The sequence below is a fragment of the Lepidochelys kempii genome, chromosome 2 (genome assembly GCF_965140285.1).
Source record: "Lepidochelys kempii isolate rLepKem1 chromosome 2, rLepKem1.hap1, whole genome shotgun sequence".
Classification (NCBI taxonomy): domain Eukaryota; kingdom Metazoa; phylum Chordata; order Testudines; family Cheloniidae; genus Lepidochelys; species Lepidochelys kempii.
Window position 1 is genome coordinate 77566846 of NC_136381.1, and position 72089 is coordinate 77638934.

A 72089-nucleotide genomic window follows, 5' to 3' on the forward strand; every position below is an offset into this window, starting at 1 on the left:
TTAACACGGCTCCTGCACCCCAGAGAGACACAGGAGACTGAATGCCAGAAGACCTTTCTGACTTTCTGGATGTCTCAAAGACATCCCTTTGAGAGGCAGAAGCAGAGACAGAAACCCAGTCGTTTTGCCATCTTTCACCTAGTAAGACAAGGGAAACTATCACCTTGTACTTTTCTGGACTGTCCTCACAGAGAGACAGTCAGTTATTGCTGGAAAAGAGAAAGATTGGTAAGAAATCAACACTGAAGAAAGACTGTAGGATGTTAAGTTGGGTTTCAGCCATTAGAAAGTGTATTTTTACTTTTATTTGCTTAATACCATTTTGGTTTTATGCCTGGTACTTGAACTCATTTAAAATCTCTGTCTTTGACTGAATAAACTTATTTTACTTTTACCCTGAACCAACCCAGTGCTGTATTGAACTGAAGTGATTGTTAACTCCATTTAAAGTAATCGGCTATACCAGGATGGCCAACCTGAGCCTGAAGGAGCCAGAATTTACCAATGTATATTGCTAAAGAGCCACTTTAATACATCAGCAGACCCCCATCAGCTCCCTCCACTCCCAGCGCCCCCTGCCCACTGGTAGCCCCGCCAATGAATGCCTCCCCATCCCTCCCCACACCTCCCGATCAGCTGTTTTGTGGCATGGAGGAAGCTTGGAGGGAGAGGTGGAGGGGGAAGAGTGAGGGCATGGTAGGGTCACGGGAGGGGGAGGGAAGTGGTGGAGTGGGGCCAGAGCCAGGGACTGAGCAGTGAGCACCCCCAGCACATTGGAAAGTTGGCTCCTGTAGCTCCAGCCCCAGAGTCTGTGCCTATACAAGGAGCTGCAAATTAACTTCTGTAAAGCTGCATGTGGCTCCGGAGCCATAGGTTGGCCACCCCTGAGCTATACTTTTGTTTCTTTAAAGGAGCTATGAAAAATAATTACTTCTGAGAGTTCCAGGAAAGGGCTGGATACTTCAGGGCAGATGGTTTTGGTGAAATTAATGACTGGGGTGTGTTGGGCTCATCCAGCAAGTAGTAACCAAGGTTGGTGGAGTTGAGAGTGGGGCTGCTGTGTTGTAGGCGGGCTGCTGGGGTCAGAGTGCTGAACCAGAGCCGCACAGCATACAGACACTCAGGGAACTGCATGCTTGTCTGCTGGCTGTTGTTGACTGGGCTGTGAGCCTCAACAGCAGAGCATTTAAGGCACCCAGGATTTTCAGGGCAGGTGTGGACACAACCCCCCTTAGTGCTGGGTGTTGATCCCCAAAACGTTACACGGGGTGAAAAAACACACAGAATGGAGAGGTTTAGATAGTGAGGTATTAATCACAAAGTGATTTGGTTTTGATATTTGAAACTTCACCCCTTTGTGGAAAGCTCGTGAGCATCATGTTGTCCTCTGAACCAGTTCAAAAATACCACCAAAATAGACTGGGTCTGTCTTTCTGTTTCTGGGTTTTTTTTTTTTTTCTGCAAAAGGTTTGTGTATATTTTTTTTAAAGACCAATTTTTTTTGAGTCATAAAATAGCTTTTGAGCTCACTTTGAGATCTGTGTGACTTCGTCTTTCAACAACCGTTTCACCAATCTCAATTACAATGCAAGCTTGGTGAACCCCGTGTATTACTGTAATTTAGTATATGCAGGTGGAGCCATTTTGGGACTCTGGGCATATTAGAGTATCTAAGGCATATTGTGCAGTTAATTAACCTCACAGAAAGATGAAAGGAAACTACCCAGCAGCACCAACTTGACTTATGCTTATTTTTGTATTTGTGCGTTCTTTATCACTCAAGTTTCCTCTCCCCTGCCCACTGCCATATGCTACTGTTCTCTGCTGGGAATTTACTGTAATTATCTAACTCACAAAAGAAATGAAGTGAAAAAGAAAAAAAACCCATAGCAGATAATGTTTTGGCCTGTTATTTTCTCCTTAACTGACCAAAAACTGTTTCCCGTTTCTTACAGAAGAAAAAATTGTTATCTATTGCAACAGTTTATGTGATGCTGTCTCAGACGGTCATTAAAGCAGCCATTTAAGGCCCAGAAACAAAATAGTTATATGGCTCAAACTCCATTCTTAAACCTAGTGAAGCTAAGGATTTTATTCTTACTTCCAAATTCCTGTTCCTCTTTTATTTTGCCCTTTAAAATAAACATACTGAAAAGCCAAGTAAACTGGAAATAATGAAACTGAATTTTGGCTTTAAAGAGAGAAAGGGACTGTATGCTAGTGTTTGACAATTTATGAGCTACAGACATATTATGGCTACAGACTCTTCAGGTCTCTATCATTCAAAGATTCTAGTAAAATTTGTAGACTTTCATCTTGGATTTATTTTACTCTTATTTGTTTGGAAGATGTGCCTTAGTGAGTACATGAACAAAACTTTCATCTTTTTACAAAAATAGAACAATAGATATAAGATCTATTGGTTCATGTTCCTCTTTATTCCCCTGAAGTAAAAAAGCCAGTACTGAGCCCTTTACTTTTCATTTATTAAAAGAAATTATCTATAATACATGCTGCTTATAAATCCCCAGAAGCCTGTCTCTGCGCTAGTAAACAGAACTTACATTGACTTCAATGGGGTTTTTCTATTAGGCTCAGAATGATGCTACTGGTACAGTTGTTCTATATTCTGAAGTAGTCTACCCAACTACAATTTGGTTTAACAACAAGAAAACTGATTCAAAGTTGTGTGAATTATCTGCATTTGACAAACAGCTACTGAAAACCACCAGACATTTTAAGGAGAGGTGTTACAATTGGAACCGCACATTGAAAGCCAGGAGAACAGCACTAAGTAGTCTCTTACCAGCTCACTGCCTCATCTGGAGGGAGCAGGGGCACAGTGAGCGGCCCCCTTGGCCCCAGACCAGAGCTAGAAATTTGGTCCAGCCACCCCTCTCATGTATGAGGGGTGACTGGGCACAATTTGAGTGGTGTTGAAACCTCATGCACCTGCTTGCCTCCTCCCCATCTTTGGGGTCCTTCTGGTGCCCATGGGCACTAAGTGCCCTCAGATCCCAGAAGGATGGGAAGATTGGATGTAGGCTTTTGGTGCTTCCTGGGGAAGTGGAGATGCAGAAGGAGGATTGGGTTTGAACTGCCTGGTCCTTGGTGGGGATGGTGCTCTTCAGCCTGAGCACTGCTCTGGGGAAGAGCTCAGGGCTGGGTGTGGCATGGGAAGACTATGGGGGTGAATGCAGGGGGGAGAGTTTGGAGCTGGGTGCAGGGAAATGTGTGAGGGGGCTGCGTATGGTTCAGCGGGAGGGGAACAGTCTGCATGGAGGGAGTGGGGGAAAATGTGTGCAGGACAAGGGAGGGAGAGCTCTGGGCCCCTTCCTTAGGAAAATTCTGGTTGTGCCCCTGTGAGGGAGCACATGCCGTGCTCCTTCTCTCCTCCATAACTCCCAATGCAGCTGATTAAACAGACACAACTTTTTGAAGAAGCCTTCCTCTGGCACACCAGTGAACATTCATTCACACAACCCTCTTCATCGAAGAATGGAGAGAAAACACATTTTTGTTACGGACTCCAACACCACTGCATCTTTATTTGGTATGTTGCTTAGATACCAGATTGATAGGTGCCTTAGAAATAAAATACATCACTCAGTAGATGAGCTTGTCTGCTCAGTCCTCAAGGAATAGCACTCACAGCCTATAGGTACACCCATTGAGGCCTTAGGCAGAGAGAAGGCAGGATTGTTCCAGCTGCAATATATAAAAATAATGAAACAAAGCCTCCTATTATACCGTTGTCATATGGCCCTGCTTTATGCTAGGACTATTATTGGGATATTCTATGATTCTATGGGATGTAATATTGACAGCTTTATAAGACTTATTAGATTGATATATATTAGGAGGCAAGTAGGAAAATACAATTAATTACATTGTTAGGCTTTATGTTAGTTAGAGACTTGTGTTACTAATGTGAGCTCTTGTGTGAGCAGTTATGCTAAAGCTGAGTTTTCGGCTAAAAGATTGCAGGCCCAAAATATTAACTGCAGATTATGATTCTGCATTCTTACTTTGAGAGGCAAAGTGACCATGAGAATATGGGTATAAAGGAGAATCACAGAAGTAATTCTCCAATAAGGGTTTCCTGGGGGACAACATGGTAACTAGGCAGTTCATATGCATTAGTGCATATGAATTGTTATGAATGATTGATACAGATAATAAATATTAATGACCAGAAGTGTAATTATGGGCACCTGGAATATGACATATGGATAATGGGCAGATATTAGTATTGTTATGATCACAGAAAATGATCAAATATTGTTGTGTATACAATGGGTTACATAAAGACAGGATATAAGATTCAGTCTAATGTCTAATTTTCAGGTTTCTTGGGCTCCTGAATTGGTGTTAACTGATTTGTCATCTTCTGCAGTGCTCTACTGATTATATATTCCTCTGTTTATTTCTTCTAATTGTTGTAAATATGCTATGATACCTTATGCTTAAAAGTATTTGCTACATACAAGGCTTTTTGCTATTTCGTCATATCGATGAGTGAAATTTTAGGAAAGAGTATAACTGAATATCTATCTCACTCGCAAATCATGCCAATCTCACAGTGAAAGAGAATCATTTGTAAGAGAAACTTCTGTTTAGCCCACTTTGGGAAAGAACCGGTGATTATTAATAAAGAATATGATTATTAACAAACGTAAGCTTGGAAAGTTTATAATTTCATTACATGGACAGGTTACAATACATATAAAGAAGAAAACAAGTTGGCCTTTTGCTCTTTAAAGGAACAGAACTCTACATCAGCACATTACTGTACATGCCAGTATCCAGTATCATATCACAGGTTGAACATGACACTGCTAGGTGGCGCTGTTACTCATAGCCTTCTTCTTCTTGATGTACGAGCAAATGTTCAGACTTGAGGAGATGTGCTGTGCGTGTTAGTTTTGGTTATGAAAAGTTTTGAGTAGAGAGAGCTGTGCAAGCAGCAGAAGAGTTTGTGTTCTGCCTTGGTCTCTGATTGAATACAGTTCTCCAGCAGAGCAATGGTGATGGGCTGAGATTCCCAAAACAAAGGATTGCCCTCAAGGCCCTGGACATCCGCTAGCACTCAGCAGAGGAACAATATTCCTAATTCATGGTTTACATTTGTTACTGTGTCATTTCAGTTCTCAAGTTGCCCCAGCCTGGAATTCTCATGTGCTCTTTACCAGCACCTACTCTTAGTTGTGCATGATTTAAAAGCTTTTAGAGCAACATTTTTTGGTTTGAATAGAATCTAACTTCTAAATGGGTGGAAATGTACCCAGGGACTCCCACTTGCAAGTGCATGTTGGTTTGTACAAATGTGTCTAAGCAGGGCTGCAGAGCCAAATCTTAACTTTTTTGAAAGCAAACCCAAATTTCTAACCACCTAACATTCCATTATCCCTGCTTAAAATACCATCTGCTATTTAATGTTGATCAAAATAAACTTGTCAAAAAGGCTATAAACAGTGTAAGATTTAACATACAAAGCATAGCTCCTGTGTTGACTTTTCAAATCCCAATCGTGATAAAAATTGCTGGATCTAAACTATATTTTTGCATTTAGTCAATGTCCCTCTCCAACCTCCACCCCCCAACTAGTGTTCCTCTAGTTTATACAGGTTTGTCTCCCACCGGACATTACACTGATCCTTCTAATCCAGGGGTTCCCAAACTTGGTTCACAGTTTGTTCAGGGTAAGCCCCTGGCAGGCCGCGAGACGCTTTGTTTACCTGAGCCACCACTTCCTGCAGCTCCCATTGGCCAGGACCAGCGAACAGCGGCCACTGGGAGCTGCAAGCAGCCGAACCTGCGGCCACTCAAGTAAACAAACCATCTCGCGGCCTGCCAAGGGCTTACCCTGAACAAGCCACGAATTAAGTTTGGGAACTCCTGTAATCTAATCCAGACTTGTGTGAGCATTTTAACACAGTAACTAAAATGAATGACTAAATGAGCTTCTGCAGTAATTTAATTGACACGTATACAACAGGTAAAAAAATCAGATAATTAACTGACCCTCTTATTTTCCTGCAATAGACCAGGCAAAAATAGACTCTACCCACATATGCCTTCATTCTGTCCAGTCTGTTCATCACCCGTTTTACATAGTGCAGCAAATGCTTTTATGTAAATTCTCATACGTTGTGAAAAAAAGACAACCATGCATGGTCATCCTGTTCGATCTGTAAGCAGCATTTGACACTGTTGATCATGAGTCACCAAAGATACCTTGTAAAAGTTGGTGGAGATAGGATCAGAGACACCTCAGTGTTTCTCCAAATCACAAAGCTCATAGACAACTGCTCTTCATTTTCAAGAACTGTCATCTGTGGAGTCCTGTACTGGCTCAGTTCTATCGCTCACCTTAGTCAATGTCTATTTCTAATCCATAGATGCAATCATGAGACTACAGGGACTCCAACACCAGCACTATGCAGCTAACACCCAGCTCTATTTTATTTATAGCAAATACTGATTACACTATAATCTAACTTTGCCCATGTGAGATGCATACCTGGATGAAGAGCAGCTTGCTGGAACTAAGTCAGTAAAGCATAGGTGATGCTGACTGAAAGAGGAAAACATTGGCCAAAACCAGAGCTTGACTCTCACTCAGTGGTATTTGCACTCCAATTTCCATACTGATTTAATTTATAGTATTGGCATATTTTTTCTCAATCTTTTATTGCTCCCGATCACCCACAGGGTGAAAGCAGCCAGAAATGCCCTTCTCCATCTTCAGCTGGTCAGGAGGCTGTCCTATCACCTCACACCTCCAGTCAGATAAGCACCTGGCCATGATGATCCAAGTGTTTGGCACCTCTCCCGTCAAATAGGACAAAACACCATGCTCAGGCCCTACAGCTCCTTTTATTTGAGCCTGCTGGGCTCTGATTGGCTATTTCCACAAGGACCCTTGAGGCAGGCCTGGAGGATCCAACTTGCTCCTTTTTGGGTGGGGTGTAGTAGGACAACAAGGCCCGCAGCATAGGACCACGAAGGGTCAAGTACACCCCATCTCAGGGGTGATTAAGGTGAATCACTTAGGTTGTAAACAGCTCATAGAATCATAGAATATCAGGGTTGGAAGGGACCTCAGGAGGTCATCGAGTCCAACCCCCTGCTCAAAGCAGGACCAAGCCCCAACTTTTGTGGAGGGATAGCTCAGTGGTTTGAGCATTGGCCTGCTAAACCCAGAGTTGTGAGTTCAATCCTTGAGGGGGCCATTTAGGGATCTGGGGCAAAAATTGGGTATTGGTCCTGCTTTGAGCAGGGGGTTGGACTAGACGACCTCCTGAGGTCCCTTCCAACCCTGCTATTCTATGATTCTATGAAAGCTTCATCTCCTGAGAGGTACTACTCCTAAGGAAGATTGTATATTTAGTTTGGCATAAAAAGGTTGGGTTTAAACTGACTCAGGGTCTTCTTTCTGATCCAACAGATCTGTCAAAGGGGGGCCCAACCCACGCAGAAGGGTTGGAAAGATTTTTACCTACTAGGGCTCCAAAAGACTGAAAGGTGACCTCTAGTAAGCTTTTAGCATGTGTGTAGGTTCTTTTATTGTTTTTATGTGCCTTCTCTGTAATGGTTCAATCTTAAATAAAGGTGCTTGCTTAGAAAGAGCTGTCTGGTAATAACAACTATGGGCAATACACTGTTTATAGCCATTGGAAAGAAAGCAAAGCACTGGCCTTTTGGCGGATTGACTTGCTCGAGACATAGTGTAAGACAGGGAGCTGTGCAGCCTTAAAACCCCTGGGCAGGACAGAGAGAGACACGGGTCTCCACATCAAGAGAGGTGACAGATGGAACCCTAAGCCTTCAGTGGCTGCCCCGAAAACCACCGAGGGAAAATACATATACAGTTACCCTGAAATTGGCCCATGTCCTAAAATTTCCTTTCATTAGATGTCTGACAATGGGTCTCACTACATTCGGAGCCAGATAGAAGATCTCTGTCTCTCTGCAATAGCTTTTTCCACATCCAGTAGCAGCCTGATTTCTCATCAAAATGTGTTTACCAAGGAGAACGACTGAAAGATAGTTGTTCTGACTGCTTTTATATGCTACCATGTAATAGGCATATTATAGATAAATAGCTTTAAAGCCAATATCTATATCTATCTATCTATATTACTCTATATGGCTGGTTGAACATGTTTGCATGGGCATTTTTTGAATGTAGTTATGCTTATAATGCCCAAAGTTTTGAAAATGTAGTCCACAGTCTTAAGTGCAGTTTAGTGCTTGAGCATTGAATAAAAGCCTCTGATTGTGGCCCATATGGGCTCTATCCTCAAGATAGCTCTGCAAAAGATCATAATAGTATAAAAATAGATTTGTAGTTTGTATGTCTATTTGTTTAACAGCAACCACAGATTAAATATTTTGATCTCTTAGATGAAGATTAACAGTTTCAGATGTGCATATTAAAAGAATATAGAAATACACTGATGACCTGAGATAGAACTAAGGGTTTTAATATTGGATGCATTTTACAGGAGACACAGAACTTACCTGCACAGTCCAGATAATTTGTAAAATAAAAAATGAATTTTCAAAATGCTACTCCACCTGACATCCCTGTTTTTTGCCACTTATTCAAAGTTTGTAACATATAATCTGATTGAACCCAAAACTAAGCAGCCAAATTGCATCGCTTGCATTAGGATAGGCTATGAGGAGTAAAGGTTGGTGGTCCACTCCAAATTTTTGCCTGCGAACTGTCTACAAATAGGTGCAGTTGGAAACTCCAGGTGGTGTAAAATAGTGGCAGGCCTCAATATTCCTTGGGCGGGAAACACCATAAAACACAATGGTGATCAGCACACTCCACTGGCCCCCATTCATTACGAGATCCAACTCAAGATCCGGGGCCTCATTCTCAAAGGCTGCAGTGTGTACAGCCATCTTTCCTTTTCTAACCCTGATCCTCTGCATTAGCTAAGGATGATGAAGGTGACAGTGCCTAATTTGAAATTCTCAAGAGCAGGAGCACAGCATTTGCCATCACAGACCTACCACTGAAGAACCTTAATGGAGAACAAATGAAGCCTGAACCCAACCATTTTCACAAAAACCAACCTTCTCAAAAGTTTTCTTGTAACAAAGGCTAAAGAATAAATCTTTAGTATATATGCACACAGCTACATAGAGATTACACAATGGTAGAAAGGTGCCTGTGGCATGCACTAGGAATGGATACATTACTCAGGAATGGCAAAACCATATGAGAGTTACACAGGTCACCCTAAATAAATACTACTAACCTTTCTGCCATGTCACGTCATCATGTATCAGTATTCTGTAAATGCAACCTATGCTACAGGGAAAAAAATAGGAAAGTTTTCAGGAGTTTAATTCAATATGCAGGGACCGTTTTTCAGATTCCTCTGCCTGTAACGTTATATAGGTTAGCTACTTATGTACGAATCTTGGAGTTGTGAAGGGTAGGCTCATTTACGGACAATTTTTACGCTTCAATACTTTTGTATTGTGCTAATGGAGAGAGAAGCTTAATGTCGTTCTCACACATTAGGTAACCTTTATTTTTTCTTCTAAAAGACCCTAAACACAGGAAAACAAAACAAAGCAGTAGTACAAGAGAAGAAATAGGTTAGTTGACAAAATGTAAAGCTCCATAGACAATGTGCAACTGATGTTTTTAGAAGCACTGTTTGTTATTTGACAAATAATTTGCTATAGACTTTTTTTTTAAAATGTCATTTATACTTTATGCCAAAACATTCTCCTTAATATAAATTTCCCTGGGATGTAATTTTAAGTTAATTACATGGCAAATTAATTTATGCCTGGCATATTTAGGAAACCTCAAGACAGGCTTTTTCAGTGATCAATAGATATTTGACATGCAATGGCTGCACTTTATAATCTAATTAGAGGATTATTTGATTTACTTATTGCTGAGGTATCTGGAGTCAAGATTGCCTGACAGCATGCCAATACTAAGTGATTTCCTACGTACTACAGTATTTCCTAACACCATCGGCTACAATTATTTCTCAATGAATGGCGTCCAACTATGATTTAAAACTTGCCTCACTAGAATCAGGGGATAATGGCTCCTGCCATGTGACAGAGTATTAAGGTTTGTAACCTTGACCCATGTCCTAGGCAGAGGTTCTCAAACTGTGAGTCAGGACCCCAAAGTGGGTTGAAAACACATTTTAATGGGGTGGCCAGGGCTGGTGTTAGACTTGCTGAAGTTCATGGCTGAGGCCAAAGTCTGAGCCTCACCACCCAGGGTTGAAGCCATCAAGCTTTGGTGCCCCCCAGGGCGGCAGGGCTTGGGCCCTCCCTGCCCGGGGCAATGGGGCTTGGGTTTCAATCCTCCTTCCTGGGGTCGTGTAGTAATTTTTGTTGTCAGAAGGGGGTAGTGGTGCAATGAAGTTTGAGAAACCCTGTCCTAGAGTCAGGAACTGAAGGTCAGTTTCTTACTAGCATGTGAGTGTGTCATAGCTTTGTTACATGGTGTTAGAAGAAAATGGAGTAAATGAATGGAGACACCTGAGAACCAACCAATCTGAGAACCAACCCAAAAAGGAAGGATGATTCAGTGGCCAGGGTGTTATCCTGCAATTTGGGAGAGCTGGCCCAGTAACTCTGTACTGTCACCAGGCTGTTGCAACCAGAGTTGTATATTCTGACCCAACCAGAGTTGTATGTGCTTCTAAACCAATTGGGTAGTCTAGTCACTGTTAAGTATCTCTGGGTCTATAGGGGACTCTCCCAGGCTCAGATATCTTATTTGTGCCTGTCATAAACATACAGCTAAGGGTAGCATAAAATAACCCCTTACAGGTGAAGGAGGGAAGAAGCTCAAATAACCTGGTTGGCACCTGACCAAAAGGACCAATAAGGGAAGAAGATACTTTCAAATCTGTGGGGGAAGGTTTTATTTGTGCTTTCTTTGTTGTGCTCTCTAGGAACAGAGAGAGTGACCCGGCAGGAAAAAAACCTCCCTTCAAACTCTACCTGAAATAAGCATCTAAGATTACAAAAATTGTAAGTAAAGTAAGGAAATACATTCGATTATCTTTTGTTTTGGCTTGTGAATTTTCCCTGTGCTAAGAGGGAGGTTTTATTCCTGTTTTTGTAACTTTGTAGTTGACCCTAGAGGGGAATCCTCTGTGTTTTAAATCTTATTACCCTGTAAAATTACCTTCCATCCTGATTTTACAGAGGTGTTTCTTTTACTTTTTTCTTTATAATAAAGTTCTTCTTTTAAGAACCTGATTGATTTTTAGTGTCCTAAAAACCCAAGGGTCTGGTCTGTGCTCACTTGATTAACCTATTGGTTGGTAGATTATTCTCAAGCCTCCCCAGAAAAGGGGGTGGAGAAACTTGGGGGGATATTTTGGGGAAATAGGAACTCCAAGTGGTCCTTTTCCTGAATCTTTGTTTAACTCACTTGGTGGTGGCAGCAATACAGTCCAAGGACAAGGAAAGGATTTGTGCCTTAGGGAAGTTTTTAACCTAAGCTGGTAGAAATAAGCCTAGGGGGTCTTAGTTCAGAGTGGGGAGGGAACCCTGACAGTACCCTTCTTTGGGACATCAGACTGGAAACTGAGCAATTAATTGATAATTTGGCCAAATGGTTAGACCAGAATATCTGGAAAAATGTTTTGTTCTACCCATAACAATTATTTTTTATTTTTGTTTTGTTTCATGAGTTTTCAGGTACAAGCATTTTGTGTGTTTTCAAATATGCCTAGCTAAATTTCAAAACAAAAACATTGTGAAAAGAAACTATTTTGAAAATATTGAAATTAAATGGCTGAAACCATTTGCCAGATTTGACCAAATTTGTAAATAGTTTTGGTTGACTCAAAACTGCATTTTATGCAAATAAATTATTTGTCTGGAAATTTTTGCTCATCTCTTCGTGGGATTCTGCAGTCCAGCAGCCCCAGACCCAGAAAGTAAACCCTCAGACCTCTAAGAGACCTCTGTGCCTCTGTTCTTCATCTGTAAAATGGGAACAGTAGCACTTCCCTAACTGATAGGGATGTGAGGATAAATACATTAAAGATTGTGAGACACTCAGATACTATGGTGATATTGGCCACCTAGAGTACGTCTACACAGCCCATAGAAACAAGCCTCCCAGCCCAGGTTGAAGAACACAGGCTTTCAGGGCTTGCACTACCATGCTAAAAGTAGCTGTGTAGACAACATAACTTGGGCTGCAGCTTGCACTCTGAACTCGGGGTGCGCTTCAGATCCCAAGCTCCAGCCTAAGCCACAACTTCAAAGCACTGTCTACACAGCTATTTTTAGCAAGGTAGCATAAACCCAAGTCTGTCAACCAAGGCTGGGAGGCTCACACTGTGGGTTGTGTAGACATACCCATAAGTACCTTAGAGAACTGCATAAGTTAGTTGCAGTTGCCTGGAAGGAGAGGGTTGCGCAACAAAACACAAAACAAAATGCATTCATGACTATACAGGAGGATGACAAAATTCTGATCACAATGATGTCAAAAAAGAGATCTCAGTTGGACCACTTTCAAAAATTACAAAGCCAGGCTCTATAGCACTGAATATTATTGTCTGAATAATGGGATATTGTCCTTTAACTCTTCTGCTCCAAATCCTAACATTTTCATTGTCTGATCAAGATGAGCAACTCAGAAGCTTTCAGAAACCCCTTACCTTTACCACCTAAAATGTTGATTTACACTGAAGAAATAAGCCAGGTTTGAAAGTGAAATGACTGTAGCTGTCTCAGAGCAGATAAAACATTTGTCCGCCAAAACAAACATACCCTAATGTGTGGCCTGGCTGTTGATCTTAGTTGACTGGAGACATAAAAAGACTTCCATATGAGGAAAGGTTTAAAAGTTGATTATATGCGTTTTAGAGAGAGGACACAAACAACAAGTTATATGCAATAATGAACGATTTAGAGAACGTAAAGCAGGAGGACCTGTTCACCCTTTTATTCATAAAAGTAGAACAAGGGAAGACCAAATGAAATGAAAAAAACTGAACATTTAATACAAATTAAAAACTATTTTAGAGAATGCATTATTAATGCTGCTAGAAGATACTATTCAGGTCAAGAGCTTAGTAGGATTCAGAAAAGGATTAGCCATGTATATCAACATCATTAGTTTCATTAGGAAGGATAAAAGTGGAATATAAACCTGCAATGAATCAAGGTATATACCAAGATGTTTGGGATTACTAAAACACTTCCCATGTTAGCAGGGAATTTATAAATATCTATGATAAGGCTTCATGCATCTTCCTCCAAGGCATCTGATACTATACTGGCTACTTCCTAAAATAGGATATGGGCTAGATAAATCATCATTCTTATCCAGCATAGCAATCCTATGTTGCTATCTGCTTCAGGTTGAAATAGAAGGGATGTTGTTAGGAGGGATTGAGATGCAGAGTCAACTGGGGAAAGGGTTGAAGGAGATGGTGAGGTGGAAATTGTTGAAATCCACCATCAACCTCAGCCTGGACCAGTCCACACAAGAGATCCACTTCCTAGACACTTCAGTGCTAATAAGTGACGGTCACATAAACTGCACCCTATACCAGAAACCTACTGACCGCTATACTTACCTACATGCCTCCAGCTTTCATCCAAACCACATCACACAATCCATTGTCTACAGCCAAGCTCTACGATACAACCGCATTTGCTCCAATCCCTCAGACAGAGACAAACACCTACAGGATCTCTGTCAAGCATTCCTAAAACTACAATACTCACCTGGTGAAGTTAAGAAACAGATTGACAGAGCCAGAAGGGTACCTAGAAGTCACCTACTACAAGACAGGCCCAACAAAGAAAGTAAAAGAATGCCACTAGCCATCATCTACAGACCTCAATTAAAACTTCTCCAGCGCATCATCAAGGATCTACAACCTATCCTGAAGGACAATCCATCACACTCACAGACCTTGGGAGACAGGCCAGTCCTCGCTTACAGACAGCCCCCCAACCTGAAGCAAATACTCACCACACAACAAAAACACCAACCCAGGAACCAAACCCTGCTACAAACCCTGGTGTCAACTCTGTCCACGTATCTATTCAAGGGACACCATCATAGGACCTAACCACATCAGCCACACCATCAAGGGCTCATTCACCTGCACATCTGCCAATGTGATATATATGCCCATCATGTGCCAGCAATGCCCCCTGCCATGTACATTGGCCAAACCGGACAGTCTCTACGCAAAAGAATAAATGGAAACAAATCTGACATCAGGAATTACAACATTCAAAAACTAGTAGGAGAACACTTCAACTTCCCTGGTCACTCAATAACAGACTTAAAAGTGGCAATTCTTTAACAAAAGAACTTCAAAAACCGACTCCAATGTGAAACTGCAGAACCAGAATTAATTTGCAAACTGGACACGATCAAATGAGGCCTGAATAAAGACTGGGAGTGGATGAGTCATTACAAAAGCTAATTTTACCATACTAATTTCCCCCTACTGTTACTCACACCTTCTTGTCAACTGTCTGAAATGGGCCACCCTCATTACCACTACAAAAGTGATTTTTCCTCCCTTGGTATTCTACTGTTAATAGAATTGTCTTGTTAGACTGACCCCTCCTCCCCCAGCTGGTAAGGCAACTCCCATCTTTTCATGTACTATGTATAAATATACCTGCTACTGTATTTTCCACTCCATGCATCTGATGAAGTGGGTTCTAGCCCACAAAAGCTTATGCCCAAATAAATTTGTTAATCTCTAAGGTGCCACAAGGACTCCTCGTTGTTTTTGCTGATACAGACTAACACGGCTACCCCTCTGAAACCTGTCATATTTATTTTGTGATCCACTATAACTCCCACCTCCTTTTCAGCAGAATTACCACCTACCCAAAAGAAAGACTTTGGGAGACCTGGATAATGTTTCCGGATCTGAGTCCTAGTCCTATGCATTAACCTCCTTCCTCAAAAAACTATATGGAAGAGAATCAATTTTCCATTCCACCTGGAGTTTGCTTTACAACTGATACTTTAACTTATCCATCAAAATGGCTACTTTGCTCTCCGCATCATTATAGTATTTGAGTGCCTGGGCTTCAATACAGACCTTGAACAGCTTTTCATAGCTCTCTAAATGCAGTGCAGAAAAGGACCATGTTATGTTTTTAGCTTTCAGTCTAGAAACCTGTACTTTTGTAATAAGGATTTCTTAAGAAATCTTTTAATGTACTGCAAATGGGGTGCTTGTACTTTACTATTTTATTTTTTGTGGGTGCCATTTTGCATAAGTATCTCCCATTCTCTTCTGTTTGGTTTGTTTACTGTTCCATATTGAACATTTCAGTTCTAAAATATTAACCTTCATACAGCAGTGTGAAAGCAAATTGGTTTTTGTAAACATGCTGCTTGTCATTCATTGCTCTCACTTCTGTTCATGAATTAGTTCTTCGAAGCAAAGGCCAACATTTTCACAAGGCCAAAAATGACTTTTAATTTGAACTAGCTTAGTATGAAGATAGCTACATAGAGAAGCACTACTTGGGTGCCTAAAGTTAGGCTCTTTGTGTAGGATTCTCAAAAGCACCTAAATGCTATTGAAAGTTACTGGGATTTGCGCTCCGAAGTTAAAGAAGTTTTTGAAAATCCCATCCTTTATTTAGATATTTAAGCAATTTAATATCCTAATTGGGTGCCTAAGTATGGATTTATAAGCTCAATATTGGTCTCTTGTTCAAAAAAATTGCCTGCAATGTAAGGCAAAATACTTCACCTGAATTTTTAGCAGAAAGAAAGGTCATATTATTGGAGTACTATTCCCTTACTAGGATAATGTCTTCCTTCCCAGAAAAAAGCAAGCCACTATCCTGCTGTGGAAAAGTAATACCTTTAGGTGATTGTGATTGTATGTGAGAGATGAAAATGAATGCAGGATTGACAGACTCCTGAAATCCCGTATTTTATGGTAGAGTGACAGTGACACGAACATAGTAGTCGAGAATGTCAAAGTGTAAAGGGGAAGATATGTGACCTAAATGATCTGCTTCTGGGAAAGACTGACATTTAGCCAAGCCTCGGCAACAACATTTACTGCTGAATGCAGGCCATCAATTGCTACAACTTCAAGCAAATAAAAGTATATATTCAAATGAATTTTACCTTTGAAAAAATTACAGCTGCTGAAGCAGTTTGGCTGTCTTGGAAAAGAAAGCTGCTGCTTGGCAGACGTAGTGCTGCGAAAGGGAGCATCGGTGCAGCATGAGGTAAAATACAGATTTAAATTTTGCCTTTAGGACTAAATGGATGTGTGTTCATTTACCAGAAATAGAGCAAAACATAGGAAGGTTTAGTGTGGCATATAAACAATTATCCATCAAGATCAGTACCAAAATCCAGTAGGCCTTAGGGGGAAAATAAATGACTTGCATTGAATACAATATTTAAACTGAACATCAGAAGAAAACCCTGTCATAATGTTACAAATCATGTTTCTTTTTTTTTTAACTGAAATATCCATAGTGAAGCTACAGCTCTCTGTTCTAATTGGATTTGTTAATCCAGTAGTGCCAAGCTCTCTAGTCCTAACTGAACTAAACCTTGCACGGTGTTGGAGCAGAAGTAGAATTGGGGGTGAGGCGGGGGGTGGGGGTGGGGAGAGTGAAGGGAATATTCAAAATATTTAGCCAAGCTTCAGGCACAAACCTCAAAACATTTTGAGTCTCATCATCACTATTGTGCTAACTGACAAGTTATAATAGCGAGACTGGAATAGAGTGTGAGGCAAATATTAGGCTCCCCAATAAGTAGTAAGCCATGCTGGGCATCATAAGGTGCAAGTAATGTCTCTCCCTCAAAAACAATCTTCGTGCTTAGCGAGTTCATTCCTTTGGCTCCTGCTTAGGCATCTCTCTTGCATAGGGAACCTAGGTGCCTAATTCAGGCTTTGTGGATCCCATTGTTGTTCCACCAGTGATCTTCTAGGTGTTTAAAAGTTAGACAATGCAATGCTCATCATTGCACTGCCCAAGAACTTCCTTACATGTGTGGTGGCACACAGGGTATGTCACATCACAGTGAAAGGCAGGCTTTGTCCATACTTGTCACTGCGGTGTGTAGCTACACACGGGAAGGAAGGCTGCAGTAGTAGGGAGGCAGCCAGGAAAGGCTCTGGCCCAAGGAAGGCAGCTAGGACACGACACTACTAAAAAATAGCAGTGTAGACATCTTGCTTGGGTGTGTAGACATACCCACTCGGGGTGTAGGGACCTCTACTCTACTCCACCTAAGCCATGCACGACTGTCTGTACTGCTGTTTGTACCTGTGCTAGCTGGGTGTGCGGTGTCTGCATCCAGAAGTGTAGAAGTACCTTAAGACCATTTGATCATCTGGATCTTTGTTTTCTCCATATTTTCAGTATAATTTTTTTCTATTTATTTACGGTCAAGCAATTTAGTGCAGGTTGGGACCAAGTTGTTTGTAAAGCTTCTGTTACAGAGTGGAAATTTCAGTTATTTTCTTTTGGACAGGGATCAATAGATGTTTTAAGTACTTGCCAATGGCCCTTTAAGGAAATTATCTTAAACAGCATCTGGACAATGAACCTTGCAGCGTGTAGTGGAGTTCAGATACACTCAGAGGTCACTCTTTTGTCGATCAATTCTACCTTGCTGAGAAAAATCCTAAGCGGCACAATGCAGCAAACACCAAATACTCCTCCAATAAATTCTATTTTTTATTTCATATTGCTACAGTTAAGCCACCACTGGGTGCTAAATTACAATCATGCACTTACATTATTGTAGAAATGAAAGGATTACTTCAAAATAAATGTTATTCAAACACCCTGGCAACCTGAATTGTTTGAGAGACATACTTTAAGACCATTTTAAAGGAGTATTTTGTCATACACATTCATTTCATTGAAGTAGCTATAATATAAAGTTTCGCAAAGGGTCTTTCAGACAGTAATGAAGTTGACTTTGTCAAACTTTACCAAATAAATATTTTTAAAATATATTGATATCGCAAAATGTTGCCTTTTTGGATATAGAATCTGCAAACAAACTACAAATATATTTAGATAGGAAGGAAAGTAGTTTGGAGTTAGGTAGGTCATTGCTTTAGGCATTCATCCAATGTCCATTTAATTCAATAGAAAGATTCCCATTAGTGCCAGTTGGCTTTGGATCAGATCTCCAACACTAGCCTTTTCACCTCTGAGGACCTGGGTTCAACATAAGTGAAGATGTGTTTGGGGATCTCTCCTCCTCTTTCCTCCTTCCAAAGTACTGCAGTTTAGAACTAAAGGGCTAAATTCACAAAGGGATGTTGGCATTGTGATGATGAGTGTTGCCATGCCACCTACCAAACCATTGGGAATCACAAAGCCTGAGTGAGGCCCTCCGGCTTCCTATACAATGGATAGAGGGAGAGAGATGCCTAAGAATGGGATTCACAAAAAGCAGCATGCTAGGCAGACCCTCACCTAAACTAGCCAATGGAAGAGGCCAGGGAGAAGGATGTAAGCTCTACCCCTTTCAGAAAATTCAGTGTTTATCTCTGCTTGGAATTCTCAGCTGTGAATCCTCCCTTGGAGCTAGATAGTTAACACATTTCTTGTGCGGCGGGTTAGGGCACCCACCTGGAATGCGGGAGATCCCAGGTTCAAGTCCCCCATGTCTGATGAGGATGAAGGGTGAGGAACAATGATCTTGCACCTCTCAGGAGTGTGCTCTAAACCTTGGGCTATTGGGCTTTCTGTTGTGGATCTCCCACCATTCCTGTTGTTGCACTTTGAATAAAGAAAGAGTCAGTGAGAGAGAGAGAGAGAGAGAAAGTGTGGATGCATGAGACTAACTCCAGATAGACTAACTCCATATCCTGGTGGACAGAGCACTCACCTAGAATTTGTGAGACCCAAGTTCCAGCCCCCCTGCTCCAATGACTGCTTAGTTAGTTATACAAAGTGGATCAGCTTCATCAGGAGAGACTAAGGAAGCTCCTCATTAGAATAGCTCCCAGCCTAGGGATGAAGATATGCACCTGAGAGGTGACAGAATCCTGCTCAAGTCCCTTCACTTCCTCAGCTAAGAGGAGGTGAGTAACCTAACCACTGGGCTAAAAAGTTATGAGGGAGGTCCTCCTCCCACCCCTACCTGTTTTGTGTTTATATGGATGTGCTCAGATCATGATTACCAAATTGGACCCCACAAGTGTGTTAGGCCAAGGAACTCTATCTGGCCCCGGTTCATGAATTGCACTGGGCTTTAGGTATCTGGTTGCCTAGAATGATGTTGCAGTGCAAATGCTCAGAGGCAGAAACATATGTGCCAAGTGAGATTAGGCACCTAGGGAGTTCAGTGGCAGCTGAGTGGGGTTTTTTGTGAATACCCGGGGTGCCTGAATTCTGGAATTCAGGCACCTAATGTGCTAATTGGGCACAAACTCCCTTTTTGAATCTATCCTGAAGTGTATTGGCAGAGCTGAAAGAAGCAGAATAGAGACTTATTTTGTATATATCAACCTCTAATCTAAGAAACTAGAGCAGTGGTTTTCAACCTTTTTCTTAATTTGCCAACCCCTAAAAAATGTCAAATGGAGGTGCGGACCCCTTTGGAAATCTTAGACACAGTCTGCAGACCCCTAGTGGACCACAGGTTGAAAACCACTGCCCTAGCGTATAAAGAACTGACTGCCTTTTCATTTTGGAACAGCATAGTGCCCTTGATCGGGTTAGACTTAACTGTGTGTGGCACCTTTTAATGTTGTTTTGGAGATTACTTCCCCAGCTCTCTGTCAGCCAGTCTCTCTGTTTAGGGTGACCATACATCCAGTTTTGGCTGGGACAATCCCTTTAAACCCTGTCCTGGCAAGAGCAAGCGGGACAAATGTCCACTTTTGTCAAAAAGTCGGGTGCAGAAGAACATGCGAGGGGATGGTGATGGTGGTGCTGAGTGGCGGCATGAGCCCCGTGTGGGGGAGGGGAGGGGGAAGAGGGCAAAGGCAGGGCTTGGGCAGGAGGCAGGTAAGGCTCTAGTGAGCCGTGACATCAGGCCCATCCTTGTGATTGGGGAGGGTGGGGAGTGGCAGGGCTCTGGCAACTGCAGTGATGACAGCTCCAGCCTCATGTGGGGAGGGGGGCTTGGGCAAGTGGCTCTGGCCAGCCCTGTACAGGGTGGTGGTGGGGCTGGGGAGGGCTCAGGCTAGCCCAACACAATGTCCCATTTTCCCTTTGGGAAATATGGTCACCCTATAATTAACTCTGCTGAAATGTCATTTTCACAGCAAACATGACCTCATCTGATCCTAGGAACAAGAACCTGTATGTTGTTTCCAGATTTTCACTGGACACAGGAATCTTGTGCACCCGCCCCCAATAAATGAATAAATAAATCCATCTGTAAAATTTGTACTCTTTTCTTAAATATTTAAAAAGTGACAGCATGCAACTTCTCATTCTCATCATCATTGTTCCTTAAGATACATGCTACATTCAATATTATTGCCCTTGAAATTCACTGTGATAGACATCCCCAAGTTTAACACTGAAAGCTTGCTTTGGATTGTCTGTCTGTTTATGCATAAACTAAATGACTGGAAAAGCCCATTAGAGAATTCAAGCATCACAAAGCTCATACTGCTTTAATACTATTGTGGCTTTGGGTTACCTTGTTTCAAAGTGACCCTGAGTTTTCAGAGGCACTGTTAGGAATATCTCGTCCCTCTCCATTGCATGGGTGGTCATTTATATTATTAGGGTAATAAGTGGAATGGATTTAACAGGATACAAAACACTAGATTTGAGTAAGCTTCTGGGATACCTCTGCAAATTCACAGAGTTAATGGCTTAACCTTACAATTCTCCAATGGAAAATACATTTTAATGATTTTGCATACTCACTCTGCACTTCAGAAAATGAACTCCCTGTAACTCCATACTGCTTGACTCCTCTCATCACCTAATCTTAAACAAATACCCCCTTATTTATCTTCTAATAGGATTCATGGAAGTGCCTTGACATGGTTTCCTTCTCCATGGCTGAAGAATAGAACATTACTCTCCAGATACGCAAGGAAAGCTGTCATAAAGGTTTGGTATTTATAACATTAGAAAGGGTGTTTCAAAGTGGCAGCTCATATGTTTGAGCAGATAACCAAGGAGGAGATGTAATAAATGCACTTGATACTTAGACTAAATAGGGGGCTAAGTAGAAAAGGGTGTAGGAATATTATTGGATGTGGTGTGTGTTTAAAGGCATGGGGGGAATAAGAGGGGTTGGGTTTGTCACTGAAATTATTGAAAGTCTGTTTGAACAGAAGCCTTTTTCACAGCTGCGGCAGGTTACAAAAGCCAGAATCAATGGATATGGTCTCAAATAAGCGATTATCTGCTTTGCAGCCAATAATCTTATATGCCTATGCCAGCCAAAGGAGGGCATTGTTTACAGTGAGGGCAGCCAGATCTGCATTGTGTGCAGCCCCGGTTAGTGCGATTAGACAGTTGGTAGGATGAAAACAAAATTTCATACAAGAGAGTGGATTTTTAACATGCACTTATTCTCTAGAACTTGACATGAGCAGAAACAATATTTTGTTGTTAAAATTCCAAATGGAGCTAAGAGCAGTTGACATACTAGCAAAGCTATTAATTGTGTTAACAAATGCCTACAAAGTGATGGGGGATAGTCTGATTTTCATGTTCAGAATCTGGTAAAACAAGTCTCTAGTTCATAGCTGCTTAGCTGTGACAAAAGCATTTTCCAACCAATTGGGGTACAGGACATGCTTTGATGGGTGTCTAATCTCTTTTTTTCTCTTGTTCTCTGAACTTGCTGAACAACATGCATTGTATTAGCAAAGCAATGAATATTGATGTTTCCTGGCATTACAGTGAAAAGGGAATACTGATCTTCTTGCTCCCATTATGTGTTAGTGTTATCTCCCTTCAATGGATTACTTGGATTTTATACACTTGCCCCAGAGTGAGTTGTAATCACCATCTTTAGTTTCCTGGTCCTTGTCAGAAGAGATGCTCAGTAATTTAAAATATTTGCCATGGGTTTGAATCTTACTTATGTTAATTATAAAGGGATAGATTCTGTTACCCCTGCTCATGTCAACCATCGGTGGAATCACCTGTGAGAGAGTTACTGCTCCATGTGAGTAAAAGAGGTGGTATCTGACTCCCAAATCAACAACAACAACAAAAACTGTAGAATTGTTTTGGGAGAGACCTTAGATTTTTGTGTGTGTGTAATGAGGCCACTAGCTCAACTCTTTCCCATCACTATAAATAGTCAACCCAGGCATTGGCATTATAGACCTTTAAGCCACAGCCCAGTTTGGGAATGCGGGTAAAGAGGGGCCATACATAGAATCCATGAAAACATCATAGCTAACAAGAGCCAGAATTTGTCTTTGTGAGTGCACATCTTACAAGACATTCTGCCACCCTTTTAAAGAGAGTCTGTGCTATCCCCTGCATTGGCTAATCTTTGCTTGATGGTACAGAGGGCGGGATAGGTCCATCACCCACCAAAACACTTATCCTGCCTTGTTGGGGAGCCTAGCATCACTCCCAGTGGTTGCATCATTCTTGTTCTTTGCATTGCATTTGTGGCTGGCCCTGCTAAAGCCACAAGGTGGTAAAAAAGGGTTTGTGCGCTTTTTCTCCATTGCACATCCACACTACAACTTGCCCCTAAGCATCCTATTCCACTCTCATTATTGTAAGTACTGGGTAGGTCTTCATTACGGGGCCTGATTAGAAATCTTAAAGCTAATAATTGGAAGTCTTTGCATGGCCATTCTATGCCCCAACCCACACCGGGTCCTTTGGCATGTGACTTTTGGTGAGAACAACAGGCAATGGAGAGACTCTGAGGCCCTGGTTACAAAATATTATCTCAGAGACAGCAAGAGGTACTTTAGTAAACTGCTATGGGCCTGCTACATAGCAGAGGTCACTAGGGGCTGATGAAAGATTCACTTTAATGTAAAAAGAAAAGGAGTACTTGTGGCACCTTAGAGACTAACCAATTTATTTGAGCATAAGCTTTGGTTAGTCTCTAAGGTGCCACAAGTACTCCTTTTCTTTTTGCGAATACAGACTAACACGACTGTTACTCTGAAACCTGTCACTTTAATGTGTAGACTATAGGTATCCATTTTGGATCATACTAGTTCAAATATGAACTGTGGAAAAAGATAGTCTCTTTCTCTTCCAAGTCATCTTTTATATGGGTAGCAGGCTGTATGAAAGAATTCTGGTTATTTAGAAAGCTAAATAAATTTAGAAATGTTAAAATAATACATTCCACTCCACTCCCATTAACACCATACTAGAGCGCTAGACTTCAGAAAGCAGGATTGACAATGTGAATAATTAAAGTGGGGGTTAACGTAAGTAGAGAGCCAAGAAACAATAGTATTGTGAATGTTATTCTAGAAAAATTTATTATGAGAGTTGAGTGCAGAGTGTGACAGATGAAAAAAAGGTTAGAAATCATAACATGAACTCTAATGCTCCAAATCTGAAGGCTAATATTAAACGGCTGTATAGCCACCTCTCCATTTGTTGGCAGAGCTGCCATTAAGTGGGAGGGCTTACATGGTAGACGTTTAGGCCATGTCTACACGAGCACTTCTGTCGGCAAAACTTGTTGGTCAACGGTGTGAAAAAGCACCCCTCCCTCGAGCGACATAAGTTTTGTCGGCATAAGCACTTGCGTGCACAGCGCTATGTCAGAGGAATATGCTTTCCTGCCAACATAGCTTCTGCCACTCGTTGAGCTAGTTTTATTGTGTCGGCGGGGGAGCTCTCTCCCATTGGCATAATGTGGCTACTGGTACAACTGTGCCGCTGGAAGCATAGACACACTACATACAGACACACATACAGAGAGAGAGAGAGAGACCGATCAGATTATCAGAAAATAGAACATGGTTGAACACATCTATTCGAGAACATGTTCCACAGACATTGACATTGCAACTGCTGTCATGACCCCTGTATTCTTAGGCTTATGCTACTGTTGTGGTGGATTAACAATGTGCAATGTTATTGCTGATTTGCAAAAAAGCTATTTCTTTGTTTTCTCCTTTCCCTACCCACTGCTTATTATTAAAGCATTCCTCTTTTCATAGATCCATATCGTGTATAGGTTTATGCAAGTGGGTTGCATCACTTGCATCTCATTTCCTTATTGCACAGATTCCTATGTACTGAATGGCAATTTAAAGGACACTGAATTTCTCAGTTTTCTTAAGCGCATGAAATTTCCATAATATTTCATTTGCTACATCTGAAGCTTAAGAAACATGTCAAAAATAACTCAGAAATGCTTAAAATATAAACCTAGCGTACACAGTTTTGTTCAACAGAACTGGGGTCTAGACGGTGACTTCACGAGCTGTCAAGGAAGGTGTTTTGTGAGCTCTAACCGTTATCCATTTTCCCTTAAGGTATTGATAAGTATTTTTTAAAATATCTGCTGCTGGGTTCAGACATATATAGCCCTGGATGACTTCACCAGCACATTTGTCTAATTCACACAGTGATTAGGAAATGACAAAAATAATTCAGTCTACCTAATATTTTCTTTTTTTCAGATATCACATAATTTGCGTAATCTGTTGGATCACTAATGTTTGGTTGTGGTGAATAAAGGGAAACATCCCCTAGGAACCAGATTGGTCTAACAAAAATCTATCTTTACACTTGATAGTCTAGGTTGGATTCTTCAGGAGATGTCTTTCCTGGAATGTAGTTTGTATTACTTAATGATAAAATTTCCTACACCGAGAGGGAGGTTTTGAGAAAATGGGATTTGGGATTTGCATAAAGCCTCTGGAGTGAGTCTGTAATAATACACAGCAAGACATCCTTTCACTGGCTGCTTGGTGCTCTGCAGACAGAAGGTGGTGCTGTTGCTTAGTCACAACATATGATACCATATTTTTCCAACAAAGAGATGATCAATTTGCCATCGCTGCAGTCATTCTTTATTGAATTTAAAAGAAGCAGCCATCTGCAACTTAGTTCAGTATTTGACTTCAGTTACTTTACTGCATAACAGTGACCTACAGATTTCTTTAACCATGTTCTTCTTCCTTTTTTTAAAACAAATGCAAATCAGAGAAAACAGCCTGAGAAAATAAGCAATATAATGTAGCACAAAATGTTTCATTACATGCATTAAGGCATAGCACACTCTGCTACAAAAATATCATTTTGGAAAGCCAGAAAAAGGCTTTTCAATCACTGAGAAAAATACTCAGGAATTTTTCCATCTTGATATTTGTAGACTTTCAAAAAGACTTAAGTGTACCACATTTTTACTTGGGAAATGTCCTTCTGAGTTCCATTGCCTCCTGGGAGCACCTCTTATGGTAGTGCAGTTAAAGCACCACACCTTGTTGAGGGCTGTGCCAAAAAGTCGCAAACTAGCCTTGAGGATATATGAAGGAAAATGAAGCAGAGTGAGTTTGTGTGTGTGGTTTTTGGAGGGGGGTGAGAGCATGAGAGAACCTGGATTTGTGCAGGAAATGGCCCACCTTGATTATCATCCACATTGTGAAGAGAGTGGTCACTTTGGATGGGCTATTACCAGCAGGAGAGTGAGTTTGTGTATGGGGGGGCGGAGGGTGAGAAAACCTGGATTTGTGCTGGAAATGGCCCAACTTGATGATCATTTTAGATAAGCTATTACCGGCAGGACAGTGGGGTGGGAGGAGGTATTGTTTCATGGTCTCAGTGTGTATATAATGTCTTCTGCAGTTTCCACGGTATGCATCCGGTGAAGTGAGCTGTAGCTCACGAAAGCTCATGCTCAGATAAATTGGTTAGTCTCTAAGGTGCCACAAGTACTCCTTTTCTTTTTGCGAATACAGACTAACACGGCTGTTACTCTGAAACCTAGCAGTAATTATTGATAACATTTAGAACCTGCACAGAGCTTTACGTCATCAAAACTCCATGCATACATTAACTACATAAGCTTCACAACGTCCCTCTGTGGCAGGAAGATATTTTTATTCTGAATTTACAAATGGAGAAATTGAGATGCAGATATGTTACCCAAAGGCACAGAGTATATCAGTGGTTGGACTGGAATTTACAAGTTGCCAGTCCAGTAGAGGACACTGCCTATCAATATGCCAAACAACATCTGACTGTTCTCTGTGTTAGATATTTGTATGTTCCTTCAATACAGATGTGTGTATTTGATTACAGGGTAATCAGTTGGAATATAATGGCAGATAGTCAATTTTGCCATTGTAATAACAGTCCTGGTTCTCGGACATGAGTGAATCTATAAGGGAATCTTTGTTTTTTCTTGAACTAGCAAGTTCACTTTTTCAGGTGCAAAAAGGTGTGCAGTTTAGTCTCCAGGGGATCCCCAGATGCTTAGTTGGATACTGACTAGAGGGATTAAAGATGAAAAATGGTGATGTTTCAAGACTCTGCACATATCAGAGAGCCTTCATTGCAAATTACTGAAAGTGAGACTGCTCCATCAGGAATCCTCAGAGACTGCTGTTATTTTTCCAAGTGCTTTAAAGTGCTTTCACAAAATAGGATCACCTAATATTTCTGTTACAACTGCTTCTTCTGTTTCTTCACTCGTTGCCACTTCTTCCCATAAGCTATATCTTTGCTTCTCAAATTGGTTTCTGTTTTTTTCTTAGCAAAAATAAAAATTGTATAGCTATTTTTCAAGGTACCCTATTTCTGTGAGGTACTTTTAAAGTGTACAGCAAAGCTAATCAGTTGCCTTATTTTTAAACTTCATAATGTGCTGTCTGAAGTAATATTAGGCTGATAGTTTCACATGGTTAAATAGAATCCCTAGAGTGTATATTGTGCATTAGCTTGTTCTGGCTCCTACACACCCGCACACAAAGGCCAAGGCTCCCAGAAGAAATGATGGTGTTTATGGCAGCATCTTTGATTGAAGGGGTGCACAGGTTCATGATTTTCAGTTTATATTAGATCTTGGGCACTTGCCTGATGCTTAGGTGGCAGATCTGGCCAAGAATGCTTTTCCCTCCAGCTGCACTTGCTGAGAATGATGCACATTTTTCTTCTGGCTGTGGATCGGGCTATAGTTATCCCTGCCTTTGTCAGGTCAGGGTTAAGCGACTGCACTGTGGGCTACAGCTTGAGAAGATTCAGGAATTCAAGTGAATGAAAATGGTTGCTCCTCACTTATTAGCATGAGTGGCGGGTATCATAGGCCGGGGGAGGCTGGGCCTCACCAAACGGCCTCGTGTGGCCCTGCCCACACTCCAGCCCCAAGCCAGGCCCACTCCTGCAGTTCCCAGAGCTCTGCCCTGGCTGGCCTGCCTGCCTTCTGCAGGGACTCAGGGCGGCTGGTGCTGGACTGTGCCGCCCGGTGCACCAGGGCTGGGGGCGCTGCAGCTGCACCACCCAGCTGTCTGGAGCTGGAGCCAGATGCCATGGTGGGGGTGCTCTGGGCTCCTGTGGGGGAGAGGGGCAGAAGAAGAGGGGCACAAGGGGAGGGGACGGTGGCTAGCTTTCCCTAATGGCCAGGTCTCCGGCCGCCCATGCTTATTAGCTATATACTGTTAGAGAACACTGATGCTCCATAGCTTGCATTCACTTTCAATTAGTTATGGGTGGAATTTGTGGTGTTGGGTTTGCTCTGTAAATCTCTGGATGGTTTGGAACTAGCTGCCTGAAAGACATCCCCTTCTCCTCCTATGTTATCACTGCAGCTGTGGTAAGTAGAGGTGCTTGAAACTTGCTTTAAATGGGAAGGAACTGATAATTTTCCATGAAGGATCCTTGTCTCTGGAACACAAAATTCCAATTCCAAAACAGCCCAGAGTTGGTGACCTTCAGGCCATGCCACAAGGCTCATCTAATGCCTCTGGCTTTTTCCTGGTGGGGCTGAATTAAGAGATTATGTACGGTTGGTGCGGAAAGTTATTTTATGATGTATGGATTGTATGGTGACTTATTATGAGAAGGCCGGACAAGTGTATGTACTACATATTGATATTTTCTTTGTCTTCATTCACATCTTGTGCAGTGCTGCTCACATTGTTGGTGCTTAACAAATAATAATAATGTGTCATACTAGTGCTTACAAGTTAGAATTGGCACTTTAAATCAGAATGTGTACTGTAAGAAGATCAAAAGCTATTATGGCAGTTAGCATCAGCTGGGATGTTCTTGCTCACAGTTAAGTCCCCAGTCATAAGGCATTCTCAGTGGAGGGTCTCTTGCTATGGAACTTACTTTGCCTCTTGTTTTAGCAAGATCTGTGCTTGACTTTCAGGCTGGTTGCAAGAGGCATTCATTGACTTGAACATTCCCTGAATTGAGAGTGTAGTGAGGGGTATTTGTTTTGTTGGTGGTTGGGAATGTCAAAAGAGGAAGACTATTGTGGGTAATTGCCAACTGTTTGCTAAAAACTTATGTCAGTTTCTGTGAAATGTGCACAGCTGTTATGGTGACAAGAGCAATAAAACATTTAAGGTAAATAAATAGAAACATCAAGGGCCTGGGGAAGTTTATTTAATCCATAAAGATCACTTCTGGTTCTTTTTTATTTTTCCTATTACATCAGAAATTCCGTGAATGGCAAGTATTTTATCAGTAGCATATAGTGTTGTAACAAATCTGTGATTTTTGTACTTGACACTCTGTGGCACATCCAGAACAACCAAGTGGTTATTGGGGCTAGAAAACAGGTCTGCCCATCCTGTAAACATTGGCCCCTCCCACCCCTGTAAATAAGAATCTAGTGTATCACCTGACACAGCCATTAGCAGTGTTGGCTCTAAGCAGCAGAGGAAATACAGCATAGCCAATTTGTTACTACATAGATTCATTTGGACTTGCTGAAGTTTTAAGGAAGCCTTCCTGTTTGTGAAAGTGCTTGAAAGGAAGGTCTTCACCAGATGGATACAGAAGAGAAATATTTGGAATGTTTGCCTCACCATTTTTAAGGCTTCCACTAAAACGGAGCTCTTAATTTTTCCCATCCAAGCCCTCTGTGCTACCTCCTTTCTCAGTCATTGTGGACAACATCACCATTCTGCCTCTGACTGAGGCCCATAACCTAAGCCCCATCTTCAACTCAGGCTTCTCTCTAGGCCTTAAGTCTTGCAGATTCATTCTGGATAACATCTATGTTGCAACCTTTCCTAACCATCCACACAGCTAAAACTCTTGGCTAAGCTATCACCCTAGCACTTACTGCCCATGGGGTATATTCCAGTACTATTGGAGCAGCCCTGCTTCCCACCCAGCTGCACTCCCCACTGCTGCTTCTGTCAGTGTTTCTGCCAGCTGGCAATGGCTTGGATGCTCCCAGGTGCTGGAGACTGCTACACCTTGGCTGGGAGCACTGAACAGCAGCAGCAGAGTCCCAGTCCCCACCTCTTCAAGTCTCTGGCCAGGAAACTTGGGGATGGCCCCATCTCTCAGCTCCAAACACAGAGACAGGGATGAAGGAGCTGCTGTGCCAGCTGGGCTGCTCAGGGCCCTGGAGCCAGAGCTGACACTTGGGGACTCCCCTGCCCCCCAGAAACCCCTTCCCAGAAAGGAGTTCAGGGACCTCCCCCCACTCCCTCGGGCAGGCACCCCGGACATGTGGTATCTGCAGGGCTCATCCAAGCAGTTCCAGACCCTGCCCCTGTCAACAAGTGACTTTTTTCCCCCAAACAATTTCAGTTTATACTGGAAGCCTTCTGCAAAGTGAAAAATTGGGACTTCTCATTCAGGTCTAATCACCAACAGACATTTTCTCCACATTTAAAAAACAAACCAAAAACCAAAAACTGATTTACATCAGCGGACAGTCTGGACCATTGAGATTTTTAAAAAAACCTTTCCTTCAGAATTTTTGGGAAAAAATTAATGCAATTACTAGGTTTGCTTCCAGCTTTTAGAAAGGATTTTGCCTTCAGTATCCTGCTTTCTGGCAAAAACTTTCAGGTATCTACTACTGGATCTCCATTTAAGCACACTTCCCTGGTAAGTTGCTTTAGGATTTGCTGCTTATGACATAAATAGGAAATGTTTCTAGAGCCTGCATACTCATTTGCTTATTGCCTCTTTTTGAAGCAGAAAAAGAGAACCTTCACTGCCAAAGAGTCAATCTGGTTGCAATATTTTCCCATGATATATATCTCTTCCTTTTCTTCAGCCCTGCAAAGAATGTTTGTCCTTTATTTGCCACTAATGCTTATGATAAAAAATTAAATTACTGTTCATCCTTTCAATAAGCTCCCCTCAGAGAATCTCTGCTAAAGGACAAACATTTAAAAGGAATACAGAAGCTTTAGTTTTATACACAACCTGACTATATTATTCATTGCAATGAATTTTTAATGTCACCAAAAAAAAGTTAAATATATTTTGATTTCTGGGGCTAGGCAGCAAGTGATCCAGGGAATCATAAATTCACAAAGGCTGTGGACAAATGCACAATAAAAAAAATGCTTCTTACCCTCCAGTAAACGTAGGGTTTTCGTGAGAAATTCGTGAAAGCTCTTATTAGTTGGAATTCTCCAGAGACCGTCGCCATGGTGCACAGACACTAGGAACCTTTGACCTACATGCATTCAATGTGGTTCAAACACATTCCTTTTTCAGGAAAGAAATAGGTCACCAAGAGTGAGCTAATAAAAAAAAAAATCTCAAAACAAAGCTGCAGCTATTAACATAGCTTTTGAGATTACAGTGAGGTAGGTTTTTTTCTCCCTCCTCTTTCCCTTTAATTCTTATAAAAAATCCATCTTTTTGGGTACATTTGTTCATCAATTCATTTTGACTAAATAATTGCAATGATTAGCATCCTTTTTAGTGTTTGAAACCTGGGTATTATTTTACAGGAACAAACAGTGAATAATGTTCTTTACTTTGTTTATGAATTGTCAAGGCTAACGGTTTCCTTTGTGTTGTATTCTCTTGGTATTCAGTGATTTATCTTCAATCCACAAGAGTTGCAGCATCTAGTAAAGAATCAATTTACAAACTGCTCTGAATATAAGACTGCAGATTAAACCTTATGGACATTGTGTTCTTCAAACATGAATACAACTTTTATGCTACAGAATAAGGAAAATGCACCATTTGATGGAACAAACAAAAAGCGGTGCAGAATCTTCAGCTTTTGTTCTGCAATCCATAACAAAGAAGTCTAATCAGTTGTTATGCTCAAGCACATATTTTGAATGTGAGAAAGTTGTATCTGTAACAGATATTGTCATATGCTAAGAAACTTAATCTACACAGTAATCTGCTGAAGATCCAGCAGTAAACCATCCAGTTAGTGAAAAAGCACAGGTTGAGAATTTAGTACGGAAAAGCAGAATAATCAAGAAATCCCACCTTGAAAGGATGGCTACACAGGCTAACCATTTTAAAAGCCTTCAGTTTATTCATGATCTTCCAAAAATTGCTCCCACATCCTATTTCTTTGGGTAAATGGTGTCTTGCTATTCTTGTCTTGATCCCTTGTTACCTTTTAGGGCCTGATTTTAAGAGGAAATGAGCAATCACAGATTCCCCTTAGTTTGGGCACAGGTACATAGAACTTCTCAAAACCAGACTCTTATTGTCTTTTCAGCGTTAGAAATTTGACCAATGTCCACCTTGGGATAAACACTTTTTGGTCTCAGGGATATCACTGCATTTCCCCCCATCTCCCTTCCACCCAGCATCTTATTTTAATGTTGGCATGGGCAAGGAGATTTGATGTTTTAAAAAATAAAATAACCTATTCATTCAGCCAGTTATTGCCTGATCATCATTCTCTGAATAAGAAACCCAAATTACCTGACCTTTCAGAAATGGGATAGTAAAGCCACCTGCCATAGCCTTTGGCATTTCCTGTCTCTCCCCTTCCCCCTCCCAGATAGGCGTTCTGATATAATTAATGTTAGACCCTATGTAGAAATCCTCACCATCATTTTTTACTATTTAGTTTGGTATTTAGTTTCACACAAGCTTTAAGCAGTTGAAACATAACACCTCTGCTCTCCCTAAACTGTTTTCACAAATAATTCTACTTTGCTATTAATCTCTGGGTATCCTGGGGAGATGTGGTTGTCAAATTCTCATTTGCCATTTCTTGCAAAGTGTGCCTTCTTGCAAAGTGTGCCAGTCACTGACTTGCTTCAGGCAAGGGCATTGACCTCCCAAAAATGTGAATTGTAGTCCACTCTAATAAAGTACTGCCTTTTCCTTGAAGATAAATAAGTCCACTCCCATCTTTTCCTATGGTGGGGTGGGCTACTCATGTGTTAGAGTTTCTTTCTGTTGGAAAGATCACAGGATCAGCAGATGTCAGACCCTTCTATCAAGGAGAAGAGTTGTATATTCATTCCTGGCCAGTAAACACACTCTTGACAGCTTGTCTGAACTGTCAATGTCCAGGTGTGAAGCATGTATTTTTTGCATTACATCTTGTTGTAATAATCTTGTAATAATAATAATGTAATTTATTACATCTTGTTGTAATAAAGGAGCCTACAAATTTACCCTAATTTTGCAGCTGAGTTGACAAAGTACATGGAAGTTCATAAGATGGCACAATAACCAACAGTAACAAATATTCATGGGAAAAGATATGAAAGGGAGACAGACCATTGAAAAGGCCTGTTGATATATAGGTGTTAAGATCGTGCCTGGTAAACAAGAAAAGTGTGGAATCAGAAATCAGTGAACCATAATTGGTGTGTCAGAAAGTAGGTCTGATTGGTTGACAAAATGAGGGAATGGGCTGTTCCACCCACCGTTCCCTTTGTGGGTCCTTATAAAGAGACTTTGGTGAGACAAAGTGGCTTCTGAAGCAAGGTTCACCACCATGGCTGCCACTCCACAATCTCCTGGGATCACAGGCATTCATCACCCTGATCCTGAGAGATGTCCTGACTAGGCCAGAGATTGAGACCCAGAGGACATTGCCACCTCTACCAGTTCCAGCTGAATCCTAAACACCATCTGGTACAAAACAGGCCAAGACTTAAACAGCTCCAGCCAATCTCAATTAACTTCTTCTTCCTGGCCCCGCCCCCCAGGACATTACCATCGAAGAGACTGTCAAACAAGGAGGTTTTTCCTTCTAAAACCCTCTCTCCAGCTAAAGGGAAAGGGATGTTGATAAAATGAAAGTCCTATTTAATACTCTACATTCCAAATGCTTTAGCTGTTTTTTCCTTCTTTTCTGTATCTTTAATAGAAGTTAAAAAGGATTTTTAAATGGTGTTTGCCATGGCACTAAGAAGGCTGAGGTCTCGGTATACCAAATCCTGGACCTTGTTTAGCACTGTTTAATATGATTGGATTATGTTAGCACCTTTAGCCCATATAGCCCATCTAAATTAAATACAGGAGTGCAGACAACAGCTCTCTGTCCTTGACATATGATTCCATCCTGCACACTACTGGTAAATTGTATAGTAAGTTGTTTGACCATACTTTGGTTTGATATGAAATATATTCGAGAAATGGATTATATTATCTGTCAGGTTTATTGACAAAAGTCAACAATAGCATAATATATGAGGAAAGGCTCAATATAATACCAGCTTCTAGGAAGCCATCTCATGCAGCATTGTTAATTTTACCTTACACACAAGGTATGCTCCCAAAGTTACATGTTTCAGCTGGTAGTATTTATAGGATGATTTTACAAATTGCTTCACTAAAATCCCATCAGTTCCTTAACTTGTTCTTTCCCATCCTTACCTTTGTTTTGGATACTAGTATTCTAAGTACTGGTTGGTAAAGGTACCACCCCAGCTTGTACTGGGGGTAGAAGATTAATGTATTTTGCCTTGACAAGTTTCTTATTTTCTAATGCCAAAGCTTTGCAAAGTGTCATGGGATATTTACTATAAGTGAACAGCATTATAAAAAAAAAGACATGCAGCAGCCTATTCCCTCCATTTCAGACTGAGCACTAATGAAAAAACCTGTCTCACTCCACAGTTCCCTTGTGGTCTGGGGAGCAATAGTTCTTCAGAGATCCTAGGACTGCTGTGAGGCATGAGGCGGTGGTGTGTTTCAAAGTGGTGCAGATCTGTCTGCCTTATTCCCCTATAAGGTAAAGTAGCCATTTTACTTTCTTGCTGTTGTCATCCTCCTGCATAGCCAGGTTTGTGTACAGCTTAAACTCCTCCTGCAACCGTGTCCCTTATTGGGGTACATCTGTCTGCAAAATCCAGGGCTCTGGGAGCTTTCAGGCAGAGTTGGATCACTCATGCTGCCTGCCTCTGCACTTCAGAGAAGTCACAGCTCAGATGCTGCCACCAGGTTTCATTTACTAAGAGTGATGCCGAATGCAGGTTATGTTCAACAAGTGGAACTTGAATAAATCTTGTGGACTGCTCTGTCCATGCAACTGTTACTTCCAATCTTATTCCGTGTGTTCCCTGTTCCACTGACATCCCACCGATAACAGTCCCACCAGGGAATGCTGGCCTTTTGACTCCAGTTCCACAAATTATACACCAGGGACATCAACTGGAGGTGAGGATACAGCTTGAGCATATAGGGCCCTTACAGCCCATTTCTGATTTCAGATCAATGGGTGTCTAATGGCAGGGTTGACACCTCCCCTAAGTATAGCATTGTAGATTAAGTCTCATGGACCATATTACTCTGACATGTGTACATCTTTTATGCTAACAAATAAGCAAGAACCAACATATAAATCATAACTGGCACTAGAAAGAAAGCTAGGCAAACTATCTGGAGAAAATGTGTTAAATTAATTTAGTACTTTTGTCTATTTGAGAGTCTGTAAATAAACAGATTATTTGAGACTGCTTAACCATGTCTTTGACCAGTCTATACTTGTTATGTGTACTGTGTGATTGGTCACTTAAGTTAGATGATGCTGTTTCTGCTCCATAAATGAATTACATACTTTTATAAACAGGAAGAATGAAATCAGGTTTCAAGACAGTAGTGCAAACATTTCTGGTGCAAATCTTTCTATAGGTGCTTGTTCATGTGACTATTTCCACTCCTGTGATGGAAAAATAAGAGGTTGAGAATATGCCAATCCATTGTTTTAATTAAATGTCTGAGAGTACTTTTTTTGCAGACTGCACCTAGGTAAAGCCATTATATTCTCGGCACACTTTTTGTACTCCATTGGGGTAGCACATTTATGAACAGTTGCAGCTAACCAGAAAGAGGCATTCTCTGATTTTCCAAACCATTTATCATTGTTCCCCAACAGCAGTCTGTCACCTTTTCCCTGTCCAACCCCACATCTCTACCAGGTGTGGCAGTTCTAAATGGTTTATTCTGTTAATGGGTTTTAGTCACACATTCTCCTCTTCCTACTGTATTTTCCACTGCATGCATCTGATGAAGTGGGTTTTAGCCCACAAAAGCTTATGCTCAAATATATTTGTTAGTCTCTAAGGTGCCACAAGTACTCCTCGTTCTTTTTGCTGATTCAGACTAACACGGCTACCACTCTGAAGCCATTCTCCTAGTAGTATTCTGAATTGTACACTCTTTATATGACAGTCATTAATGTATATAGAGAAATAATTTCTATAGTGTTTTATAGCCTGTGCTTTGTGTATTGATTTACTAGGTAAACTAAATAACCCTAAAGATTATCTACATATAAATGGGGAGAGGGAGAAGATCTAAAATGTTTGTCATGTTTTAGCTTGCCTGCCTTCAGAGAGTTCCCACCCAATACAAATATGCAAATAAAGCAATTTCTGGATACATGATGAAGTTATTGCTTGTTGTCATAGCATGACATTCTATATCACATCTTCCTCCAGCTTTCAAGTGTGAATTGAAGCGGTTAGTGAGCCTTTGATCCTACTGAATACCTCTGGGTAGGTGCTGAGCATCCTTGACTCAGGCTAAAGTCAACTGGAATTAAAGAGAGTCAACATGACTGAATGGAAAGGCCAATAGACGGACTCAGAAGGCTCCTGAGGACTTCTATTCCCAGCTCAAGCACTGACCTGCTTCTGTGATCCTGGGCAATTCACTTCACCTCTCTCTTCCTTGCTTTCTGCTCCACTCTTTTGTCTGTCAGTAAACAGTAATTATTTCAGGGCAAGGCTATCAGAGGGGATATGGTTGCTCTCCATAAATACATCAAGGAGTAAACACCAGAGATGGCGAAGAGCTATTTAAGCTGAGAACAAATGGGTATAAACTATCCAGGACTAAATTTAGGCTAGATATTAGCAAAAATGGTTTCTCAGCATCGGGGGAGGGGGATTCTGGAACAGCCTCCCAATAGGAGTAGAGGGGGCAAACAGCCTAAGTAGTTCTAAGATGGATCTTTAGGGGTTCTATGACAGGGTTACCTGCAATAGCAGGGGACTGGAATTGACGAACCAGGAGGTCGCTTCCAGTCATATGTTCCTTCTATGTTTGTACAGTGCCTAGCACAATGGGCCCTGCTTTCATTTTGGGCCTCTAAGTGCTTCTGTATAAAAATAAATAAATATTAATTAAAGACACTCAGCAACTCGCTAAAGTCTTCAGCACCTCACCAGATGGCCCACACCCATATGCAGCATGTTCAAAGTCTCACTTGCCAGCATTATCTGGGTAAATCTCACTTTAATCCTCTCTCTGTCATTGTAGAGGCCATGGGCACGGGTGCACCCCAGTCCCTCCTATTCTCTGCTTGTGGCACATAATAGTTTAGTCCCCTGTGGGCTGTAATACTTTGGTATAATTTCAGTTGTGTTTAGGTGTGGGTACTGGCTGGTGTTGGTGGCATGTGATATACAGAAGGTCAGATGAGAGGATTTGGTGGTCATTTCTGACCTTAAGCTCTATGACTCTTAACATGCCAGCTGTAAATTATGTATTTTAAATGAAAGATTTTTAAAAAGAAAAAAACATTGAGTCTGTTCCTCCTTCACCTGCAAAGATGAGGCAGAGCTACTGTATCTTTCTCCTGCCGTATGTGATAAACACTTAAAGCAATTTAAGAAATGCAGCTCTCGTCTCTATTCAAGGTGATTGCAGAAGAAATGCAGAACCTTGAATTAGAGCTTTGACAGAAAAAAGCTCTTTTAATTGGAGTTTAAGGGAAGAAATTGCCATAGCATGAGATGACATATGACCTGATAATTCATAGTTTCACACCTAGAACTGATAGAATATTCATAGATCTTATGAAAACTGTGTATTTCCTGCCACTGTAAATGCAGAGAGTAACTGTTTATAATTACTCTAGGATCTCAGAGGTGGCTATATACACACTGATCCATACTGATGCTGAACTGGGGGAAAGTAAAAACTAGGTTCTGCTTCCAGATGTGCCAGGCGAATCACTCACTCTCATTCCCCATCTGGAAAGTGTGGACAATGATACTTCCCAACCTATGTAAATGCTCTGGGATCTATGGATTAAAAATAACTTTCTGTAATGCTAAACACTTGTATATTTAAGCTGTTCTTGGAGGCAGGGTGACTGCAATTTTGTTAGTGTCCTCACAAGAGCTGGAAACACTGACCTTGTGCCTGTGTTCCTCATATATCCCTATAGATTATTACTTTCTTCACCCCTGGCTCCTCTCAAGTGACCTCTCAGTCCACCACAGGCCTCCCTCTCCCCACTTCTGAGATGCACCAGAAATAAGCTTCTGCCTTCCTCCCTTCCGTGCATGCACACACCTGTTCCCATTGCTCAGGGGAATCCTGCGAGGGAAATCAATTACTCGCTGCTAGTGAGGAATGTCATACAGGACTGCATAAAATGTGGCAGCTATGCTACAGTATCAGAACTTGAATATGCCCATCCAAATTAGCACTGTGTAACACCTGGGCTACAATTACTGATTTATTTATATCATTGACTATGGGGAACAGGGAGGGTTGCAAAAAACTGGAAACCAACACATTCAATAAATGCACCTTTCAAGTACTGTATATGAGTGATTGCTGCACAAAAAACAGCACTGCAAGAAGCGAATGTATTCCCAGAAGTACAGACCACAGCCCTGGCACAATCAATCAAATTAAGCACTTTATAAAGTTCTAGTACATCATACATGATTCCAATGGTGACCACCCCCACCCACAATCTCCTGGTTTCAATGTGGTGGAAAAAAATTCACTGTAAATAAGATTCTACTCTTTTTATTTTATTATATTTGTTGTTTCCTGTATCAGAGTAGCGGCCATGTTAGTCTGTATCTGCAAAAAGAAGAGAAGTACTTGTGGCACCTTAGAGACTAACAAATTTATTTGAGCATAACAATTAACTTAGGCTTGAATAAAGACTGGGAGTGGATGTGTCATTTCACAAAGTAAAACTATTTCCCTATGCTTATTCCCGCCCCCTCCCCGGTACTGTTCCTCACACGTTCTTGTCAACTGCTGGAAATGGCCCACCTTGATTATCACTACAAAAGGTTCCCCACCCTACCCTCTGCTCTCCTGCTGGTAATAGCTCACCCTACCTGATCACTCTTGTTACAGTCTGTATGGTAACACCCATTGTTTCATGTTCTCTGTGTATATAAAATCTCCCCACTGTATTTTCTACTACATGCATCCGATGAAGTGAGCTGTAGCTCACAAAAGCTTATGCGCCAATAAATTTGTTTCCTGTAGTGATATTTCAAGTAAAAATTGTCTGAACAGGGCCTAAACAAGGCTTAAAATGTTCCCCAAATTTCCTAATATTGCTGGCCTAACTCCTCTAGACTATGCCCACCCCTTTCCACATTCCTTCTCTTTAGATATTTATATAGCTAGTGAATCCAGAATCAAAAAAAGCTTCACTAATGTAAGTCAGGAAAGTCTATAAATCCTTATGCTTAATGGCATATGACCATCTCTAACAGCGAGAGATATGAGGAAACTTTCTTTATGACCAGGCTATTCCCCAAAAGCTCCCTTCAGAGTTTCTTGCATCTTCCTCTGAAGCACTGGCCAATTGGCTTTACACTTACACAGAACTGAAGCACTATGTAATTCAGGTGGCCATTTACACAGAGGGTCATAATGATTAGTGAATACAAGAAGTGAACACACCTTGTGAATAACCCAGGGCCTATGTTCACATGAACGGTTTGAGCAATTACAAGTCATGAATAGGATTTGCAGATTTCAAAATCTTATCCATTGATTGCATCCTGTCTGACATGCAGATTGTGAGCTTTCTGAGGCAGGGACTGTTTCTCAGTTGCCTGAATAGTGCCTAATATGTGGGGCCCTGATACTTGACTGACACTACTGTCATAATAAAATAAAAGAATGAATCTATTTGTGAACACAGAAAAGGCTGAAATTAATTGAGTAATTTGCTGCAAGTAGCTCACCCAACTCCAATAAACTGAATCACTGCACTTTTGTCTAACTTCCTTCTCTGCCCTCTTTTTGCTTTAAACACTGTGGTCTTATATTTAATGTTTTGCAGTCCTCTTAATCTCAATTTCTATCCCTTTTGGATTTTCAGGAGGAGGAGCATTTGGTTATCAGTCGAGTCCAGGAATGTTGACAACAAGTGCTTTGCAAACAAAATGCCCATGAAAAGTAAACAGGATTTGGTAAATTCCTGAAAACTGCACTTTGGGAATCTGGGATATTTTAGCTTCAAGCAATGTAGATGTTTTATCTCACAACCCTTTGTGCTAACATTACTCAGAGATAAATGCCCTTGATAAACCCTATCATTTTCACACTTCAAGTGTAAAGTGTTGAAATAAAAGGCTGGTGAAGCATTAAGTGTAGAAGTAACATGTTATTTTCAACATTTTATCTGTCATTTACCATTTATTTCAACACTTTATGTAGTACATTAAATACTCATCTGTCAAGGAATCATTGGAAAGCCTGAGGAGCAGCAGAATGCTAGGGAAGCCTCAGAGCAGCAGAAACCATTGGGGCAACAGTGAAGGCAGCTCAGGGGAGGATTGGAGTAGCTAAGTAGTCCAGGCACATTCCAGAATGGAAGATTGTAGGAGGCTAACTGAAGATTCAGAGGCATGACAGAGCATTAGTAGGGTTCTAAAAGCAAGGGAGAGCATTTCAGGAATAACAGGATAATACTTAAGCATTGTAGCAACTTTAGAAAGCCCCAGATCATTAATACTCAACTTTTGATTATAACATAGATGATATGAGAATGTGATTACATATATTACCTGATAAATACCAAACAGCAAATGTACTCATTTGAGCCATAGTCTGTCTCTCTCCCTTGTGCATGCACTCAACTCTGTCTATTCCTGTGTGGATGTGGGGTGCAGGGAAAGAAGAGAAAAAGATGGGTCAAGGAGGGGCCTGCTCCTAACTATCTTTCCCCTCTTCCCCCACCATAACTTGCTGGAATATTAGCACCTCATACTGACAAGAGAAGATGGCCAATGGATAGGAGAGTATATTGCACCTGTCTAAACAGTGATGTATCATGGACAGCCCTCCCACCTGTGTACATTGGTAGACAATGCAAGTCTACGCCTTTTGTCATTTTGACCAGATCTAACGTCACAATCAATTGCCCTAGATTTGACTATATTTTACTTCTTCAACATAGGGTCTGTTTACACAGCTGCTGGGAGCAAGACTTGCAGCCCAGGTTGACAGACTTGTGGTAGCAGGACTCATGCGAGTGTACTAAAAATAACAATGTGGATGTTCCAGCTTAGCTGGAGCTTGGGCCCTGAAGCCTAGGGATGGGGTGAGCAAGAGAGTCCAAGCTCCAGCCTGAATGTCAAGTCAACAGTGACAGCTATTTCAGTGCCCTAGCCTGAGCCCTGCTGTTGACCCGTGTTATGAGCCTCACTCCTAGCCACTGTGTGGACATAACTTCCCATATAGACAAGACCATGAAGGGAAGCCAAACTAACTAAAAGTGTCACTTAATGTGCCTTTAATAAAGTGAATTAAATCCCTGTGTGGATGGTCTCACTGCTTTGGAAGTGAATGAAGCTAAAGTGACTTAAGGCCACTTTTATTTCTGAATTAAAGAACCCACACGAGGATTTAGCACCATTAGTTAATTCAGCTTAACTGCCCTGAGTTTAGACATGCCCTATTCCTTTTCTGTTTGAAATTTAACACAGACTGTGATATGTTCTTCATGGCTTTTGGACCAAATACTGTGCACATGCACTCACAAGGAGTTCAGTTGCAGCCAACGATACTACTTGAGTAAGATCAGCAGATTTTTATTTTGTTTTTTTTTTGCATGTGTCTGTTGCATTAATGAAAAAGGAGCGTAGAACTCCTGTGCCCTAAAATTAAGCTCACACATATTTTCATGAATTGGCGCCTATACATATACACACAGCGTTATTAGCATGGTAAACAACTGACGTAAGGAATGAAAAGGCTAAACAAGACAGCATATGTCTTAGAAATGCTTCTTTTGCACATTGGAGACTAGTCTTTTCAAATCATTAAGAAACCTCTATATTAGCAAATTGTTAATGAGCTGCCAAACTTCAAAGATTGAGCCAAGTTGTGTATAAAAAGAGTATCTATCTAGGGTTTGATCCTGCAAATAGGCTCATGCCTTGTTTTATCAGTGTGAGCAGTCTCACTGAAGTCCACGTGAGTAAACATTTGCAGGATCAGGGCCCCGATTAAATCCTTACTATTCCAAAGCCAGATCCTTTGTGCCTGCTAAATCATCCCCACAATTGGCTGGATTTGCACATTGTGGTTAAGAAAAGTCAAGGGGTTGGCTAATAGGGACTCCTGAAAAGCTTGTTCAGGGTCTGGTTCTAGTTGGTGCAGTTTGTTTGATCACCGAATTAATTTGCTTTCAAATTATCAAATCAAATTATAATGAATACAAAATGCCCGTGGTCAATGGATTAGGCATTTGTTGTCAATTCACTCAATATAGCAAGGCATAGCACACTGTACTTAAACATGGCACAAGAGACTGCAAATACATCAGGTCTTGATTCATATGTATAATCAAACTGTTTCTTTGTGCCACATTCTTTGCCCCCTCCCTCCCTGCTCCCATTCCCCTTTGTTACCCCTGATTTTAAGGGACAGGTGATGCAAATATCACGTACTTAAACTCAGGGAGAAAACAGTATTTAAGCAATCTAAATAGCAGAAGATAGATCATGATTTTCATTCAACTCTTCATATGTTAACTTAAAAGCCTAGCAAAGTTTGGAAGGCCAAAATCTATAAATAAATCAGTTTAAAAAAAAATTAAAAGGTGTTATATTCAGGCACCTAAACAAATTAGGTGATTTTCAAGAGTGCCACTCATTCAGCAGTTCCTATTGACTTCAGTCAGAACTACTGGGTGCTCAGCACTTCTGAAAAATCAGGCCACTTACTGAAGTCCCTAAATATGGATTCAGGAGCCTAATTTTAGGCAGGCCCTTTTTTGGGGGGTGCGGGGTAGGTCTATAAATCATAAAAACCACATCTTCCATAGAAGTGTTTAAAGACAGATAAGCTTTAAAAAAAAAAATCTAGGTTTAAGTGGCAACACTAATCTGGATAAAGTTATTTAGGAAAAACAAAAACTCTGAATTGCCCTACAATGTGAGCTGTTTTCTGGTAAGAAAAGAGACCAAAAGACCTTAAAGTACTTCAGAGCTTACCCAATTTAGGAATACATGTTTATTTGGATCTGGGAAAGTAGATGCTGTAAAGTATAAGTGTATCTGTATTTAATAATGAATTCAATCTCTTAATATTTGATACACTGCAAAGCATTATGTTGAATTACATCTGGTAACATCATATCACGTGACACAATGTATTCTGAACTGTCCTGACAGACTGTATCACATGCTTTGCATTGTGCAGCACATTTAGACAAACTGCACCAAATTCATCCTGTTGGAACTGTGTGCACCACAATGGAATTACTCCAGGGATGAATCTCAGCCAGTGGCATTTCTTTTTGTGATCAAATACAATTGTGACAGGTTATTTTTCTTGTTGGCATGGTTTCTTGTTGGCATTGTTCACACCTGCTTTCATGCTACCTCTTATGTTTAGGACAGTCTCATTCTGTAAATGACCCCTCTCTTTCCCCCCCCCCCCCGCTCCTTCAAACCCTGCCTTAAATTGCACTTCCACTAAGCCTTTCAAAGATGGTGAACATTTTCACATGTCTAAAACGAAGGAAAAAACAATGAAAAAAACAGCTTCCTAAAACTTGGAAGTTGCAAGCAGGAGATTCCATTATTATGTCCTTTTAGGACAATATGATGAAAATCAAATTCCTTTATTTACAGCCTTGTGAATGAGCAGCCTTGAGACAGCCACCTCAAGTGACCCTTCACAGCTAACCTAAACAACTCCATTTGAGGCTTTTAATTAACACCACCCAACCCCTCAGGGCCAGCTTATTAAAAATCCTTGGGCAAATAATCTATAACAAGAGTCCCTAGACATAGTCCATAGCAGCCCAGCACACAGATCTTGTTCTCACCATACCCTGGTGTGTTTCATTACAATTAGGCTCCTTATTTCTCTTCTTCCATCCCTCTGTCAGGACAGCTACCCTAGTCCTTCCTTCTGGAGTGCAACCTGCTCTTCTCAATGGGGACTCCCATAGCCTTTCTGCTGGGAAGAGCATCCCCGATTTCCCCTGACCCTCTCACTGTTTGTCAGGGTTCAAGTGTCCAGCAAGAAGGTATTAGTAGATAAATCCCTCAGCTGCACTCCCTTCCTACACCCTTCTCTCTTGCCCTTGTCTCTAGCTCTCTTGCTTATAGCCAGCAGACATGTCCCTCTTCTGCTGCTGCTGCTGCTCACTTCAGCCCTAGCTGTCTGGCTTGAGGACACCAGCCAGCAAACCCCTCTCTCTGCTCTCTTATCTTCAATCTTCTCCCAGGAACCACCTTTTCTCTATGGCAGCTTTTCTGCTTTGCCTTTCTCCTGTCTTGACTCTGGATTAACCTTTTATAGCCTCTAGCTGCTACCCCTCCCTCTTAATTGACCCATCTAGGAGCACTTGGAGTGGATCAGGAGTGCTGATCCCAGTTTCATTTAACGGGCCAGTTACCCTGTGAAAAGCCTATATACTACAAGAATGGGTATTCTATAAATTCCAAAAATACCTTAGATGTATACATATGCAAGATTTCTTCACTTGTGCAGTCATGTACAATCATGTACATCATGAAAAGATGAATTTAGTGTAATCAAACCAGCAAGGTCTGACTGAGTCTGCAGATAACCTGAAACCAATCAGTTTTCAGTTATGTGAAATATTCCTTGAATATCAGTGGGGTGTTAATTCCAAGACCAACTGTTCTATGGGGCCCTACTGACAGTACCCCAACAGATGACTTCCGATGATGAACAAACAACATGCAGAGCAGAGAGCAGCATGCCCAACCGATAACTGAAGAGGATATAGCCTAGGTGCAGGGGTAAGTACTGAGGGTCCCCATGGTGTCACCCCGCCTGTCAGGAGGCTAAAGGGGGAGAAGAAGGGATCTCTGATGCTTCTGAGAGAATTAGGGGATTCCTAATGCCAATGCTGGGTTGAGAAGGGGGGGGGGGCACATGCTGCTACTTCTGTTTCTCTGGGAAGAAAGGACTCCTCTACCCATGGGTTCTGCAAGGGGAGGTGAAGTTGTGGTAGAGGGGCAGGACCATTGGACAGAGCCTTAGAGACCCCATGTCATAGTGCGCCTATGGCACTGGATTTCCTTAATCTGACCCAGGTTGTTTGCACGTCAGAACTACATAATAAGCTCCTGGGGTAGGGACTGTCTCCTTTTTTGATTGTGCCATGGCAAGTACACACTCAATATGTTATTAAATATGTATGTTGAAGTAGCGTACAGAAGTTTCAATTAGAACTGGGTCCTCATTGTTCTAGGTCCTGTGCAAACACATAGGAAGGCCTGATTCCTGCTCCAAAGTATTTTCAGTAAAAGGTCTTCCACTGAAATTAAACTGGTCTCAGCACTCCTGTTCCAGTAAAGGTGCTCCCAGTTGGGCCAATTAAGAGGAAGGGGCAACAGCTAGGAATTATCAAAGGCATGTAATACATCCTAAGAAACAAAGGTGCTGATTTTTTATTTGTATTTGAACTAAGAGCGTTTACAGTAAGCACCACTGTCTAGGTGACAGGATGAGTTAGAATGTACTGTACTGAAATGTCTGCAGGACTATACAAACCAAAAGCATAGGATTATTTATGTTTCGCAAGCATCTATCATTTCCACAGTGAATCCCAATTTCCCCAATACAGCAGAAGAATAAGAGGTTCAGCTGTATGATATCTTCTGCAATAACAAGCACATGCCAATGATTTCTCTATCCTGAATTTAAGAGTGTTCATTTTAGAGGAAATAAATTATACTATGCTGATTTCAGGAAGTTCACCCTGTGGAGGAGTTGCATAATTAAATGATTTTCAGTCACTTTTGTGTTAAAATGCCCATAGCTTTACATTTATTTATAATATTGTAAAAAGGTTTATTAAACTGGCATTACTAACTCCAAATGTAATAATTGTACAGGTTTATTTTTTTTTAATGACACAGTATGGTAAGCATTCTGGTATCTATATGCTATATTGAGATCTATATGCCTTTCTGAAGAAAGCAAACAAACTAAAACATTTAACGAAATTCCAAGAAGAATTTTAAAAATGAATTTATCATACAGATCTGGCAATATGCTTACCTTTTTGTTCTACCTCTGGTACTTATATGCCCCTTTTATTACAGTGTTTGAGCACCTTAAAATCTTTAAATATACTTATCCTCACAAAACCCCTATGAGGTTCGTCTAGCCCCATTTTGCAGATGGGGAACTGAGGCACAGAGAGCCTAAGGGGGTTCAGCAGGGGGTTGGACTAGATGACCTCCTGAGGTCCCTTCCAACCCTGATATTCTATGATTCTATGACTCTAAGGACCAAATCCACACAGGTATTTTGGTGCCTAACTACCATTGAAATCAGGCACCAAAATCCCTTTGAGATTCTGGGCCTGAGTGATTTGCTCAAAGTCACTCAGCAACCCTGTGGTGGAACAGGGAATTAAATTGAGACTGGACCATCTTTTTTGTTCATGGTAATACCACATACTTGACATTGAATAGTTTTCAGGGGTGCTCTGTAACAGAATTAGGGTGACCAGATGTCCCGATTTTATAGGGACAGTCCCAATTTTTGGGTCTTTTTCTTATATAGGCTCCTATTACCCCCCACCCCCTGTCCTGATTTTTCACACTTCCTGCCTGGTCATCCTAAACAGAATCAATGTTGGTAAAGGACACTTTTCAGAGTAGCAGCCGTGTTCGTCTGTATTCGCAAAAAGAAAAGGAGGACTTGTGGCACCTTAGAGACGAACCAATTTATTTGAGCATGAGCTTTCGATGAAGTGAGCTGTAGCTCACGAAAGCTCATGCTCAAATAAATTGGTTCGTCTCTAAGGTGCCACAAGTCCTCCTTTTCTTTTTGGTAAAGGACACTGAAACCCTTAGAAAGAGGGTTCTATATTAGCAACCTCCCAGACCAAGATTTCCAAAGCAGAAGCCTAAAATTAGGCCTCTAAGTTCATATATGAGCACCTAAATAAATGTCCTGATTTTCACAAGTTCTGAGCATCTAGCAGCAACCACTGACTTTAATATGACTTATTGGGTGCTCAGCATTTATGATGAAACCATTTATTTAGGTGTCTAATATGGATTTAGGCACCTAACATTAAGATCCTTTCTTTGGAACTCTTGGCCCCAGTGTCTAGAGGCAGTGAGGTAGGAAATTTAAAAGGAGATTTGCAAAGGCACAAAGGAGTCAGGCACTCAAATCCCATTGAAAGTCAAGGAGAATTGGGCACCTAATTCCTATTTGTACTGTTGAAAATTTCTATTTTACACAATTATTATCACTTTGCCACACTTATCTGACAGGGAGAGGTAACTTTCACATGGAATACATTTAAATTCAGAGTTGTGGAGGTGAAATGCTGACCTGTGTTTTACCATATCAAACTGCTGAGCATATTAGGAAAAAGGAAGGAGTCTGGGTCCCTGTGAATCCCTCAGTGCCAACTAGCAAGGGGTTTATGAGAATATCCTGTCTTGGTATGTATATTCTGGGTCAACAAATAATGTCAAGTGAGGTCTTAAATGAAAGCCAGGGACATGCTTTTCATTCATATTATTGTGAAATGTATGTACAGATACTATATAATAAGTTATGTAGGTAATGCTGAATATTTGTCCCCAAAGTCTGTATCAAGGCAGAGTTGACAAACATGTTTTTGGTCAGATAAAAGATATTTATTCACCTATCTCTTAGTTGGCATATAAATGAGGCTTTATAAGCCAACACACTGGAAGTCTCATTTACATATAAAGTCAACAGGGGGATTTCAAATCAACAGGGAAACAGCAGGACTCAGGTAAACAAAAGGGGAACTCCACCAGGCTCAGATGAAATGCTGCCAAGGACATTTGGGGTGAATAGCTTTTTTAGATAGAAGATTACCCTGTCTCCAGAAATCTAGAAATCTCTAGAAAATGTTATGATTTTGTTTTATATATAACCCTTTTGTTTCTATTATCTTTACTCACTTTCTTTTGAATCTTGATAATAAACTTATTGTTTTTACTATAAATATACCTCTGTGCTGTGGTATTATAAAAGGAGTTAAACTTGAGTTGAATCATTCAAGCTGGTGTGAACACTGTTTCCTTGGGGAAGCAGACTTAGTATAACTATGAGTGTTCCATGGATAAGGGGCTGGACACTATAGGGGAATGCTTCAAAGGGGCTCAGGGTACATCTACTGTTAACTTGCAAGGCAAAGTAATGGCTGGCATAGCCCAGAGGAGATTGTTTGGGTGGGTTACAGACAGGTAGTGTCAGGAAACTGACACCCACTTAAACACAAGCAATTCTCCCTCTCGCTGGAGGCAAGGTGCGGAACAATATGATTTATAATACCCCATGAACCATCACAGGACTACAAATACATACCTACCTCACTTCAAGGAAGAGAGCAGAGAAGACAAGAGAGGAAGGAGCTGGTTGGCTAAAAGCAACCAGGGGAAGGGGAGCATTGGCAGAAGTCCCAAAAAAGCTGGGAAGAGGGGAAAGCAAACCCTTTCCTGCATGCTGTGTATATTTTGGGGGGTATATCTTATGGAGTGGTACACTTCACTTTTGGGGACTCTTTGTACATATTAGTTTTGTCTTTGAGGTGTCTGAATGAACAACTTGATATTTTTAAATCCTCTCAACTCTTGTTTCTCCTTCATTTCACCACTTCTGTGGTGGCCAGGGACACTGGAAATGTACAAACCAGGATTCTTCTACCCTTAAATTGAGTTTTATCTTACTTTTGAGAAATCCCATTGGCTATAGGCCTGCCACATGCATAAAAAGAAAGTAAAGATATCCTCTAAGTGATTTCATTTAGTGTGCAGATCCTAGCACAAACCCAGTGTGGGGATGATAGTGACATGCCATGCCACCACCTAGCTCCACTAATAGAAAGGTAGTAGAATTAGACACTGGCATCTCCAAAACTGATTGCATCTTTGGGAGACTCTTGTGATCATATTTTGTTGTCAATAATTTCTTCATCATTTTTTTAGCAGTGATTGGACAACTAACAGTGAACATCAGTGTAAATGGTGTAGGATCTGAGGCTAAAATAGGCAACAAACCAGTTAAAAATTACTGAAACAATTTGGATGTCTTCAAGTCAGCAGGTCCTGATGAAATACATCCTAGAATACTTAAGAAACTTTCTGAAGAGATCTTTGATCCATTAACTGTTATCTTTAAGAACTCATGGAGGATGGGAGAGACACCAGAGGACTGGAAAAGGGCAAATATAATACCTATCTATAAAAAGGGGAATAAGGGCAACCCAGGGAATTATAGACAGACAGCTTAACTTTGCTACCCAGAAAGACAACAGAGCACATAATCAAACAATCAATTTGTAAGCACCTTGAAGAAAACAAGGTAATAAGTAACAGTCCATATGGATTTGTCAAGAACAAATCATGTCAAACCAATCTAATATCCTTCTTTGACAGGGTAATAAGCCTTGTGGATGGGGCGGAAGCATTAGATGTCATGTTTTGACTTTAGTAAGGCTTTTGATTCTGTCTCACATGACCATCTCATAAACAAACTAGAGAACTGTAACCTAGACAAACTTACTATACTGGCTGGAAAACCATACTCAGAGAGTAGTTATCAATGGTTCACAATCAAGCTAGAAGCACATATCAAGTGGGGTCCCACAGGGATCTGTCCTGGGTCTGGTTCTATTCAATATCTTCATAAATTATTTGGAAAATGGCATAGAGAGTACACTTATGAAGTTTTTGGATTATACCAAGGTGGAAACAGTTGCAAGCACTTTGAAGGACAGGATTAGAATTCAAAATTCTCTTGATTAAACTGGAGAAATGCTCAGAATTAAATAGGATGAAATTCAATGAGGACAAATGCAAAGTACCAGACCGAGGAAGGAATAATCAGTTGCACAAATACAAAATGAGAAATGACTGCCTAGGAAGGAGTATTGCAGAAAAAGATTATAGTGGGTTATAGTGGATCACAATCTAAATATGAGTAAATGTAATACTGTTGACAAAAGAATGAACATCATTTTGGGATGTATTAGCAGAAGCGTTGTAAGCAAGACACAAGAAGTAATTATTCCACTTTACTCAGCACTGCTAAAGCTTCAGCTGGAGTATTGTGTCCAATTCTGGGCACCACACCACACAGGAAAGATGTGGACAAATTGGAGAAAGTCCAGAGGAGAGGAACAAAAGTGATTAAAGGTCTAGAAAACTTGACCAGTAAGGAAAGATTGAAAAAAATGGGTTTGCTAGTTGGGAGAAGAAAAGACCGAGGGGGGACATATAACAGTATTCAAGCACATAAAAGATTGTTATAAAGAGGAAGGTGATAAATTGTTCTCCTTAATCACTGAGGACAAGACAAGAAGTAATGGTCTTAAATTGCATCAGGGAGATTAAGGTTAGACGTTAGGAAAAACTTCCTACCTGTAAGGGTAATTTAGCACTGGAACAAATTACCTAGGGAGGTTGTAGAATCTCTATCACTGGAGGTTTTTAAGAACAGATTAGACAAGTGGTTCTCAAACTGCCCAGAGACCCCTCCACAGAGTGGGGCCAGGAGTGGAGCCTAGGATTGCCAACTTTCTATCTGCAGAAAACCAAACACCCTGCCCCGCTCCCTGCCCCACCCCTTCTTCAAGGCCATACCCTCCACCCTCCATCCCATTCCCCCTCACTCCATTCCCCCTCCCTCCATCACTCGCTCTCCCCCACCCTCGCTCACTCGCTCATTTTCACTGGCTGGGGTACAGGGTTGGAGTGTGTGTGGGGGGGTGAGGGATCCAGCTGGGGGTGCAGGCTCTGGGGTGGGATTGGTGTTTGGAGTGCAGGAAAGGGCTTAGGGCTGGGGCAGAGGGTTGGGGCATGGGAGAGGGTTCGGAGCGTGGGCTCCAGGTGAGGCTTACCTCAGGCAGCTCCCAGGAAGCAGCTACATCTCCCTCTGGCTCCTAAGTGGAGGCGCGACCACGTGGCTCTGCGGGCTACCTGCGCCTGCTGGTACTGTCCCTCAGCTCCCATTCGCTGTGGTTCCTGGCCAATGGGAGCTCCTGAGCTGGCACTGGGGGCAGGGCAGCATGCCGAGTCCCCATGGCCATCCCTCTGCCTAGGATCCAGAGAGAGATGACAGCAGCTTCCTGGGCATCGAGCGGAGACGAGTAGGGGGCCTGCCTATGCCGCCAACCAGACTTTCAATGGCCCGGTCTGCAGTGCTGACTGGAGCCACCAGGATCCCTTTTCGACCCGGGTCCCTGGGGGCCATGCGAGGCTGGGTGGCAGGAACCTCAGACCCAGCTGTGTGGGGCCAGGAGGCAGCCCCAACCTGCTGGATCCCACTATGTGGGGCCGGGTGACTGGGCAGCTAGCCAGCAGCCCGGGACCCCGGACCCGCACCATGCGGGGCCATGTGGCAGTCCTGCCCCCGGCCATGCAGAGCCAGCCGGCGACCCCGACACTGGCCCTGTGGGGCCAGGCAGCAGCTCCGGACCCCAGATCCCCATCACGCGGGGACAAGCGGACGCTGAACCCTGCACCAAACCCTGCGGGGCCAGGTAGCAACCCCGGACCACCTTGCTGGGCAGCTGCACACCTGGACCCCGCCGTGTGGCCCTGTGTCCTTTAGCACACTGCTGGGCCACAGCTGTGTGCTAATTGGGCCACATGCAGGCCATGGGTTGAGAACCGCTGGGTTAGAGAAACACCTGTCATGGATGGTCTAGATAATACTTAGTTCTGCCTCAGTGCAGGGGACTGGATGAGATGACCTATCAAGTTCCCTTTCAGTCCTACATTTGTATGATCTGTTTCAGAAAGGGGCCATCACAGTCATCTACTTAACCCTCGTGGGCCATTAACTTACACCATGCAGCACAAGAGTTGATTGCCTTTATCTCAGCTTGTAGAATACCATATGCCCATAAACAATATCCAGACCTTTTTTATTTGAACTGACGACTTTCTGTGGTTAATTCCACAGATTAATTACATGATGTAAAGTAATATTCCATTATATGTACTTAAAATTCATTGTGCATTTGATGTAATTGAGGGCTTGATCCTATAGAGTACAGGTACTAAGTGTTGTGCATAAAAATGCAAGTTAGAAACTGATGGGCATGTTAAGACAAGTTGGAAAACCTGACCTACATCATTGTAGCTTGGCTGCCACATTCCTGAGATACTGTATAAAGGCATGCAGACTACCTACAAAGGGAATGGGTACCTATGCAAATTATTGGTATGAGGCTATAGCTGAAGCATATGTCTCCTCTACCAAATCCATTCTCTGCCTACAGCCTATTATTTGCAAAAAGAACAGGAGGACTTGTGGCACCTTAGAGATTAACAAATTTATTTGAGCATAAGCTTTCGTGAGCTACAGATTTATCTTTAAGGGAGAGAGATTTATATACACAGAGAACATGAAACAATGGGTGTTACCACACACACTGTAACAAGAGTGATCAGGTAAGGTGAGCTATTTCCAGCAGGATGGGGGAGGGGGGAAGAAAGTAAAACCTTTGTAGTGATAATCAAGGTGGGCCATTTCCAGCAGTTGACAAGAACATGTGAGGAACAGTGGGGGGGGGGGGGGAGGAATAAACATGGGGAAATAGTTTCACTTTGCGTAATGACACATCCACTCCCAGTCTTTATTCAAGCCTAAGTTAATTGTATCCAGTTTGCAAATTAAATCCAATTCAGCAGTCTCTTGTTGGAGTCTGTTTTTGAAGTTTTTTTGTTGAAGAATTGCCACTTTTACGTCTGTAATTGAGTGAGCAAAGAGATTGAAATGTTCTCCAACTGGTTTTTGAATGTGTTAATTCTTGACGTCTGATATGTGTCCATTTATTCTCTTATGTAGAGACTGTCCAGTTTGGCCAATGTACACGGCAGAGTGGCATTGCTGGCACATGACGGCATATATCACATTGGTAGATGTGCAGGTGAACGAGCCTCTGATAGTGTGGCTGACGTGATTAGGCCCTATGATGGTGTCCCCTGAATAGATATGTGGACACAGTTGGCAATGGACTTTGTTGCAAGGATAGGTTTCTGGGTTAGTGTTTTTGTTGTGTGGTGTGTGGTTGCTGGTGAGTATTTGCTTCAGGTTGGGGGGAGGGGCTGTCTGTAGGCAAGGACTGGCCTGTCTCCCAAGATCTGTGAGAGTGATGGGTCGTCCTTCAGGATAGGTTGTAGATCCTTGATGATGCATTGGAGAGGTTTTGGTTGGGGGCTGAAGGTGATGGCTAGTGGCGTTTTGTTATTTTCTTTGTTGGATCTGTCCTATAGTAGGTGACTTCTGGGTACTCTTCTGGCTCTGTCAATCTGTTTCTTCACTTCAACAGGTGGGCATTATAGTTGTAAGAATGCTTGATAGAGATCTTGTAGGTTTTTGTCTCTGTCTGAGGGGTTGGAGCAAATGCGGTTGTATTGTAGAGCTTGGCTGTAGACAATGGATCGTGTGGTGTGGTCTGGATGAAAGCTGGAGGCATGTAGGTAAGCATAGCGGTCAGCAGGTTTCCGGAATAGTGGTGTTTATGTGGCCATCACTTATTAGCACTGTAGTGTCCAGGAAGTGGATCTTCCTTGTGTCTGGACTTTACAAAAACTAGACAAGCCATTTAAAAAACACACTTTGCTTCTCTACAAAAGAAAAAGGACACTAAACTATCTAACCTACTACATGCCACAAGGGGGCACAACAGTAGTTCCCTTAACCCACCCAACAATATTGTTAATCCATCCAACTATACTCTTAGCCCAGCAGAAGAATCTGTCCTATCTCGGGGCCTCTCCCTTTGCCCTTCCACCCCCACGAACATGATACAGTTCTGTGGTGACCTAGAATCCTATTTTCGACGTCTCCGACTCAAGGAATATTTCCAACATACTTCTGAATAACATACTAACCCACAGAGACCTTCCTACCAACACTACAAAAAGAAGGATTCTGGATGGACTCCTTCCGAAGGTTGAAACAACAGACTGGATTTCTACATAGAGTGCTTCTGCCGACGTGCACGGGCTGAAATTGTGGAAAAGCAGCATCACTTGCCCCATAACCTCAGCCATCTAGAACACAATGCCATCCACAGCATCAGAAACAACTCTGACATCATAATCAAAAAGGCTAACAAAGGAGGTGCTGTTGTCATCATGAATAGGTCGGAATATGAACAAGAGGCTGCTAGACAGCTCTCCAACACCACTTTCTACAAGCCATTACCCTCTGATCCCACTGAGGGTTACCAAAAGAAACTACAGCATTTGCTCAAGAAACTCCCTGAAAAAGCACAAGAACAAATCCGCACAGACATAACCCTGGAACACTGACCAGGGGTATTCTATCTGCTACCTAAGATCCATAAACCTGGAAAACCTGGATGACCCCTCATCTCAGGCATTGGCACCCTGACAGCAGGCTTGTCTGGCTATGTAGACTCCCTCCTCAGGCCCTACGCTACCAGCTATCTTCGAGACACCACTGACTTCCTGAGGAAACTACAAGCCATTGGTGATCTTCCTGGAAACACCATCCTAGCCATTGTGGATGTAGAAGCCCTCTACACCAACATTCCACACAAAGATGCACTACAAGCCGTCAGGAACGGTATCCCCAATAAAGTCACGGCAAACCTGGTAGCTGAACTTTGTGACTTTGTGACACCCATAACTATTTCACATTTGGGGACAATGTATACCTTCAAATCAGTGGCACTGCTGTGGGTAGCCACATGGCCCCACAGTATGCCAACATTTTTATGGCTGACTTAGAACAACGCTTCCTCAGCTGTCGTCCCCTAATGCCCCTACTCTACTTGCACTACACTGATGACATCTTCATCATCTGGACCCATGGAAAAGAAGCCCTTGAGGAATTCCACCATGATTTCAACAATTTCCATCCCACCATCAACCTCAGCCTGGACCAGTCCACACAAGAGATCCACTTCCTGGACACTACGGTGCTAATAAGCGATGGCCACATAAACACCACCCTATACTGGAAACCTGCTGACCGCTATGCTTACCTACATGCCTCCAGCTTTCATCCAGACCACACCGCACGATCCATTGTCTACAGTCAAGCTCTACGATACAACCGCATTTGCTCCAACCCCTCAGACAGAGACAAAAACCTACAAGATCTCTATCAAGCATTCTTACAACTACAATGCCCACCTGTTGAAGTGAAGAAACAGATTGACAGAGCCAGAAGAGTACCCAGAAGTCACCTACTATAGGACAGATCGAACAAAGAAAATAACAAAACGCCACTAGCCATCACCTTCAGCCCTCAACTAAAACCCCTCCAACGCATTATTAAGGATCTACAACCTATCCTGAAGGATGACCCAACACTCTCACAAATCCTGGGAGACAGGCCAGTCCTTGCCTACAGACAGCCCCCCAACCTGAAGCAAATACTCACCAGCAACCACACACCACACAACAGAACCACTAACCCAGGAACCTCTCTTTGCAACAAAGCCCATTGCCAACTGTGTCCACATATCTATTCAGGGGACACCATCACAGGGCCTAATCACATCAGCCACACTATCAGAGGCTCGTTCACCTGCACATCTACCAATGTGATATATGCCGTCATGTGCCAGCAATGCCACTCTGCCGTGTACATTGGCCAAACTGGACAGTCTCTATGTAAAAGAATAAATGGACACATATCAGACGTCAAGAATTAACACATTCAAAAACCAGTTGGAGAACATTTCAATCTCTTTGCTCACTCGATTACAGACGTAAAAGTGGCAATTCTTCAACAAAAAAACTTCAAAAACAGACTCCAACAAGAGACTGCTGAATTGGATTTAATTTGCAAACTGGATACAATTAATTTAGGCTTGAATAAAGACTGGGATTGGATGGGTTATTACACAAAGTAAAACTATTTCCCTATGTTTATTCCCCCCCCCACTGTTCCTCACATGTTCTTGTCAACTGCTGGAAATGGCCCACCTTGATTATCACAAGAAAGGTTTTTTCTTCCCTGTCCCCCCGCTCTCCTGCTGGTAATAGCTCACCTTACCTGATCACTCTTGTTACAGTGTGTATGGTAACACCGATTGTTTCATGTTCTCTGTGAATATAAAATCTCCCAACTGTATTTTCCACTGCATGCATCCGATGAAGTGAGCTGTAGCTCATGAAAGCTTATGCTCAAATAAATTTGTTAATCTCTAAGGTGCCACAAGTAATCCTGTTCTTTTTGTGGATACAGACTAACATGGCTGCTTCTCTGAATCCTATTATTTGTTTACTTTATGCACGTGTAAATGAGGAAGTGCTGCCCAGATAGCTTAGGACTCACCTTTAATACTATGACTAGTATTTAACCTTACTGGTTTGGGCTATCCCGGTCTGTATTAACACACTAGTTGGAAAAGTAACCTTATGCACCCTGCTTCTCTCTTCACAAGAACTTGAATTATCAATGCTAAAGGGAACAAATAACTTTATACTGACTACTAACATATGCTTGTCAGAATCTGATAAACCGACCCTCACTAGTCCCTAACGAACACAACCGCTTGACTCCTTCGACTTTTCCTTTATTCTCCTTTTAAAAAGCATACATTATGCTTAAATTTCCTTTCCAATCAATCCTTCTAGAGCAGGGGTGGGGAACCTACGGCCCAGGGGCTGGATCTGGCCCACTGCTTAATTTCATCCAGCCCTCACCAAGTCTCTGTGCTGTGGGCCAGAAGCCCCAATCCTCAGTGCCCACCACCATGTGACTGGAGCTGTGAGTGCTAGCTCGCCCCGCTCCTGGGGGAAGCTAGGGTTACCAGGCTGTTAAAAGTCCAGTTGGCTCTGCACAGCTCCTGGAAGAGGTCAGCATCTCCATGTAGCCCCTGGGTGCAGAGCCAATCAGAGAAGCTCCACATGCTGCCCCCGCCCTCAGCACCAGCTCCGCAACTCCCATTGGCTGGGAACTGTGGCCAATGGGAGCTGCGGGGGTGACGCCTGCGGGCAGAGGCAGTGTGCACCATGCAGACCCACCTGGCCAGACATGTGGGCTGCTTCTGGGAGCAGTGCAGAGCTAGGGCAGGCAGGAAGCCTGCCTTAGGCCCGCTGCATCACTGACTGGGAGCTGCCTGAGGTAAGCACTGCTGGGCTGGAGTCTGCACCCCGAATGCCCAGCCCCAGGTCAGAACCCACTTCAGCACCCGAACTCCCTCCTAGAGCCCGCATTCCCAGATGCACTCCAACCTCTTACCCCAGCCCTAAGCCCCCTCCTGTACTCCAAACCCTCGACCCCAGCCCTGAGCCCCCTCCCATTCCCAAACTCCCTCCCAGAGCCCACACCCTGAACCTTCTTCCACACTCCAACCCCCTTCCCCAGCCCAGAGCCTCTTCCCACACCCTGAACCCCTCATTTCTGGCCCTACTTTGGAGCCCACACCCCCAGCTCAAGCCCTCACCCCCTTCCGCACTCCACCTCACTGCCCCGGCCCAATGAAAGTGAGTGAGGGTGGGGGAGAGCGAGCGACTAAGAGGGTGGGGCTGGAATGAGTGGGAGTGGGGCTTCAAAGAAGTGACAGGGCCTAGGGGAAGGGCAGGGCAAGGGGTGTGGCAAGGGTGTTTGGTCTTGTGCAATTAGAAAGCTGGCAACCCTAGGGGAAGCTTCGAGCCTCTGTGCCTCCCCTCATGGGGCTGGAGCTGCGAGTGCCAGCTCACCCTGCTGGGGTGGTGGTGGTGGGGGGAACCCTGAGCCTCCGCGTCCCCTGGTGGGGCTGTGTGTGTGGCCCGCGACTGATTTTTTCTGTGGGCCAATGGCCCCTGATAGAAAACAGGTTCCATCCCTGTTCTAGAGCCATCAATATACTTTCCATGGGTAATTCAATGCATGTTGAGGCTCCAAGGAATGTACTTTCTTCTACAGTACTCTGAATCCAGGAGAAAGGCAATGATCAAGTCTTAGTCTTGAATCCTCCATATGGCAGTTGTTTGTTGCCCTCTGATCTAGCACCATAAATGCATTCTGATCATGGTATTATAAGTAAGGCTCCATGTTTGTTATGGAGGTCGTGGAAGTCACAGATTCCGTGACTTTCCACGACCTCTGTGACTTCTTCAACAGCCAGTGTGGCTGACCCCAGGGCCGCCCAAGCAGCTGGCTCCAGGGCCAGCTGCTCAGATGGCCCCAGGATGGCCACAGTGGCCGCTGCTGGAGCGGCTTTGTAGCCAGCCCCTGGTTGTGGCCCTGGGGCCTGCTGCACCAGCTGCTGCTCAGGCAGCCCCAGGCAGCTGGTGCCAGGACTGCCCAAGCAGTAGCTGGTGGGGTTGGCCCTGGGGAATGCCTGAGCAACCAAACCTGGGGCAGCCAGAGCAGCCGCTGTCAGCAGCCCCCGGCAGTGGTCCCTGGGTAGCTGGAGCAGCTGCTACTCAGCGGCCCCGGCATCTGGTGCCCCTGGTTCCAGCCCTCCCAGCAGCAGTGGCCTCCCAAGATTTAATCAGGGGTATTTATAGTATAAGTCATGGCGAGGTCACGGGCTGTGAATTTTTGTTTATAGCCCATTACCAGTCCACGACTTCTACTAAAAATACCTGTGACTAAATCGAAGCCTTTTAATTATAAGCATATAGGAAAATATAATATCCATTATCTCATCTTTATTAAAAGGAAAGGGAGAATGTCTAATGTCTCAATGCCCACCAGTACCTAACAGACCTCCTGGGATCATTCACATACAAAGTGAATGCAACTATGTCACTGTTGTAGCTTTCTTTTCTCTGTATTGCACCTTAACATTTTAATGAGCCTGCTTGTCAGCTGCCATACTATGAGGCAGAGTTGATTCAGCATGGTGGTCTCTTACAGAGACTATGATTTTGTCCTTTCTTGCTTTGTTTCCCTTACATTAAAATAAAAGACTTTGCCAGACAAACATAGTTGCTTTCTGTGTATAGTAAAACAACAATTTGAGGAGGTGCAATGCAAATGCAATGGATAATGCCTGTTTCCTCTTTTCTGTCTTGCTAGCATTGTAAAAGCTAAAATTCCGAAAAATATAATACTGGAAACTTCTAATGAAATTCTAGTAAATTAGTAATTTTTTTTTTTAGAAGTCTAAATCACCCTCTTGAATGTGCTCCCCCAGTAAAGCATTCCTTTGCATAGTGCATAACTTAGGTAAGACTTCCTTTGTGAAGCTATTGACAATCCATATCCTTGATATGGATCCAATGCCTTTTAAATATGAATGTTGAAGCAGGTAGGAATGAATTAAAATGTATATTACAATAAGCACTGACAAAGATGAATGACGGTAACTCTTTTATCTATCAGTCCTCTCTCTGGATTATTCATACATTACTTTCACAATGTCTTATGCAGCAGGAATGTTTCAAGCTTTTCATACCATTCTGTCTGTCATCCTGTCACATTTTAATGTCAACACTGTGTTCATTAGGGACATTCTGCCCAGGGGGTTTGTCATTTTTTGTGTTTGTCAGTGAAGAGAGAAATTCCACTATGTCTCTGCATTTTTTGCATAGCATCACACTGACATCAAGTTGCTGATTAACTGTGTTGTCATAATAAGCAGTAGACCTTAATAAGCTGTACTCTTCTGTTGGGAATTACACTTTTTTATTTTCATTGTGTTTAGTCACTGGCCCATTTTGTGTTATACTTCTTCAGATGGCGCAAACATAGGTCTGCATACAAACAAAGGGTGAACTGAACCCCCACATCATCATCAGTGACTCAAAAGTTCACAATGATACAATCTTTAATTAAAGAACTGGGAGGGGAAATAAAATAAATAAATCAGAGAGCAAATGTAGTGAAGTTGACATGGCAAGTACAACTCTTTTAATTAAAACAGAAGGCTAACTTGTATGTACTTCTTGCTTAAGACACATTTAATAATGAATGAAAAAATGAGAGCCTAACATTCTTTTTATTATGGCCATGATAACATTTACTGAGGGGTAACTTGTTAGTCTGACTTGCTAATCATGCCATTGACTCATGAATTATTTTAATTAACTTTTCTTTCTTAGCATTTGATTTCAGTTAAGATTGTAACATTTTTCAACACATGAAATACATTTTATGGTTGAAAAATTTCAAAGGCCTGGGCAAAGTATGAATCACTCAAGATGTATGTGCATCTGTTGAACCTACAAAACCGATATTCATGCATACATATTGGATAATTGCTCACTTTCAGGTACTTGATTTGAACGGATACTTTTTTGCACTTACAAAGGCAAAATGTCAGTGCGTTTTATGGCATCACTAGCAGTGGTTGAAAGTTTTCCATTGAAACAGTTGTCATGAAAAGGCTTTCTGCAGACAACTTTGGTTTTTTTGGGGGGGCGGGGGAGGGGAGGATGGGTCAAAACCAAAATATCTAAGTTAAAAACAAAGTACTTTGGTCAACCCCCCTAAAATATGTTGATTTGGATGTGCTGCAGTGATGCTTCAGAAGTTGTAGTTTGGGTATCTCATGTGTCCATTCTAATTTATGTGCTAAGCTCCCCAGCAGGATTTCATCTTCACAATACACCATAGCCAGGTACTCCCATGATGCATACTTCCCCTCACCAAGAAGGAAGACTGTATACATAGGAAATGTAGTTCAATCAAGGAGCTCAGCCTATAGAGGAGAATAGGAGTATGAAGCACCCAAATGGTAACTTCCACAAGTCACTACAGTACCATTTCTGAATTGAAATATTCAAGTTTTCATGGAAACCCCTCTTTTATAACCACTTCTAAGTACCACCACCCATTTACTGCACTTTGCACAATATAATGAAATTGCATATGCAAAGTGTGACAGGTATTGCAACCCCATGCAGTATTTTGGGGATCATTGTATTAAATTAAAAAATGTTTGATTGTGTTCTACTCCATGGGGAAGGTTACTACTACTCCAGGAACAAAAGACAGTGGTGCGTGATTAACATGAGTCATTAAGACTGTAACCTACTCCAGAGAGGTCCTACACTCTGGGGTGATTCGAATATACTTGTTCAAACAGGAGTTTCCATAGACCGAGAGACAAAAAAGAACTAGGGATATATAAAGGCTGAGTTAAACAGACTCAGGGTCTTCCTTTTGATTCAGCAAACAGAAAGGACCTTTCATTCTAAGGGGACCCCAACCCCTACTCAAGGGTTAGATGGACATTGGCCAGCCAGTTTCACCATGTGGAAGATGGGACATTTCTGGTATGTTTATTAAGCATGTAGGAACTTTAATGTTTTCTCTGTGATGCATTTACCTTGCTTATGAAGAGTTGTGTGGTAACTTGTAACCACTGGCATTACACTACTCATAGCCTTCAGAGAAAGCAATGGACGGGCAGTGATGGTTAGGAGGACTGGCTTTCTGGGAATATCACAGCATATGGCAGGCTTTAAAACCCCCAGTCAGGAGGAAGAGAGACTCTGGACTCCATCCAAGAGAGGTTATGGCTGGGAGTCTGAAGCCGGAAGTGGGTGCTCAAGAGGGAGCACAGAAATGGAATATAGGCACAGTCACCCTGCAACTGTCAGATAAACAAACAATGTTTTAAAAAGAGCAGTCTAACAATTGATACTATTGCCATCAAGGATTTTTTGTTTTGGTGTATGGAAAAAAATAGATTTTTGATTAACTTAAGGGAAAGGATTTTAAGTTTGCAATCACACATTTATCAAAATACCCTCCTTTCTGTTAATTCATGTCTCCTTCTTGTGTTAGATAAACAGTTTTCAACAACTCCTTCCCACCTTCATTCAAATAAACAATGGCATAACCAAAGTGTTCTTAGCAGCAGAGGAAAGCCATTTCTATAAGACAAGTGCTACTTATCAAACAATACCAAGGCTCAGTTCCGTAAACACCCAAAAACCTGGTTTAAACCCTGATGCAACAAAACCACTTAAGCCTAACTTGAAGTTCAGTGGGATTCGGACACCTATATAACTGCTTTCCTGAATCAGGGCCATAGAACATTGGGGTTATAGAAGTATTCATTGTAATAGCAACATGCACTACACTGGTTAGTGTTTGCAAAACTATCCCCTTGTTCTTTAATAATTGTTCTGGTAATCTGTGTCAAATTGTGTGATTATAATGCATGAGTAGCCAATATTGTCTAACCTATACTTGTGAGCTTAATACAGTTTCTTGGTCAAATTTCTTCCTCCGCGGAATATGGTCCTTCAGAAAAAAAAAAGGTTTCTCTTTGTCTGCAGGCTCTGTCAAAAGGGTAAAAAATGTCTTCTTATTCTCTCCAAACCCCAACACAGTAAAAACACTGGGATTTATTTAGATGGATTTGGCAGACATTTCATATTTTGTGTTAGTTTGACCATGATATATATCCCACTTGGAGACCAGTTGGTTTGGGGATTAAGACCCTGATCCTGCAAAGATAAACACATGGGCATGGATCCCTATGATGGGGTGGATAAACCCCACCTGGGAGAGATAGGGCACAACTCTAGGCCTGGGAAGCCTTGCCTCGGCAGACCTACTGGGCATGCTCCAGTTGTGGCGGGGGCTTAAAAGGGAGTTTCTTCAACACAGAGGGTGGTGATTGGAGAGAGAGCGACCTGCACTTGCTGCTATGGAGTGACCATATCCCCAGGAGGAGGACTGCTGCACAGGCTGGGACTCCCCAGCCTGCAGAGACCTGTGGGCCAGGTTGCAAGGGACAACTGCAAGCAGCGATGCATCCTGAGGAGGACCAGAGAGGTAGAAAGAGACCCAAGGGAGGGTGTTAGCTGGACTGCAGGTAAACAAATGCTTGCCCAAGAGGGACCCTGGGCTGAAACCCAGTGGAGAGGGAGGGCCCATTTTCCTCTGCCCCCTATCACAAGGAAGGTCGGCTGCTGCAGACTCCTACCTGTGAGGGAGAGGCTCACCTGCTCACAAGCCCTGGTGAAAATCAATAGATGTCACCTCAAGTGGGCCTAAGTCAGTATTTGTACCTAATGTTCCAGAGGTGATAGACTATTTCACTTCCCTAGTGTACTATTTGGTCCTCAAAGTTTTGCATTTTTGGCCTTTTTATTAGGAAAAATGGAGCATGGCAAAAGATGCACGTGGAAATTGAAAGAGGTATTTTGGCTTTTCATCATTGTAATGGGTTCTCTATTCACTGCTGGGGCACCTCCTTGTGGCTAATCTGGGAAATAGCTCTGCCTGGTTTGATGCCCCCTTCTGGCTTCTTGCTTGCTCTGTGGCCCCTTTTATGCTCCAGGAGTTGCAGCTGTCTTCATGGCTTGGCCCTCCTCCCAGATCACTGTGCATTTCCCCCCTTCGAGGGTATCAAAGTCTTATCAGCCTGCCTGTCTGGGTATTGTTTTCAGCAGTTCTCTAAGTCAGAGCTATGCCACTTCCAGCAGTAACTCGTAGAGTAACCCGGGCGTGTCCAATACTCCAGATTCCATCCGAGGGATCCTACAGTCAGTGGCCCAGGTCTGCACCAACCCAAACCTGGCTGGCATTTCTCTGAACCTTTTCCTACTTCACCTTTATTAAGCTTTCATCACCTCTCTGGGTAAACCCTTCCTTCATGCCTAGGATCCCAGGGCTTTCTACCCTCTCTCTAGTTTCCTCCTTTCCTTTTCTAAGCCCAGAGAAGGACTGCAGCCCCTTTTCTGGCCTTATACCTGTCCCTCCTGCTCTGCTGCACTCCATCCTCAATTAGGGATTGCCTATGAAGCCTAAGGCCTTGTCTAACTTACCGGGGGTTCGACGGGTGGCGATCAATGCATGAGCGGTCGATTTAGCGGGTCCTAAATCGACCACCTATCGCTCTCCTATTGATTCCTGTGCTCCACCTGAATGAGAAGCGCAAGGGGAGTTGACAGGAGAGCATCTCCAGTCGACACTGCGTAGTGTGGACCCTGCGGTAAGTAGATCTAAGTACGTCGACTTCAGCTACGTTATTCACATAGCTGAAGTTGCATAACTTAGATCGATCTCCCCCCATAGTGTAGACAAGGCCTAACTCTCCCTAAGGTGTGGCTTACTGGTTACTTAACCCTTTCCAGGCTACGGTGGGGTGAACACCCCATCACAATAATCTATATTTGGTTTAAAATTTTGCAATGCTTTAAAGTATGTAAAACAGTGTTTGCCAATGACAATGGTGAATTTCCACATTTAAAAATGAAAAGAAAAATGGAAGTTATGAAATTTTCATTGCATGATTAATGCTGCCAGCTGCAAGTGGTCCAAAATCCTAAATTGGCCCCCCAAAGTCATGAGACTACCTTAGAAATCCTAAGATTTATTTTAAATAAATGTTGAGCTCTTTTCCTTTACCATCTTTTTATTTTAACCTTTACTATCCACTTGAATTATATTTTTAAGCTTTACTCCTCTACCACAAAGACTAAAATGTACTTTGTTTAAATGGAAGCTGAAATTCTCACATATCCACATGACTCCAGGTGCTGAGGCTTTAAGAAAAAAACCCAGATGTCACACAACTTGGTACAACTGAAACATTTGTCAGTGAAACAAGAAGTTTTGCTCAGCTAGAAAAAATGAGCAATTTTCTTAAGGTAATTAAGAAGGAGTGAGTTGAATTGTACCTTTATGAACAGCTGTGTTTATTAGCTCCTGTGTACACTAATGAGGAAATCAGATTACCCATGTTACTGTAAATAACTCTTGTAATGAAGAATAAGGATTAAGTTAAAGCTGGGAAAGAAACTAGGATTATGTTAGCTTTGAAAAAGCTAATTCTTGGAGAACTATTGGCACCCTAGGGAGAATGGTTAAGTATTAAGAGATTTCATATGAAATAAAACTAAACAACTGCAAATCACCGACTGGTAGAATTGTGAATGGACTGGCAAATTGGTGTTTACATTCGGTTGTGTGAAATACTGCTGTCTTTCTAAGCAGATTGCAGGAGTTTCTGCAACATGATTCTAGCTAATCAAAATCAAGTGACTGTAGAACAGGAAAGAATAAGCAATAAAACTGATATATTTGAATTGAGCATTAAAATTCAACAATAATCCCTCACTCTGAGTGTGCCTCTATTTTAAGTATTTCAATGCCATATAATTAATTTATTAGTAGCAATTAATGTACTGGTAGCAATACCCTTGAGCAAGGGCTATAATTCAAGAGATCGGGCTTATTAAAAAACCACAGCATCTCCAGTTCTTTGCAGAAGAGGTCAACCTCATCCCAAATATCTTTAAGCCAATAAGAGACGAATATGTCCAGACAGGAGCTAGGATGGGTATTGCTTTAAGAGCTGTTATACAAAGCTACCGTAGTGCCTGATTAAACAATTTATTTGGTCCTTTTTGAAACTTCAATTCCAGTGCAGCACTTATATGCATGCACAGTTCTTTTGTCTTCTTTGCGACAATCTGACACAGCTTGGGAAAGCAAGCTCTCCATTCATTCGAGAAATGCCACCCAGAGGGTCCTTTCAAAAAGCTTTGTGTATTCCAGCTGGAAAAGGACACTGAATGCATTCCATGGCCCTGCACTACAGATCTGTGATACTGTCATTATTACTATCACAGAAAAATGTACTATTTCTTACTGGCTGCCTTCTAGACCAATGTCACTGGGGAAATATCATGGGCTGCTTTATGGGTGGCTGTCCTATTTTATATGCAGCACATCATAAAAAACTTTATACCTGACAGGCTTCCTAGGGACACTGTACTTTTCACCTAGGTAAGATTCTCCTTTTTATTTCCTCTAAATGATAAAGTCTTTCCCCTATTTACCACTTTTTGGTCCCTTTATAATTTAACAGTATCCTTGCTCTCTCCCATTTCAGAAAAGAGCCTCCCAGGGACTGGGTCCTTCCCTCCCTGGCCCTACCCCATTTTCTTCTGCCCTAAAACCTGTGCAATTAACTTCTGTCATCTTAAAAGCCTTTCTCTCAGCACATTGCTCCAGCTGTTGAAGCATATGTAATTACATCCAACAGAACCTGTCCTGGGGCATGCTAGTTTCATACAATTTTTATATCACCTTTTTTCATTATTCAAGCAAAGTGAAAATTTTAGGGCAGCATGATTAGACTGAAATTGGAACTATTCAAGGTACTGTATTGTGTATAAATGCAGGTTCTTTCCTTCCCCACAATGAGTTCAAAATACGTTGTAAAAAAAAAAAATCAATCTACTTGGCACACATACTGGTCCCATATTCCAGACTATCATCATTATGATTTTTCATGAGGCCACATTAGGATTCATTAGTACTCTTATGGTTTGGGTTGTAGTTTAATTTGCTGGAAATAGAGTCAATGATTAGTATCTCATTATAGGCCTATATAAAATCTCTTCTGACTTTGCCAGTGAGAATCTGTGAAGACCAATTTGAGAAGTTAAGACTAGTCAGACAAGTGTTATGCAAACACTTCCAGTAAGGTGCTTCTTCATTCTTAAGAATCCATAATTGCCAATCCATCATACCTGACCAGAGCTGGCAGTAAAAGAAATTTCCATTTTGTGGGGAATTCCAGGTTCGCATCGGAAAGAAATGTCAACATTGCTGGATTTCCAGCAAAAAGGAACTCTCTCTTTCAGCCCCTGCCAAGGAGCCCTCCAGCTTATGTGCTGGTCAGTGCCCTATATCCCTGGCTGACAGCAAGCTGGCCTGGGATCCAGGCTGCCCTCACCTCAGCCAGCTGGAAAGCTGCCAGCCTGCCCACTAGCTTGGAAGTGAAGCAGCTAGGCAGCAGGCAAGTTGGGAAGCCGGCTGGGAAGCCCAGGAGCTGGTGAGTTGGGCAACTGGGCTTCCAGACACCAGTGCTGCCTGATTTCCTATCAGTCTGCTGGCCAACTAGCTGGTGGATAGGCAGGTGGGCTAGCAGGAAAACAGGGAGATAGGCAGGCTGTGCAGCTAGCCATCCTAATTGCCTGCCTGGTCTCCATCAAAACTTGTGACGGAATTTACACATTCATAGGCAACCTGTGAATTCTGTAGAATCAGCATTTTCCAATGGAAAACTGCCATCAGAAAAATGTCAGCCAAAAAAACTAAACATGGTCGCTCTTTACATTTTTATCTTATTTCGTTGTAATTTAGATATTCTTTCCCTTCCCTCACAAATTTCAATATCACCTTAATGCTCCACCTCTCTAAGGTTTCTAAAGAATGTCCTGTGGCAGGATGATCCCTATTCCAGCTCCTATTTATAAAAAAAAAAATAAGCCTCAGGGCTGGTTTTGTCTGTTGAAAGTGAAGCAAGAAATTCCAAGGTTAACTTACAGCGACTTTTGGCAATTCCAGATAAAACCTATTGTGTGAGACACAATATGACCTGTACAGTAAAGCCTGCCAATGAAGTTAAGAACACTTAACACTGGTGATTTTATGTTAGTGAGAGTCAAAAGAGGGAGTTGGATGGGTGGCAGTGAGGTGGAGGGATGGAAAGCATTCGTATTAGGATAGAATTCAAACAACAACATGAAAGTAAAACTAGGAAAGAGACTGAATCTAAAAGTCTTAGGGTTAGAAATGGAAGGAGAGAAAACAGGCTGGAATTAAAACAAACAATGTAAAAATTAAACGATCAGCAAGGGTTAGAAACTGAAAATAGGAAAATAAAATGAAAATGGGCCAGAGGTTAAGGAGAGAAAATAAGCAATGTTTAAGGAATGAAAAGGGGAAAGTAGATGGAGTTAAAACAAACAAACAAACAAAAAGAGACAAAATAATCAATGACCAATAAACTATTGGCCAGCAAGTGTGGAGTTCAGTAAATCTTAATGTGAAAATTATCTTGCATTGCACCCCTACTCCCCTTCCTCTTTGTCTCCACCTTGGCTAGTCAAATTTTTAGCTCTCGGGGGAAGGAATTGTGTGTGGGGGGATGATACTCCAGTCCTAGCTAAGGCACTAAATATACCAGGATGTAGTGATACTACGGCAACCAGCCTCTTCTCTTATATTACCCCAGCCTGTCTGCTTCCTAGTGCAGGTTGCCTGCTTATCCCGTCTTGCTTTTCTTTGGGCTGGCGCCAAGAAATTTGGCAGAGATGGACAACTGCATTCCTAAGGTGGCCATTTACAATTGCCTGCAGATGCATTTCTGTCTCTTCTAATAGGGGAAGGAATCTCAACACCTGTTATGTTTTCTTCTCTTATTCCTCAGGAGACTGGCACACTTTTACAAGCAATCATTCCTAAGGGAGAGAGGAAAAGCAAAGGGTTGATTTTTTGGTTGTCATGTGATCACTGACCCAGTGATGAAAAGGGGCCATAAAGGCAGCAAATGTCCCCTGCCTGGGAACACTTGTAGCATAGGCTCCCCTGGCTGGTTTAGAGCCAGCTCTACACTCCCTACCACCTGTACTGGCAGCATGTTTGGGGTCAAGGAAGCATTGCTGCAATGTTCTGGCTAGTCTCTGCTGCTGGAATGGCCCCTATGGCTGTTGCTGCTGAACATAAGTTAGAACAGCCCCGAAACTGATCTACATTGTGGGGAGGGCAGGACAGCCCCAGAATCTGGAGAAACACATGGGTAGCCCAAGGCTCCTACCTGGTTCTCGAGCCTGCTCCACTAGAACAGACAATCAGGGCCCGAATATTTGAATTGTCAATTTATGCTCCATCCTCTTATCATGTTCATCCTCCAGTGGAGAAGACCATTGCCTATGAGGTGCTGGAGACACTTACAAGCAAAACTACCCTCAATAAGGATGGCAACATGGAGTGCCTCTCTGCTAAACTCACTGCAAGAGAGGGTCAGATCATTCCAGTTGTAACATACATAGGTAAAGTTCAGATGAACATTGCAAAAACTAAAATAAGGAAACTTTCTAGAATTCTAACAGAGTAGCAACTTGGGTACTGAATGCAGCACAGCAAATACCAGCCCAGAATGCAGGAGAGTAGGAGGGATAGCTCAGTGGTTTGAGCATTGGCCTGCTAAGCCCAGGGTTGTGAGGTCAATCCTTGAGGGGGCCATTTAAGGATCTGGGGCAAAAATTGGGGATTGGTCCTGCTTTGAGCAGGGGGTTGGACTAGATGCCCTCCTGAAGTCCCTTCCAACCCTGATATTCTATGATTCTATGAATGAATGAAGACTCATATAGGAGCTCATGATATAACTTATCCATGGATATTTAAACCACAGATTACCCTAGCTAGATATACATGCTGATCCAATCTAGGTAGAAAGGTGCATGGAAGTGGTGTCCAACCTTTTCAGATTAAGGGCTGCACAGTTCATTTAAAAAATGTCAAAGAAACACAATCAATACTTTGGGATGGATATTGTGTTATTCCACTTTTTGTGCCACTCACAGTGCAAAGGGAGAAGAGTCACTCACAATTCTCCTGTTGGAAATCCCCTGGGCATGCAGGAGGTGTAAAATCTGCATAGCTAGCTCCTAAATCTCTCTCGCCCTGTAGCCTAGGCACTAGGGACAGGGAGGAGGCAATTATGTATCATTATAGGCACAATAATTATGCCCCACCTGGCTCATACCCAAAAGAGACTATTGAAAGGGATAAGCCAAGGGGAGGAGAGAGAGCACGCATAAGGGAGAGGTCCCCACTGCCCACTACTCACAGGATTTGAGTTCTGCCATTCAGTCACAAAGAAGTGAATTCATAACACTTAAGAATTTACAGCAGGGACAGTAGTGGCCGCAGTACTTTTCAAACAGAGTGGGAGTGAAAAAGAAAACTTACAGTTTTAGGACATGGAATCAGGTAACACACCTCTGCAAAAGCTGACCTCAGCCAAATAGCTGGTACATCTTGACAGTGATGTAGAAGCCAGAGGTTCTGCTTGATTACTGTGATAGCTTTGGGAACTTTATGGCAGCTCTTTACTGTTTAAACAAGTTGAATCTGTTTTAATATAATTTTAGTACTTTGAAGATGGTTGTCATAAGTATCAGCCAAGCCAGATTCCTAAACTGGTGCAGAGAACTGCTGGATATTCTCTCTTCCCCTCCCCCCCACTCCCTTTTTCTTGATCCTAGAAATACATTGTTCACAGGATTTTTCTTTTATTTGACTTAATTGAAGGCCCCTATCCTTATAGGCATACTCACTATCTCCTCTCCCCTGTAAGGAAGGGCAAATATAAGTCTGCAGATAATACTTTCCTTGATTTTGAGCAATGGTAAAAGTGCTAGAGATTATAACCCTCAGGCAGCATACGATATTGATCATTTATTGTACTGGGGGAAAATCTAATTATAGCTCTGTTTCATTTATATTGTCTAGTAATATTACACTACCTGACAGATGCATGAGCATCTTGGAAGACAGAAAAACTGCAAAAAGTTCAGGCTTTTTGCTCAGGCTACGTTTAAAAAGGTATGTGCGTCTTTTGTTTTGTTTTGTATCGCTGATAAACTCATTAGGCCAAATTCAGATCTGGTACAATACCATTGAAACCAAGGTCTGAATATCTGCTGTAAACACCTGCCAAGATATAAAAAAATATATAAATAAAAAGTTTGCAAAGGAGGCATCAATGGTTAGTGGAGAGAGCAACAGAACATCTGGGTCCTATTCCTTACTCTTCCACTGATCTGTGATGTGGCCTTGGGAAAGTCACTTCACCTCTCTTTGGCTCCATTTCCCCTCCTGCCCTTTTTGTCTGCCTTATATATTTAAACTGTAAACTCTTGTGGGTAGAGACTTTGCGTGCAGCCCTCAGGCCACAGGATGCCCTCCCACTATGTCTTTATAGCAGTGGTTGGCATCCTGTGGCCTGTGGGCTACATGCGGCCCGTCAGGGTAATCCACTGGCGGGCTGCGAGACACTTTGTTTATATTGACTATCCGCAGACATGGCTGCTGGCAACTCCCAGTGGCCATGGTTCGCCGTTCCCAGCCAATGGGAGCTGTGGGAAGTGGCAGCCAGCATGTTTTGTAAAAATCTTTCTATGAGAAATTCTAAGGTCTTGGTTCAGCAAGCACTTAAGCAAATGCTTAACTTTAAGCACAAGTAGTCCCAATGAAGTCAAAATACTCAGGTGCTTAAAACTGAGCATGAGCTTAAATGTTTTCCTTAATCAGGGTCTGAGCCAAAATCCACTGACTCATTCTGTGAACTTGGACAACTCACTTAAACTCATTGTGCCTCAGTTTACTCACCTGTAAAATTAATAACGCTTACCGGCCCTGCCTCAGAGTGTGCTTAAATAATTAAGATTTATAAAAGAAGATCCTTGGATGAAAAGTGCTATTACAATATTCTGCCATAGATTATGATCATTGTATGAACTACGATGCCGCTGCAGGGCTAATCAATCAATCAACTCTAATTTTAAGAAAAGCAATTTTAAAGATTTTGACTGAAGTATGATTCTGGGGATGAAAGGAAATTTTACTGTTAGATTTTATGATTTTCCCCCCTACAATTGCTGCTACAAAGGTAAATAGCTATTCTAGATACATTTTATTAAATTGCTTCATATCCTACTTTCCTGACATAAACTGATTAATTTTCATAGAAGATCAACTGGCTAGAGAGAATGAGTTTGGTCCCATATGTCCTCTTAACTTCTTCTTTATATGGAATCTTTGGGTCTAATCCTGTAGCCCTTACTCACACAAAGGGAATGTTCTCGTGAGTCAGTTTTTGAGGATCTGAGCCCTTAGGTAAGCATTCAGTATTTTACAGGTGACAGAGGCAATGGTATTGGCACATTTAAAAATGTAAATGCCTCTGAACTGGATAGATTTAAACAGGAATGGTTTTGCTTGAACCCAGTTAAAAGCTCTCTGAGTTATGAGCAGCCCAGCAAATGGTGAGGCAACAGAATACATCAAAAAAGCTTCCGAATTAATATTGATCATATAACTCTCAAGATTTTTGACAACATAAGGTATCATGGGGTAACCCCTCATCAATCTTTATTGTTTGACAAGCAATCCCCTGACTTGATTACTTCTCTGCCACCTGAAATGGACCTATGCAAATATAATCAACAAGGTTTACATTTTTCAGCAAGGAAATTTATTTTGCCAATCATGGCTTCTACCTCTTTTTCCTATGGTTGCCTATACACTGCTTCCAATAGCTTATTGACTAACCTAGAAAAAAAGATCATAAAGGGCCTTTCATCTAGTGCTGAATTATGGTCACCCTGGTTCACGATTGCTCCATATTAAACAAACTAAGTTAGGTGAGCCTTCATAGGAGATGCCAAAGTTCAAATCAACTGCTTTCCTTTTTCTGAGAAAGGTATTAAAGTATAATGGCTTGATCATATTAAAAGATATATTTCAGTGACAAAAATCAGCACATGAGCTAAGAAGTCCTAATTCCTATTTTTTAAAGTGCCTTGGATGAGCAGAAGATGCAAACTTGTAGTGCCTCAGACATATGAAGGGACTAATTTGGATAAAAGAGAGGCACTTTAATTTAGAGAAGCATCTGACCACATGTCAAAATAAGGGAAGGTGGGGAGCAGGCAATTGTTAGCTTCCATCCTTTCTATGTTCTATTTCTATGATGTCCAGAATTATGGCTCACGTAAATGTCAGCTGAATGAAGAATTTTGTTTGTTGTTACAGCTAAATGAGAGTGTTATGACAACAGTGAGTGTTAT